This window comes from Primulina eburnea, chromosome 9 (assembly GCF_022965805.1).
Source record: "Primulina eburnea isolate SZY01 chromosome 9, ASM2296580v1, whole genome shotgun sequence".
Taxonomy (NCBI): domain Eukaryota; kingdom Viridiplantae; phylum Streptophyta; class Magnoliopsida; order Lamiales; family Gesneriaceae; genus Primulina; species Primulina eburnea.
Window position 1 is genome coordinate 17,762,984 of NC_133109.1, and position 72,089 is coordinate 17,835,072.

The 72,089-nt window shown below is 37.4% G+C and overlaps 2 protein-coding genes across 2 annotated transcripts; one reads left to right on the plus strand and one right to left on the minus strand.

The window, feature by feature from the left end:
• Nucleotides 1-10,577: 10,577 nt before the first annotated feature.
• Nucleotides 10,578-11,628, plus strand: LOC140840443 (uncharacterized). The gene is made up of 5 exons (XM_073207637.1): nucleotides 10,578-10,685; nucleotides 10,757-10,874; nucleotides 11,028-11,185; nucleotides 11,264-11,384; nucleotides 11,470-11,628. The coding sequence occupies exons 1-5, from the start codon at nucleotides 10,603-10,605 to the stop codon at nucleotides 11,521-11,523; spliced, it is 534 nt and encodes a 177-aa protein (XP_073063738.1). The 5' UTR covers nucleotides 10,578-10,602; the 3' UTR covers nucleotides 11,524-11,628.
• A 1,874-nt stretch (nucleotides 11,629-13,502) lies between these two features.
• Nucleotides 13,503-25,171, minus strand: LOC140840773 (uncharacterized). The gene is made up of 10 exons (XM_073207938.1): nucleotides 24,766-25,171; nucleotides 24,502-24,606; nucleotides 24,313-24,441; nucleotides 23,970-24,198; nucleotides 23,688-23,829; nucleotides 23,339-23,587; nucleotides 22,700-23,220; nucleotides 14,174-14,780; nucleotides 13,898-14,019; nucleotides 13,503-13,551 (listed from the first exon to the last, which is right to left on the minus strand). Exons 1-10 carry the CDS (start codon nucleotides 25,169-25,171, stop codon nucleotides 13,503-13,505), a joined length of 2,559 nt encoding a protein of 852 aa, XP_073064039.1.
• Nucleotides 25,172-72,089: the final 46,918 nt, after the last annotated feature.

Sequence of the window (72,089 nt, forward strand, 5' to 3'; positions counted from 1 at the left end):
TTATCTCAGCGCCAGTTTTGGCCATGCCATCAGAGCCCTGTGAGTTTGTTCTGTACACCGATGATTTGAAGCTCGGTTTAGGCGCAGTGTTGATGCAGCATGGGAAGGTGATAGCATATGCTTCTCGACAGCTGAAAACTCATGAGAAGAATTACCCTACCCATGATCTAGAGTTGGCCGCCGTAGTTTATGCCTTGAAGATTTTGAGGCATTATTTGTATGGAGAGAAGTGCCAGATCTTTACCGACCACAAGAGCCTCAAATATTTCTTTACGCAGAAGGAGCTGAACATGCGTCAGAGGCGTTGGTTAGAACTTGTGAAGGATTATGACTGTGACATTAGCTACCACCCGGGTAAAGCTAATGCAGTTGCGGATGCATTGAGCAGAAAAGTCGCAGTGATGGCTCATTTGACAGTTTCGAGACCTCTTCAGACTGAGATGTAGAGGTTTGGTCTAGAGACTTATCCTCGAGGTAGAGTTCCCCGTCTATCTACCTTGATTATTCAGTCCTCTCTTCTAGATCGTATTCGCAGTAGTCAGTCAGCAGATGAGAAGTTAGCAAAGTGGAAGCAGAGAGATGAGGCCAAGGGTAGTGTCTTGTATACAGTGAGCGACGGTATAGTGAGATATCGAGACAGGATGTGGGTTCCTAGCAGTGATTCTCTTCGAGCAGATATCTTATCAGAGGCCCATATGTCGTCTGTGGGGACCCGAACGCTAATCAAGTTCTTAATCATTATTGGGACTAATTAATCAATTATAAAACAGGGTCTAAAATTTTTTTAAAATACAAAGCGGAAACGTAATGTAATTTCCTAAAATTACATATTAAACATAAACATACAAATCTTGCGTTATCTACAAGAATTCAACTAGGTTCAACTACATTATCAGTGCTGAATCCTATGTTGTTTCGAAGCCCGGATCTCCACGCTATCTAATCTTCTCTCATCCTCTTCTTGACCCTGATCCAGCCCACCTGTTGTCATGCACACATACAAAACAAGACAATAGCCGGATAACTCCGGTGATATATAAATATCCCAGTATAAACAATGTAAACATGCAGTCATATAAAAGCATATAAGAAGTATTCATAACATGTCTCAAATCTGAAACATAAATTCATATCAAACATTCCATAATCATGAGTGGCATAGACAATGTAAATCAACATGTCATATCAGACTCAACTCAACCGACGCGTCGTCTCAGACTAGACTCCACTGACGCGTCGTCTCAGACTCGACTCAACTCTATCCTAGGGATCCCGATGTCTGGATATAGGTATTATATCGAATCTCAGTCGATAGGAATGAATCAATCCCTAAACGGCATCAATATAATTCATATATCAGTGTCTGGGCGAATCAGCTACAGAATTGACGACTCAGTCAATAACCCGACGAATCAGCCGGTAATGAGGTGAATCAGCCAATAATCAGACAACTCAGCCTGTAATTAAGCGAATCAGCTTAAGTTTAGACGAATCAGTCAATCACCAGACGAATCAGCCGGTGACTAGGCGAATCAGCCTATAATAAGACGAATCAGTCAATAACCCGACGAATCAGCCGGTGACTAGGCGAATCAGCCTATGACTCAACGACTCAGTAATCAATACATACAGTCAGTATCTAAGCAAATCAATCAATGACTAGCAAATCAGCAGTCATTACATGCAGTGTCTATAAATCAATAGACAACAAACATCAATCTCATCAATTACAAGAATCAATGTAATAAGCTAAGTATGTGATTTAGGGAAACTCGAGTCAAACCTTCCTTGAGTTGTGCAATCCCAACTCAACATTAATTTATACCTTCTTCTGATACTTTGGCTCTGTCGAAGTCTCGAACTCAAAGTCTGTCAATACTCAATCTGACATGACAATATCGAGGAGTATAATATCAATACATTACTCCAATTAAATTTGTTCTGCACAATACTCAATCTAATTCAATATGGACGGCATAACGGTATAATCTCAATATACCCAGCCATATCATATCAGTCAGATATTAATTCTAATATCTCATAATCAATAACAACTCAATTCTGATATCAAATCGGCTCCAAAACTACTCCGAAAATCATAACAATTTCATATTCAGTCCGTTTCTTAATCTGACTTCGATTCTATGATGTCTAATATGTCAAGAACAACATATATGAGTTCTATTCAATTCTGACAATATCATAATTTCAAAGCATGTCAAAACGTAGCAAAACTTACGTCCAGTTGTAGCCTGTGTTGTTAGGAACACGGTACTGAAGTCGGATTTCAAATCGAACGGACGGATTTCTCACAAAAGGCATAAGAATTTTTCAATTCTTTTCTTCGTACCTTTCTCGATTCTTTCTTCTGAAAACTGAAGAATTCGTTTGTATATATATATATATATATATATATATATATATATATATACACATCCACAAACACATGCAAGGAAAGTGGAATCGTGCATGTGCTGCACGTTTCGCGCATATGCGCGCCCAAAGTCGCGCATATGCGCCAGTTCTTAGAACCAGCATTTTTCCTTCTCGCGCATATGCGCCACTTTTCTCGCGCATATGCGCCAAGCCTACTGTCCTTCCCGCGCATATGCGCCATCTACATCGCGCATATGCGCCGAACCTTCTGGACATGTCGCGCATATGCGCGCATTGCTTCGCGCACGTGCGCCATGGCTTCGGCCCTTCTCATTATTTGATGTATTTTCTCGTCTTTTCCGGTCCGATATGTTTCGTCTATAATCATATCGATTATCACCAATAAATCATAATAATCCTCATCAAATCATTTCGGATTAACAGGATATATTTCTCGGGCCTTACATTTCTCCCCCTCTTAGATATGAGTTCGTCCTCGAACTCACAGGTAATCACTTCAGATATATCAGAAGAAAATGCATACAGAGTTTTAAATCAAAACTCTCATCCTACTGAATCCATTCTGAAATCTCTTTCTTGTATCAATCTCTGATTTCAAATCTGGAATAAGACTTCATGAAGTATATTATCATAATACTTCTCAATTTAATTCTGACAAAATCAATCTTGCCATGTTGGTTATACAACATCCGTATAAACCACTCCATAGTCTATAATGATTCAATACAGCCAACCATCATCAAATCTGCTGCTCTCGATCTAGGACATATTCAATCCTAGACCTCAAATACCAATCATCATCATCCGATGTTGGTTTATGACATCTGTTCTTTCTGAACTATCTTCATCTTCCGTCGAATTTTCTTCAAAAGAAATCTGCAGTATTCACTGTATACCGTCTCATCTATAACTATCTCATTACCCATCTGATAAGCTGATAGCTATTGTCACGTCATGATAATAAGTCATATCAATTAGTGCTAACATCCAGCACTAAAGCTGTACAAAAATGTTCCAATATCTGGCTAATACATTCTGACAGTCTGCCAATCTGTAAAACAATCTAAGAGAGAGTTCATGATATATTCTATCACGAATACAAACTCAAGCAACATTACAATCTGACATAATCTACTATGGCATTCTGATCTTTCTGACCACTTTTCTGACATCGATCTGTGTCATTTGGTCATGTTTGTACGTTATCTGGTACAAACTGATAGATATAGATTGAACAATCTGTCAATCACAATCATATCATATCTCAATCTGAAAAAAATGGCGGTAATTTCATTACGAAAGCCATAGAAATGTACTCCCATTTCTATTTAGAACTATACAATTCTATAATAAATCTTCTGAGTTCTATCTTTCTATCTTTTCTGTTAGCGATTTAGACATATCAGTACAATTTCTGTCAACATTTCAATACATTTCTGTTATAACTGATCTCATCTGTCTATATCACAACTATCTGTTCGAATACAATACAGTATTAATCATCAGACTGAACACTGAATCCATGACTGTAAGCTTCTGACAATATCTGTCCTTTCTGATTCGAACTATTTGATATACACAAATCAGTTAATAACATAAATTAAAGAGGAAATACCTATCTGGTACTCGGCTCTAACTATCACTATCAAGCTTTGCTGTACAATTCTGACACATCTGATATCACAGAATAATCAGTCTCATACAACATACACAATCACATATCTGTTACTCTGATCGACACTCTGTTCTGACTATCGATATTGAGTTCTAAATATTCTAATCAGCTTTTTTTTTTTTTAAAGTACTATCGATTCGAAATCAGCTCTGGTTCGGACTGTACAATATAATCTTTATTGTCTACTATCTGTCTCAATCAGGATTCAAAATTTCAACAATTTCTAAGATCAGTTCAAGACTAAAATCAATCTCTCTGATTGGAATCAGATCTGAAGTCTTATCAGAGAAAACATCGAGAACTTTCTTATCATTGGTAAATCAGGCAATGATAGACTCAACTTCAGTAAATCAACTGAATACATAAGGAGTCATTCTGCTCCTTTCTGTAATAGTCGAGTCATAGCTAGTACGAATATCAAAGGAATTCTCAGTCTAGAATTCTTATCGTACAATATCCATCTCTTGATCATCTCAGGTCTGATTCTTACCATCTTTTGGAATTAATCTATGGTAGCTTCGTACTTGATCAGCATATCAATATTAGTAATGCAGTTCCAAAATCATAGAACACCAGTACAACACAAGCTACTACACTATCTAACTCGATCTCATTCTCATCCTACTGTAGTATACAAGATCTAACAGAAATCACTGATACCAGATCTTTTCCCAAAGGAAAGGAAACAAATACTACAGTAAATATGGACTCAACAGATAATGCATACATCAATGCAAATCCTTCAGAACTAAAAGTATGTGAAGTACCAATATCCCTCAATACATATGCAAGAAAATCAAACAAATCAGTTACCTGCAACATCATCATCTGGTGCTTCCTTAGCCTGTTCCTCGGTCAAAGCAAATACTCTGGCCTGCTGTCTAGGAGACTGACCAACTGTCTGGCTTCCTCCTGGCCTCTGCTGTGACTGAGATGGTGCTGGCTGAAATGAAGGAACGGCAGCTGATCGTCTACTCCACTGTGCCGCTGATCCCGCGGATTCAGCTCCCTGGAATCTTTGGGAATCCCTCTGTGGACATACTCTGGCAAAATGTCCCTGTTTTTTGCAGAAGTGACAACAACCAAGTACTACTTGGCATTGCTCAGTGGAATGTCTCCCTCCACAATTTCCGCAGTAAACGCCAGTATAACTCTGCTGAGAACCACTAGAGCTAGAAGAACTACCGCCAGACTTCTTAAACTGCTTTCCTCTAGCCTTCAGAAAATCTTTCGTTCCACCACTGCTACTGCCACTCTCGAATCGGGGAGGTGGTTGCGGTGGTCTCGACACTGGAGGAACAAATTCAGCTCCTCTCTGCCTTATCAGGCCTGCTTCAGCGCCCTTTGCTCTATTCATGGCATCAGCAAAGTTATTCGGTCGTCCTGTGTTCACCAATGTAAAAATATCGGGATTCAAGCCATTGATGAACTGATCAGCAACGGCTTCGTCATTTCCAGCAACATGTGGAGCAAACTTCAACAAGGTAGAGAACTTGGTCACATATTCTTCAATGTTCAGCTGACCTTGTCTCAAATTGGCAAACTCCACCCCCTTGTCTTTTCTGTACGATATTGGGAAGAATCTCTGATAAAACTCTGTTTTAAACACATCCCAAGTAATAATCGTACCTCGTTGCTCCAAGGCCCTCTTCATTGTAATCCACCAGCTTTGTGCAACATCCAGCAATTGGTGTCCAATCAATTTAATCCGGCGCTCATCGCTGTACTCCAGTGAATCAAACAGCAACTCAATGCTACCTAACCAACTCTCACACTCGACTGATGTCTCAGTACCCGTCAGAGTGGGTGGTTTGAATGACTGAAACCTCTTCAGCAAGGTTTCCATTGGAGTCGGTGTTACATCCATTGGAGGATTCGATGTACTACCCTGTTCTGGAATTCGTCTAGGAGGCATATCTGAAACTCAAAAGGATTAGTAATCCAATCCAGCACATCTGTTTCAATTCAGTCTCTCCTCTGATCATCTTACTGCTGATCGAGAATCAGTTCAGATTCGTTCCCAATAATACATATTACAAATCAAATTAGATAAGTCAAGTAACATGTATTATATAAAGCAGTACGCATGCTAGCATTCACGAGCAAGGAAAGAAAATTCAATCTACCCCGCTCACTAGCCTCTTCTATCTCAATCTCAAGAATCTACAGTTCTAGTACCTACGGCTCTGATACCACCTGTTGTGGGGACCCGGACGCTAATCAAGTTCTTAATCATTATTGGGACTAATTAATCAATTATAAAATAGGGTCTAAAATTTTTTTAAAATACAAAGCGGAAACGTAATGTAATTTCCTAAAATTACATATTAAACTTAAACATACAAATCTTGCGTTATCTACAAGAATTCAACTAGGTTCAACTACATATCAGTGCTGAATCCTATGTTGCTTCGAAGCCCGGATCTCCACGCTATCTAATCTTCTCTCATCCTCTTCTTGACCCTGATCCAGCCCCACCTTCTGGACATGTCGCGCATATGCGCCGAACCTTCTGGACATGTCGCGCATATGCGCGCATTGCTTCGCGCACGTGCGCCATGGCTTCGGCCCTTCTCATTATTTGATGTATTTTCTCGTCTTTTCCGGTCCGATCTGTTTCGTCTATAATCATATCGATTATCACCAATAAATCATAATAATCCTCATCAAATCATTTCGGATTAACAGGATATATTTCTCGGGCCTTACATCGTCGTACTCTATCCATCCAGGGAGTTCGAAGATGTACAAAGATCTGCAGTTATTGTATTGGTGGCCGGGAATGAAGAGGAATATCAGACGTTTTGTATCCGAGTGTCTGACTTGTCAGTTAGTGAAGGCGGAGCATCAGAGGCCAGCAGGTTTGCTCAAGCCTCTTCCCATTCCCGAGTGGAAGTGGGAGAATGTTACCATGGACTTCGTGACCGGTTTGTCGAAGTCAGTCAGAGGATCAAATCCTATCTGGGTGATTGTAGATCGTCTTATCAAATCAGCGCACTTCTTGCCCATTAAAATGACTTTCACCATGATTCAGTATGCAGAGTTGTATATCAAGGAGATAGTCCGACTTCATGGTATCCCAGTTTCTAGCGTATCTGACAGAGAACCTAGATTCATTTCCGCATTCTGGAAGAGTTTGCATTCGGCAGTGGGTACAAAGTTGCTGTTTAGCACAGCTTTCCACCCTCAGATAGATGGGCAGTCAGAGCGAGTTATTCAAATTTTGGAGGATCTTCTCCGTGCTTGTGTGATTGATTTATCTGGGATTAGAATGTAAGGGGTGAGTATTTTGGAGAAATACTCAGTAAATGGGGGCCGATCGTGCATGACAATTATCGATGATATACATACGAATAACTTATCATAATTTCAATATTAAGCATGTTGAATCAAATCTATCTTCTAATTAAAAGTGTGAATACTTGTTTGCAACAACCATTGTGATTTTACCCTTTTACCCATAATTCTTCCTTAAGTGTTCCCCTTAAATTGTGATTTTACACTTTCACCCTTATTATGTAAATTCAACACACCATTTCCCAATCGCTTCTTCCCTCACACTAGACATGTCAAAACGGGCTGGCGGGGCGGGCCGACCCGCCACCCGCCGCAACCCGCCATTAGGCGGGGCGGGGCGGGCCGGCCCGCATTTTGGCGGGCCTCTAAATGGCCAACCCAACCCAACCCACCTTGGGCCGCGGGTTAGGCGGGCCGACCCGCTTTTTTTTTTAAAATAAAAAAATGATAAACATTAATCTAGTAAACATAGAAGAAAAATATATTTCAATCAAATAGTTTCATAAAATACTTAAAAACATTGAAATAAGAAATTAAGAAAGCATACAACATAATCCATAAAAAGCAAAGTGATTAAACCAAACATGAAGATTGAGACGTGGAAGAGAACATAAAGTCAAGAAAAGAGACAATTGTAAATTTTATAAAATATTATCTGTTCAACAATACACATAATTAGCAAACCTCCATCGGGTTCAAAAAATTTCACTCCAACTCGTCGGATTTCAAACGAAACCGCTCTTGGGTTCACAAACACCTGCTATGGTTAAAAATTATTTTTAGCTTCATGAATAAAATTTACAGAGATTCAGATTTTACCAGAGTGAGTGATGGAGGCGAGGCCCATGAGAAAAATAAAAAATAAATAAGATAAGAGAGTGATGTAGGCGCATGAGACTTATTACAATTTTTATATAAAACTTAAAAATGTATAATTCTACATTAATTTGGCGGGCTTTGGCGGGCCAGCCCGCCCCGTTTGGGCCCGACCCGTCTTGACCCGCAACCCAAACGGGCTCAACCCATTTGGCCCGCCTCCAGACGGGCTGCTATTTTATCAACCCAACCCACTCAATTTTTATAGCGGGGCGGGCCGGCCCGACGGGCCTAACCCAATTTGACAAGTATACCTCACACCCCCACTTTCCCTTTCCGTCTCTTCTTCCCTTACACCAAACTCCTACGCTATTTCATTTTGCTTTGCACAATCTGATTCCAAACAAATACAGTTATTTAATTTCGATTATCTACACCGGCTATTTTCCGTCCGTGGTGGAATCTTTCTGATCATCGGTTGTTTTATATTTCAAGAGACCTATTTTTGCGTTGTTCGCCGTGAATTCTTGCATTCCATTGACGATTCCCCGTAAGGAGTTTTCCAATTCCAATGATGCTATTTTCCCCGTAAGGATTTTTTTCATGCTTTTTATGCTATTTTTTTGATTAGTTTATCAATTTTGTACTACATTTCATTCCTTCATTTCAGTTGTTGTTTTGTGTATTTACTTCAGTGTCTTGTGGGTTCAATTGAAACTATTAGCATATCGATTGGATTAGAGGCACATGACAAGTACAGCGCTGCTAAATCAGTTGCTACGTCGAATTCATCATCTCATCCACACAGATTTGCTTATTCAATGTCAAATTTCCCTTAATATTTTTAAGCCCATGTTGCTTTATTTTATATTTGTTTTTATATATTTTGGTAGTTTCTTCTCTGAGGGTGCTGAGCAATTGCCGCACAAGATACCTTTGTATGCAACATTGGTACGCAAGCCTTTTCTGCTCAAGTTTTATTCTGCTTAACTTAGATGCTACTTACTTATATTTATTCTCTTGGAATGTGCTTATATGTGTTGAGACATTCTACGTTCTTATGGCCACTATGGTGTTTGTATATTCTGTTTGCTGGTATATTACTCATCGTCTAAACAATGAAGTTTTGTTTGAAAACCATAGCAATAAATTGAGACCAAAAATGCATATAAGCTGGCCAATATGTAGTCTCACTTAGATTTTTGGGGATTTTGTTAAGATATGTAGTTTCAGAACACCTATTAGGTTATTACCATTCAAGTTGCGGAAATTGAATAAACTTACACTATCAAATTTTCATGGAGCATATATCTGGGATTAGAATATCTGAGAATATTAAATCAATCACTTGTAACTTCGATTTGGCATGATTTAATTATTGCTCATTAATTATCTTATGGGTTTGGTGCCACTGGGAGGACACTTTTTAAAGGTATAACATCAATCAATGAATGTGGATGAAATTAGGCCACAATTACCATTTATATTGTAAAGCTAAGTTGTGTCAGGGACATGACTTCCTGTGGGTGGTGCACATATTACCTTAAATGTTCTAGGGATGGAACTGATTCACGCAATATTGTTTTCTTGTGTGAGTGCATTACTATTAATTTAGCAGTGGGGTGACCATTAGGGTTGATGAAATACGGATTGGTAGTTTTTTTTTTATTAAAACATGAAATGAACCATTTTTTTAGATTTTGATTGGCTCAATAACGTGACTGCATCAATTTCGTGATTTTAAACAACTGTGTTGTTATCAATGTTTTTCTATTTCAATGTTCCAGTTTATATATGTAGAGTGACTTGAATCTTGATAAGTAGTACTTTATTTCCTCCTGCATATAATTGATTTATTTGAATTGATTTGGCAATTCCAATTTCCTCATCAATTAATTCCAATTTGCTCATCCACATAAAAGTTCACCATGGGCTAAACACCTTCACTTAACTCATCCAAAAAGTTTGCATTTAACATTTTTCTCAATGCGCATTTAGTTTTTTTTTTTTTGTAAAATATTTCATTTTCGTATGATCATTTTAATATTGTAACATTTTGCATTTCTCCCTCAATAATATAACGAAGTAGCTAATAGGTTCACACAAATCAATCTCCTCTTACTCCATGATTGTCACTATTGTGATACGATATAATATCTCGAAATTATTTTTATCAACATGTTGTTATTCGAAGGAAATAGCTCTAAGGCTACCGCTAATATGCCGTCAGAATCAAACTACCAAGGTATAATTTTTTCTTTATAGGCTACTATGAGCCTCACCGATCGTATTCAAAACTCAATCGTGTCTTTCTGCAATCTTAAAATGAATATATATAATGGTATTGTCATAAAATATTTATAATTTACTTATGTTATATTCATGAATAATTTGGGCCATCCTCTTCTTAATAAACCATGATTTCTTCAGTTGCAGTCAACATTTATAACGGGAATGCTGCACAACCAAAATGTAACGAAGCAGAAAGAATAAACTTATGGTACGTACAAGATCCTCATTCTTTTTGCATTATGAGTTATTTTCTGTTGTTAAACAAATTTCTTTGGCTAGGTTGGAACATATTATGGGAAAACAAAGTTTGAATAGACTATGGGCGGCAAAATCAATCAAACAATGTGAGGAAATCGAACTAGAGCAATTGATGGATAAGAAAATTTCTTTGAAGCATGTACAAGCAATATTATATCTCGGTATATGGTTTCCAAAATAAATTACATAAGATGATGCTACTAAATATAATATAAATATATAATTGAATATGTACATGTAAATGATATTATGTAATACACATAAAAATTAAAGTTTTATTCTTTTCTCACAGAACATGCATTACTGGTTTAAGACAACTATATGTGAGATTGAGAATAAATCAAAACCATGGTATGAAGCTTGTGCCAGTTGTCTCAAAGCAATCATCAAAACAGCGAAACGAATAAGTAGTGCAAATTGCACAAAACAACCTGTTCAAATTATGCAAAGGTATGAATCATATTCTCATATGTTGTAGTGATGTTAAAAAATTATACTTACATTTTTATGCCATGTGAATTTCATTAGGTATCGTTTAACGATGACAGTGCAAGATAATGACACATCAACAAGACTTACGTTATTTGAAGATGTTGCCTCAAATTTTATTGGTTGCTCAGTGAATGAATATATTGAATTACTCAATAAGGTATACATAATTGTAATTGTAAATCCTATTGTCAAGTTCCCAAATGTTTATTATTTAACTTCCAATGGAAACTATATAATAACAGGAACTGGATGAGAAAAAATTTCTCAATGCTCTAGACAACTCAATCAAGGAATAGTATATGTTTCTTTTCAAGATGGATCAAGAAATTGTTAAACAGAAAAAAGAACTGTCTATAGTAGTGGAAGGCTTCCAAAGGCCGTTCCTAGATATCTACGACACCAAACAGGGCAGCCGGTTTCCAAGGAACACAAAAGGGGAAAAAAAATCACCAAATCCTATGACTATGTTAGATGACATACAAGTATCAAAGCATGCATAAGATGAAAATTTTGAAATCGATATTGACAAGAAAATATCTGCATTTACTCAAAGAAGAAGACGTGTTTTGAAGCAGAAGTTAAAGTGATCAGCTTGAAAAATTATCTATATCAATAGTGATTAGCATTTAAGAGGAAAAATATGGAATAGTTCTTAATTATTTGGCATCAGGAGTATTATATGAATGATTCCTTTTAAACATATTTGGTGTATTTTCACATTTGTAGTATTACATCAATTAATTTTTACAAGAATATTGGTTTTTTTTTTCATTTGTATTTCTTCGTACATTACTCACGTGCGTTGCACGTGCTTTTTCCTAGTACTAACAAAAATACGAATATAGCACTGAAAATCATCTCATTTTCTATGGTTTTACTGATCAGTCCCCTATATGTTACTCCTCTAAGCGGCGAGGCCAAAGGAATGGTTATTATAACCCACCACATCAGGGTCTAAACAAAGCATATCAAAGTCCGGAATTTCCTTTACCGTTTCTAAATCAAATCATTACAGTGCATTTCAAATACTCAACATGCTTTCAAATAATATAACTGATATAGAACAACGAATAGTTCAGGGGATTTCATACTAAATGGAGAAATGAATATATCATGCCGATCGAATTTTCACAGCCATATTATTTTCGAAATAGATCATGCTCACTTAAAAAGAAAATAAGTGTGCCATTTTATATAATAATATCCAAAAACCCTTACGAAGAAATACATATATCAAAAGCCCACTTACAGTTTGGATTAGAATGCTAGGAGGACGTTCCCAAAAGAACTTCGTTCGAACAAGGTTGAGGTAGAGCTTCGACTAGGCTGTTGAAAATGCTAAAGTTCAAATTCTTGAAGTTGTGGGGAGGGAGTCTGCTTCTTATATAGGCTTGAATAATCAACTATAAAAGTAAGCCCTGTATCACTTCAAGAATGTCGCTGATTGCTTAATCAAAGTGATGATTGCACTTTTCTCTCCCGAATGAATGTGGCCTCTTCTTGATTCAAGATACACACCCGAGATTCATGCTGAATGGAGAGTGATTTCGGTTTCCTTAAGTTGTAAATGGAGAGTCCAAGATTTGTGCACTTTAATTCCTCCTCTCATAATGCATGGTCTTCACATTCTCCCCTCCTTAATGTATGTTTCGTCCTCGAAACTTGGATTAACTTGTCCTCCGAAAAGGTAGGGATATTGGTTTCTTATTTTCTCTTCGAGTTCCAACTGGCTTCTCTTTCGGTATGATTAGACCATTGTACTTTGACGTATGGAATCGTTCGTTGTCTTAGTACTTGGTCCTTGGTATCCACGATTCGGATCGGGACTTCCTTATACGTAAGTCTTTCATTCAAGTCTCCATCGATTAAGAGTGGTTCAGCTTCAAGGATGTGGCTTGGATCCGAAACATATCTTCTTAGTTGAGAAATATGGAAGACATTATGAATTATAGACATATTCGGTGGGAGTGCCAATCTGTATGCAAGTGTTCCCACTTTCTCCAGAATTTCAAAAGGTCCAACATATCTGGGGTTCAGTTTCCGGGTCTGTTGAATCGAACCACACCTTTCATTGGTGAAACTTTCACGTATGCTTTATCTCCTGTTATGAATTCTACTGGTCTTCTTTTCAGATCAGCCCAACTTTTCTGTCGGTCTTGTGCAACTTTAAGTCTCTCCTTGATTATAGCGATTTTATCCACTATTTCCTGTATCAACTGGGGTCCAGTGATAGATTTTCTCCTACTTCATCCCAATAAAGTGGCGACCGGCATTTTCACCCATACAGAGCTTCATACGGCGCCATTCCAATGCTGCTGTGATAACTGTTATTGTAAATGAACTCAATTAAAGGCAGATGTTCATTCCAATTACCACTGAAGTCTAGAGCACATGCTCTCAGCATATCTTCTAGAGTTTGAATTGTCCTCTCTGTTTGGCCATCGGTCTGAGGATGATAGGCCGTACTGAGAGTGACCTTAGTTCTCATGGCTTGCTGGAAGCTCTTCCAAAAACGAGATACAAACCTAGGATCTCTATCGGATATTATGCTAGCTGAGACTCCATGAATTGTACGATATTATCCATGTACAATGTAGCTAGCGTCTCCAAATTATAGTTCATGCGGACATGTAAGAAATGCGCAGATTTTGTGAGTCTATCTACGATTACCTAGATGCCATCATGACTTTGTCTAGACCTTGGTAATCTGACAACAAAGTCCATGGAAATATGTTCCCATTTCCATTGTGGAATTTCGAGAGGTTGAAGAAGTCCTCCAGGTCTTTGGTGCTCTGCTTTGACTTGTTGGTAAACAAGACACTTGGAAACAAATGTCGCAACATCCTTTTTCATTCCACTCCACCATAAATTCTTCTTCAGGTCTCTGTACATCTTGGTACTGCTAGGATGGACTGAAAATTTTGATTTATGTGCTTCAGACATTACTTCTTGTCGAAGGTTGTCGATGTCTGATACGCACAATCGTCCTTTCATCCACAAGATTCCCTTGTTATCCATCTTGAAATTCGGTGCTTTACCTTCTTTACATTGCTCTTTCAGTTTCACCAAAGCGGAATCTCTATCTTGATTTATCTTGATTGTATCTCGAAGGCATGGTTGTGCTGAAAGTGATGCAAGGATCACCTTACTCGTATTCTTTTGACTTAAAGCATCTGCTATCTTGTTTGTTTTGCCTGGATGGTAGCTGATCGTCAGTCTTTGCCTCATATTTAATTCCTTTTGGGTGAACAAGTATTTGAGGCTCTGGTGGTCCGTGAAGATTTCGCACTTGGATACATAGAGATAATGTCTCCATATCTTCAAAGCAAAGACGACTGCTGCTAGTTCGAGGTCGTGAGTGGGGTAATTTCGTTCATGTAGTTTCAACTGCCTAGATGCATAGGCAATCACTCTTCCTTCTTGCATGAGTACACATCCCAACCCTTCCTTCGATGCATCACTATAGACGATGAAGTCCTTGTCTTCAGTGGGCAAGACTAACACTGGTGTAGTTGCGAGCTTTTCTTTCAGTGTCTGAAAACTTTTCTCGCAACTGTCATCCCAAATGAATTTAGAATTCTTTTGAGTAAGTTTTGTCAGTGGTACGTGTGACACCTCTGACCCGTTTCAAATAAAATAACAGCGGAAATTAAAATTTTCTTGAAGAAGGAAGGGTAAAAGTTCTTGACATAAAAATCTTTACAAACAAAGTAAATACATGATCAATGAAATGATAAAACTAAAATACAAAATATCATTTTTATGATCATGTCCAACATGCCATCAAAATATCTTCTTCCTTCCATCTTTGGTATGCATATGACTCCGGCCCACAATCAACGTCCCGGCCCGTCGCTCTTATCTGCATCACATGAAATAACTGAAATGAGTATAAAACTCAGCAAGTGGAATTCTTACATAGCAATTGATACATAGTATACTCTGAAAATCATGACTTTGATAACATTAAATACCATCAACTCTAAAATATGAATAACATAGCAATATAACAAAAAGATGGTATTTCTCTTTTATCTGTTGGATTGATATCTATATAGTATCTCTGTCTCTTACCTATATCCCATCGATATAAATCGATAACTCTGAGGGATATAAGCCTATGGTCGTTGATCAACTAATTGCATGCAATCTCTAACTATGTATCTATCAATCCATAAATCATTTGAATTCTCTCTTTGGCATTTTATCATACACTTTGAATACACTATTCTCTTGTAATTCCCTTTTTAAACAATTGAGGCATATACAAGCCTCTACTATACAACACAATGAGTCAATACATACTATGAATCAAATGGAAGGGAATAGCATAATAAAACTCTTGAAATACAATACATATACTTTCATGTGAGCACAAGGAATGAAATTCCACTTACAACCAATAGAACACTTGAATCTAAACTCTTGGTACACCACCTACAACAATAAGCCATAAATTACACCATCAACATCTCAATAATCATAAACCCATATCAATTAATCCATAAACCAACACCATCAACAAACTCATAACATCTCTCACACCAAAACCAAAGAATAACTGTACCAAAATGCTTACCTTAACTCCTAGAATCCAAGAGAACGTTGCTCTCACAACAATAATCCAACTAGGAGCTTAAAGGCACAAAATGAAGGAAATGTAAGAACCCTAGCTCCAAGGAGAGAAAAATCGAGAATGAGGGGAAAAGAATGAGGAAAAGTAACCCAACTCATCCAATTATATCACTTAAAACTCGAAACACGCTTCTATTATTCATGCACCGCGGGTGCGCTCCAACATACACCGCAAGTGCGCTATGCCTTCGGCATTCCAACCAAAAATCAGAAAAAGTCGACCGCGGGTGCAATGCAAAATGGACCGTGGGTGCGCTCTTGCTTCAGCCCAATACACCGATGGTGCGCTACACACAGCACCGCGGGTGCGCTGAGGCTACGGGAAAACAAACAAAATTCTAGAGCATGAGACCGCGGGTGCGGTGCTATCCTTGACTGCGGGTGCGGTCCCCTCTGCATCCAGCAACCAACTCTACGCAAAAAAGATCGAATCGAAACTCTGATACAATACAACTACACATCAACTAATATCAACAACACCACAAAACAATAATAACCAACTATACTATAACCCATAAACACAACTCTTAACATCTAAACCAATAATCCATAAACATACGAAAACTTAAACCGTACCGTTCACCAGGCTTGGCTATTACAATCTCCTCTCCTTAAGGGAATTTCATCCTCGAAATTGACGTCACTGCGCAAACAACTCAGGATATTTCTCTTTCATCTCGTCCTCTGGTTCTGACGTGGCTTCTTCGATCAAATGATTCCTCCAAAGGACTTTAACGATGCCGATCTCCTTGTTTCGCAACACTTTAACTTTGCGATCCAGAATCTGAACCGGAATCTCTTGATAAGTCAAATTCGGCGTCAAATCCAATGGCTCAGTGGTGAAGGAACATGGGAAGGATTCGCAATATACTTCCTGAGCATTGATACATGAAAAACATTGTGAACTCGATCAAGATCTGACGGTAGGGCTAACCTCTAAGCTCGATCACCAACTCTGTCCAAGATCTCAAATGGCCCATTAAAGCTCGGACTCAACTTTCCCTTCTTGCCAAACGGCATCACACCCTTGAGAGGTGCTATCTTCAAGAACACATGGTTGCCCACCTCAAACTGCAACGGCCTACGACGCACATCAGCATAACTCTTCTGTCTCGACTGTGCTGTCTTCATCCTCTCTCGAATAACCGCAACAACATCAGCTGTCTGTTGGACCAACTCTGGACCCAACATCTTCCTCTCACCAATCTCGTCCCAATACAAGGGCGATCTATACTTTCTGCCATAAAGTGCTTCATACCACGGTTCCATGCCAATCGTCGCTTGGTAACTGTTATTGTACGTGAACTCAACAAGAGGCAATTTGGAATCCCAGCTACCATGATAATCGATAGTACAAGCTCTGAGCATATCCTCTAGAGTCTGAATAACTCTCTCTGATTGTCAGTCACTCTGGGGTGATATGCTGTACTGAATGCTAACCGTGAACACATAGCCCTGTGCAAACTCTTCCAAAACTCTGAAGTAAATCTAGGGTCACGATCAGACACGATCGACACATGAACACCATGAAGTCTAACAATCTCTGCTATGTACTCTTCGGCATACTGGTTCATGGAATACGTCGTCTTGACTGGGAGAAAATGCGCTGACTTGGTCAACCGATCAATAATAACCCAAATAGAGTTAAAACCTTTCTGCGTCCTGGGAAGACCAGTCACGAAATCCATCGTAATGTGCTCCCATTTCCATTGAGTAATTGGCAATGACAACAATGTCCCAGCAGGTCTCTGGTGCTCAATTTTCAGCTGCTGACAAGTTAGGCACTGAGAAATAAACATGGCAATATCTTTCTTCATACCTGGCCACCAATAGAGTCTACGAAGATCCTAATACATCTTGGTGCTGCCTGGATGTATCGAATATGGCGCGGTATGTGCCTCTGTCAAGACGTCTCGCCGAATATCATCACCAGCAGGAATACATATACGGCCTCTGAAAGTCACCAAACCATCTCCATTCAACCGAAACTCTGAATTATCTCTCTCCTCTGCTCTAGCTCTCAACTCTATCAACTATGAATCGATGCTTGCTCTCTACGGATAATGTCCGTCAATGTAGCCCGAATGACCAACGCTGAAAAGCGAGCAATGGTTCCTAGGAACCACCAAAGCTATCTCCTCTCTCTGCAAGTCTAACAACAACGGCTGCTGAATCATCGAACTCAAAGAAAAACTCAACTTACGGCTCAAAGCATCCGCTACAACATTTGCTTTACCTGGGTGGTAATTGATCGTAACATCATAGTCTTTGACAAGCTCTAACCACCGTCTCTGTCGCATATTGAGTTCCTTCTGAGAAAACAAATACTTCAAACTCTTGTGGTCCGTGAAGATTTCACACTTTTCGCCATACAAATAATGTCTCCAAATTTTCAGGGCGAAAACCACAGCTGTCAGCTCCAAGTCGTGCGTAGGATAAATTTTTCTCGTAGTCTTTCAACTGGCAAGAAGCATAGGCTATGACTTTCCCACGTTGCATCAGCAGTGCACCAAGACCCTTCTTCGACGCATCGGTATAAACAACAAAGTCATCTGAACCACTGGGCAATGCAAGTACCGGAGCTGTCGTCAACTTATCTTTCAACTCTTGAAATCCACTTTGGCAATCTTTGGACCACTCGAACTTCACAGTATTCCTCGTCAGATTGGTTAGCGGTAGGGCAATCTTGGAAAAATCTGAAATGAAACGACGATAATAACCCGCCAAACCAAGAAAACTGCGTACCTCTGATACAGTGGTAGGGATAGGCCATTTCTGAATCGCCTTAATTTTCGTTGGATCAACAGCTATACCATCCTTCGAGACAACATGTCCTAAGAAAGAAATCTGCTCCAACCAGAACTCACACTTCTTCAACTTAGCATACAACCTATTCTCTCTCAACAACTGAAAAACAACTTTGAGATGCTCTGCATGAAGCTCTCTGGTCTTGGAATAGATCAAAATGTCGCCGATAAAAACAATGAAAAAGCTATCCAAATACGGCTTGAACATTGGGTTCATCAGATCCATGAAGACTGAAGGAGCATTAGTCAGACCAAAAGACATCACAAGAAATTCATAATGACCGTACCTGGTCCGAAACGCCGTCTTAGGGATATCAGACTCCCTAACTTTCAACTGATAATAGCCAGATCGCAGATCAATCTTCGAAAACACTGTAGCCCCATGCAGCTGAACAAACAAATCATCTATCCGTGCCAACGAATACTTATTCTTGATCGTCACTTTGTTGATCTCTCTATAATCAATGCAAAGACGCAATGATCCAGTCTTTCTTCTTGACGAAAAGAACCGGAGCTCCCCAAGGCAAAGAACTCGGCCGAATGAAACCTTTATCCAAAAGATCTTGCAACTGCGTCTTCAAATCTTTCATCTCTGTAGGGGCCATTCTGTACGGAGCCTTGGAAATAGGAACCGTACCTGGAACTAGATCAATCACAAACTCCACATCTCTGTCCGGCGGTAAACCCGGCACATCATCCTCAAAAACATCAGGAAAATCTCTCACCAAATCAATATCATCAATATTCAACTTAACCATTCTATCCACATCAACAATCGAAGCCAAAAACCCATCACAACCTCTAAACAACAACCTCTTAGCCTCAAGACACGAAATAAAAGGAAGGACCAGCGAAGTACCTGCACCGGCGAGCATACCTTCCTTATTGCCATCATCTGCAAATTTAACCGTCTTAGCAACGCAATCAATCACTGCACGATAGGTTGAAAGCCAATCCATGCCAAGAATAATATCAAACGCAACCATCGGGATAACAATCAAATCAGCATAAACCACCCGCTCATCAATTTGAACAGAGCACGCATACAAAATAGATGTCGGGCACAACACATTCCCCGAAGGCAAAACAACATTGAACTGGAGGGGAAGAACATAAGGAACTATACCCAAAGATCTCAAAAATAGTTCAGACATAAAAGAATGAGTAGCACCTGTATCAATCAATGTCGTAGCTACTCTGCCTGAAATTAAAATAGTGCTAGAGATCACAGAAGAATCATGGTTTATACCTTCCTTCGTCATGGTAAATATGCGACCCTGCACCTTCTCTTTACTCGCTCCTCTTGGACAGTCTTTAGCAATATGGCCTGCAGTGCCACATCGATAGCAAGTATGAGTACTGAATCTGCACTCTCCCCAATGATGTCTACTGCACTTGGGACACAAAGGCTTCTCTGGATCAAATGGAACTGCCGGTGGTTTAGGACTCGGCTTTATCTTTCCTTTCCCCTTGAAACGATCCTTTCCTCTTTGACTTGAACCCTGGCCTCTCTGAGCAATGGCCTGCTGTCTCGCTTGTCTTTCTCTAGCAATATCTTTCTCATCTTGCTCGGCCAACAAAGCCTTAGCCACAATCTCTTTGAATGTCACAGCCTTCGACATGTTGTTATCCCTCCGGATCTCTTCTCTAAGGCCTCTAATGAAATGAGCACCTTTATCTTTGTCGTTGGAAGAAATATACGGGGCAAACAGACAGCCCTCCTCGAACTTCAGAATATACTCATCGAAATTCATACCTCCTTGACGAAGATCCAAGAACTCAGTCACCTTCCTAGCTCGAAGTGCGTCTGGGAAGTACTTGTCATAAAACAGATCAGTGAACTCTTGCCACTTCAATGCTGGAACATCAACACCAACCTTAGTAGCATTCCACCAAATGCGTGCAGCCTTGACTAACATGAACACTGCACAACTGATTATGTCCTTGTCTTCATAGTTGAGATGATAGAAAATCGCCTCAAGAGCTTTGATCCACTCTACGGCCACCAACGGATCAATGCTTCCTGCAAATTCAGGCGGATCCATCCTCTTGAAAGTAGTAAAGATCCCATCTGTTCCCACTGCCTGAGCCACTTGGCCTCTACCCTCTCCTCTACCTTGGCATGTGTACCTTGCATACGGAGCAACTGTTGGATCTGCTCACTATGGACCTTGGCTTGCTCTTTCAACAACTTGCCAAACTCATCGACAACTCTAGAGGAAGAACTATCCTCACCCTCTACGGCTTTCCTCTTAGGAGGCATAACTCCTACAATGTGTTCACACAAAACAAATCAATAGATAACAATGAATAGATGTAGAAGAAGACATACCCGGACAGTTGAAAGTAGACAAAGTCATATGCATTGGTCCGAAGAACGGAGCTCTAATACCACTAAATGTGACACCTCTGACCCGTTTAAAATAAAATAACAGCGGAAATTAAAATTTTCTTGAAGAAGGAAGGGTAAAAGTTCTTGACATAAAAATCTTTACAAACAAAGTAAATACATGATAAATGAAATGATAAAACCAAAATACAAAATATCATTTTTATGATCATGTCCAAAATGCTATCAAAATATCTTCTTCCTTCCATCTTTGGTATGCATATGACTCCGGCCCACAATCAACGTCCCGGCCCATCGCTCTTATCTACATCACATGAAATAACTGAAATGAGTATAAAACTCAGCAAGTGGAACTCTTACATAGCAATGGATACATAGTATACTCTGAAAATCATGACTTTGAAAACATTAAATACCATCAACTCTAAAACATGAATAACATAGCAATATAACAATAAGATGGTATTTCTCTTTTCTCTGTTGGATTGATATCTATATAGTATCTCTGTCTCTTACCTATATCTCATCGATATAAATCGATAACTCTGAGGGATATAAGCCTATGGTCGTTGATCAACTAATTGCATGCAATCTATAACTATGTATCTATCAATCCATAAATCATTTGAATTCTCTCTTTGGTATTTTATCAAACACTTTGAATACACTATTCTCTTGTATTCTCTTTTTAAACAATTGAGTCATATACAAGCCTCTACTATACAACACAATGAGTCAATACATACTATGAATCAAATGGAAGGGAATAGCATAATAAAACTCTTGAAATACAATACATATACTTTCATGTGAGCACAAGGAATGAAATTCCACTTACAACCAATAAACACTTGAATCTAACTCTTGGTACACCACCTACAACAATAAGCCATAAATTACACCATCAACATCTCAATAATCATAAACCAATATCAATTAATCCATAAAACCAACACCATCAACAAACCCATAAAATCTCTAACACCAAAACCAAAGAATAACTATACCAAAATGCTTACCTTAACTCCTAGAATCCAAGAGAACCTTGCTCTCACAACAATAATCCAACTAGGAGCTTGAATCAAAGGCACAAAATGAAGGAAATGTAAGAACCCTATCTCCAAGGAGAGAAAAATCGAGAATGAGGGGAAAGGAATGAGGAAAAGTAACCCAACTCATCCAATTATATCACTTAAAACTCGAAACACGCTTCTAATATTCATGCACCGCGGGTGCGCTCCAACATACACCGCAGGTGCGCTATGCCTTCGGCATTCCAACCAAAAATAAAAAACGTCGACCGCGGGTGCGCTGCAAAATGGACCGCGGGTGCGCTCTTGCTTCGGCCAATACACCGCTGGTGCGCTACACACAGCACCGTGGGTGCGCTGAGGCTACGGGAAAACAACCAAAATTCTGGAGCATGAGACCACAGGTGCGGTGCTATCCTTGTCCGCGGGTGCGGTGGTCCCCTCTGCATCCAACAACCAACTCTACGCAACAAAGATCGAATCGAAACTCTGATACAATACAACTATACATCAACTAATATCAACAACACCACAAAACAACAATAACCAACTATACTATAACCCATAAACACAACTCTTAACATCGAAACCAATAATCCATAAACATACGAAAACTTAAACCGTACCGTTCACCAGGCTTGGCTATTACAGTACGGATAAGGAAGAGAAGCCTTCGACGAATTTCCTATAATAGCCTGCCAGTCCAAGATAGCTTCTAATGTTGGTGACATTCTTCGGTGTCGGCCAATCTAGAATTGCCTCCACCTTCTCCGGATCCACTGATACTCCTGCTTTAGATCTCACATGACCTAAAAATGACACACTGCTTAGCCAGAATTCACATTTCTTGAACTTGGCGTAGAGTTCCTTCTCCCTTAAAGTTTGTAGAGTGAGGCGGAGATGCTCTTCGTGATCTTCTTTTCTGGGAGAATAGACAAGGATGTCATCAATGAACACTACTATGAACCGATCCAGGAACGGCTTGAATACTCTGTTCATTAGGTCCATAAAGGCCGCTGGCGCGTTCGTCAGACCAAAGAGCATCACTGTGAACTCGTAGTGCCCATATCTTGTCCGAAAGGCCGTCTTTGGGATGTCTTCCGCCCTGACTTTCAATTGATGGTAGCCTGTTCTCAAATCCAATTTGGAAAATACTGCGGCTCCCTTAAGCTGATCAAACAGGTCATCTATTCTCGGAAGAGGTACTTGTTCTTGATAGTAATCTTATTCAATACCCTATAGTTGATGCACAACCTCATGCTCCCATTCTTTTTTTGACAAAAAGTACTGGAGCTCTCCATATAGACGCACTTGGTCGAATTTGCTTTTTGTCTAGCAATTCTTGAAGTTGCTTCTTTAGCTCCTTAAGTTCAGCTGGTGCCATTCTGTAAGGTGCCTTGGAGATGGGTGCCGCTCCGGGCATTAGATCGATTTCGAACACAATTTCGCGATCCGGGATTGTCCCTGGTAGTTCCTCTGGAAAGACGTCCGGGAATTCCCGCAGTATGGGGATATCCTTTGGTTTAAGTTCAATTTCCTACTTCATTTTGCTGATCATTGCTATGTAGATATCTTCTCCAGATTTCATGTCTTTCCATGCTTGGGTTGCAGAAAGAAGTTACTTCAGTTCCTTGTACTTGCCATGGTACACGACCTCTTTTTGGTCCGGGGTTCGGAGTTCGATATTCTTCATTCGGCAATCTACTAATGCATGATTCTTGGATAACCAATCCATTCTTAGGATGACGTCGAACTCCACCATGTTCAGTTGTATCAATTCTGCTGGGAATAGGTGTTCATTGATACAAATTTTGCACTTTCGGTGCACTCTATGTGTTTCGATTGTCTTACTAGTAGGAGTTGCTACCCTAAAGGGTTCGACTAGTATCTCAGGTGTAAGTCCTAGTTTCTTAGTGAACCTTTTAGATATAAATGAGTGAGTAGCACCACTGTCAAACAACACATAAGCTGGCATTTCATTGACAAAAATGGTACCTGACACGACATCATTTGCATCCTCTGCTTCTTCTTGGGTTATTGCAAACACATGAGCGTTGGGCTTATTCTCCTTTGTCTTGTTGGGGTTAGCATCAACACTTGGCTTGGTACCCCTCTTCAATTGCTCGGGACAATTAGCAATTTGATGCCCTAATTTCCCACAATTGAAACATGCCCCAGTCTGTCTGTGTCATTCTCCAGAATGACGACTATTACATTTGGAACACATCTTTAGTTCTTGGTAGGTTGGGTGGCATGAAGCACCTTTGAATGACCCATTGGACTGATTGGGTCTCTTGAATGGTTGTTTCCCTTGAGATGATTGTCCAGTAAGAGGCCGTTTATTCTTGTTGTCATCCTCACGACGCTTGATGTCTGTCTCAGCTCTTATTGCTGCTCCCATTAAATCAGCAAAGCTTGTAGGTTGGTAAACATCTAAGGATGACTAAATACGGCTACTCAATCCCTTCTTGTATCTGTGCATCTTCAGAACTTCATCTGCCATGATTGTCGGGGCATAGGTTACAAGTTCATTGAATCGGGAGGTGTAATCTACCACTGAAATGTTTGGAGTTTGGGAGAAGTTTTCAAACTCACTCAACTTCTGCAACCTGACCTCGGCGGGAAAGTACTGCTTGAGGAATGCGTCTCGAAAGCGCTACCATGTGACTGGTCCGGTAGCTGTCATTGCTGGAGAGACTGTTTCCCACCACTTACTTGCTTTGCCTTCAAGGAAAGGCACTATCACATCCACTCTGAGTGCATTGGGTATCTCAAGCAGTAGCATCTGTGTTTCCACGTTTTTTAGCCAGTTTTGGCCTAGCTCGGGATCTGCGTCCCCTTGAAATGTTGGGCACCTGTTTTTGTGGAGGGACTCGTAATGGAACTTGATCTCGCCCTGTGGTGGAGGTTGGGGTTGCTGATTAGCATTGAGGTTTCCCAAACCTTGGATAGTTGTTGCCACTATGGTGGCTATAGCCATCAAATCTGCTTGGCTCAGGCCCACTCTGGGAGGTAGTGGCAGTGGATTTCCGTCAGGATTCGTATTTCCATTATTATCGTTGCGGTTGTTAGTGTTTGCGTACCGCGGGTTGCGATTGTTTCGTGGTGGTCTTCCGGCCATTTCCTACAAGAGCACAAGTTTCTAAGATATTTGTTGGCTAACATATATATGAATTAATCATGAACTGAAATTGACCATTGATATAATCAAATAAACTTTTATTGATTCAAACGAAAGGGAAGCAATACAAATAAAAGTTTTTAGGAAACAAGAAAAGAAAGGACAGGAAATTCATGAGAAAGCAAATGGACTATAAACCCTAATTACAATTAGTCACGACACTAAATCCATAATCATCTAAAATCTAGCCATATCCTACTGCTTCGTCTTCAATCGGCTCTTCTATCGGTTCCATTTCAGGTGCTAAGTCGATAAGGACATCCAGAAGTTGTTGAACCTGATTTAGCAAGTGTTCGTTATACATAGTCAGATGTTGTACCGAACCTTGCAACTCTTAAATGATCAATGCATCTTGCTGATGCCGTTGGACTGCTATAAAAGACGTCTGCTCCTAAAGGGCATTGAGATGAGCTTTATGTTCCTCTAGCTCGTGCTTTTCTTCTTGCAGCTTATGTAATGTCGCAATCAATTTCCCGTTGTCTTTCTGCTCTAGTGAGAGGGATGCTCGAAGGTCATTAATAATGAGGTCCTTGTCGGGGACGGGTATAACACTCATGCGTGCCGTGGTCCGACTGCGAGGCATAGAAGAATTTGAAGCCATTTCCTGAAATCAAAAGAAAGAAAATTGAAAGGCTCAGAATAAGTTCAATTGTATAGAGCAGAAGGCAATAAAATGCATGCATAGAATTTATCAAGAATTTTCCAAAAATAGAAATTTTCTAGATATGCACATGGACGGAAAGCACATGTCGGGAGTATTCTAGAACAATCGATGGAATCGAATTTGGAGTTTCGTACGAAAAGTTATAGGCTCTACGAAACTTTCATAAACCAGCAAAAACGCGGTTTCGGAGGTCTAAACGATGGAATTTTGCGATTTGGACCACTACCTCACGACATAGTCGTGAAAATCGCTCGTTGAGCCATTTCGGAGGGGTTTGCTATGTATTTCTTTGTAACTTAAACTTTGTATAAGTATTTCATTACATGCGTCTATGTGTGTCAAATCATTTTCGGAAAATGCTATTATATATTTTATAAAATCTCGATCGATGTACGATATGTTCTTCTATTTTCGATGTTCTTTGATTCTGCTGAGTTCATTCAAAAATTCCGATAAGTGTTGTTTGATACATTTGATTCTGTGGTGCACTGTTATGACTCGAGTGGGATATGGAACGACGATTGTAAATTATATATGGCCCCCATCAGTGGGTATAAAACTGAGTTTCGGCCCCCATCAGTGGGTATAAAACTGAGTTTCGGCCCCCATCAGTGGGTATAAACTGTGTTTCGGCCCTCATCAGTAGGTATAAACTGTGTTCCGGTCCCTATCAGTGGGTATAAAACTATGTTTTGATCTCACCCCTTAGAGGACTAACATATTGGGGACAATTTGACCATGGAATACGAGATGACTAACAGTATTTCGTTTGTTCTGATTCGTTCTGTTCTGAATTGTCTGATAATCTCTATTTCGCATTCGATTCCGATTTTGATCTGATATAAGATACTATGTTTTTAAAATCAGTTTGCAATACGGGTTTTAAATTATATTTATATGTATTTGTGGTAATCGATCGGCCCCCACTTGCTGATTGTTTTCCAAACACTCACCCCTTGCATTTCTCCCCAGATAAGATGTGTGGGCATTAAGTTTGGGTTATTAAAATGTTAAGCGCTAACTTTAAATATCTAGGACCTTGAAATATCTCGTGAAACAATATCATGAGGTTAAGGAATTTATAGTATTTTGGGATAACAAGTAGGCTACGACATTACGTAAATAAAATAAGTTATGAGATATTGATGGGTATTAAGGAAATCATAATACAATAAGTTTTGACTTTTATGGTACTAAGAATGATTCAAAGAAAATGACATTCAATGAACTCCTTCGTGTTAGAGTGTGACAGGCTCATTATCTTGATGAAAGTAAGATTTAGTAAAAAAATAATTATTTGAGATAACGACTAGGTTATAATTTTCGGGATATAAGTCAATAAGCTATAGATCAATACTGAGTTAAGTTTCAATATTCTATATGGGTTTTAAGTTTTGAGATAGTAATCGGAATAATTTCAAGATAATATAAAATTAGTATCAATTCGCATATATTCAGTGCCGACTTGATACAACTCACTTCGGTAGATTTCGACGCCATCCTAAGGATGAATTGATTAGCTAAGAGTCGTGCGATAGTAGATGGCCAGAGTAAGAATGTCAAACTCTGAACCCCAAACCAAGAAGAAATCAGGTATCATGGCGATGCCAAGGAACAAAAATACATTTTTTTCTGTTACCCAGACTTGGAAAGACATAATATTGGGAGAAGAAGTTTACCTAGCAGTGATGAACAAAGTGCAAGAAGGACATGAGATGAAGTTGTAAGATATTCCAATAATATGATTTTTTCGGACGTTTTTCCAGAAAGGCTTCTTGGAATGTTCTCGGACTAAGAAGTAGAGTTCGAGATAAATTTGTTATCAGTGATGCATTAATCTCTGATACACTGTACTAAATGGCTCCAGATGAACTTAAGGAGCTAATAGAACAAATTCAAGAGTTGTTAGACAAGAAGCAGATTAGGCCAAATGCATTCCCCTGGGGAGCTAAAGTCCTATTTGTAAGGAAGAAAGATGGAAGTATGAGGTTGTGTATAGATTATAGAGAACTCAATAAGATCACAATCAAGAATAAATATATTTTTCCAATAATAGACGGTCTTTTCGATCAAGCTAAAGGAGCTACAATCTTCTCCAAGCTTGACCTGAGGACATGCTATCATTAGCTAAAGGTCAGAGCAGAAGACACCCCAATGCCAACATTCAGAATTAGGTCATGTAAGATCGAAATCAGGAGTACCAATGGACCAAAAGAAAGTAGAGGCAAATCTAGATTAGCCGAGACAAAAGATCGCAACCGAAATTAGAAGCTTCTTTGGATTAGCTGAAATTCGTCGAGTGCTTCTCTTCAGTAGTCGTATCACTTACGAGACTCGTACAAAAGAACTATTAATTCAACTGAAGAGAAAGATGTGAAAATCGTTTTCAAACATTAAAAGAGAATATAGCATCTACACCAATGTTGGTATTATCTACTGTGGACAAGGATTTTACCATCTGCAGTGAATCATCAAAGAAAGGTCTAAGATGTGTACTCATGCAAGACAGGCAAGTCAACTGTAGCTGCATGAGAAAAAAAACTGTCCTACTCACGATCTTGAGTTGGCAGCAGTGATATTTTCTTTGAAAATTTGGAGACGATATCTCTACGATGCCAAGTGTGAAATATTCACAGACCACCAAAGCCTCAAGTATTTGTTTATTTAAAAAGAATTAAAATGAGGTAAAGAAGGTGGATAGAGTTACTCGAGGACTACCCAAGGACTGTGACTTGAAAATAAGCTACCACGCTAGCAAGGCAAATAAGGTAGGCGATGCTTTGAATCAAACATGGGTAAGATAATATAGCATCAGTCTCCATGCAACCATGCCTTCAGAAAGCAGTCAAGTTTAATTAGAATAGAGACACAACACTAGAGAATTTCAAAGAACAAGCCAAGGAAATAAAGTCGTCAGATTTTCAAGTGGACCCGGACGAATCCTTGGGATGAGAGGACGATTGAGTGTGCCAGACATTGAAAATATTCGATAAGAAGTGACGTAAGAGGTGCATAAGTCAACATCCCAAATCTATACCGTCAGTACAAAGATGTATAGGGATTTTAAAGAAAATTTCAGGCGAAGAAGGATGAAAATAGACGTCGCCGAGTTTATATTTAAGTGACAAGTATGCCAACAAGTGAAAGTCGAGCATCAACGACTGTAAGGACTACTGTGACCGTTAGAATCCTATAATTGAAATGAGAACATATTTCCATGGATTTCGTTGTAGAATTGTCAAATTCAATATAGAGTCACGGCGGGATACGTATAATCGTAGATAGACTCATAAAATCTACGTACTTTCTACTCGTTCGAAGAAATTATAATATCGACAAGTTGGCTACTCTATACATGGATAACATTATGCATCTACATGAAGTGCCATCAATCATAATGTCGGATAGATATCCAATATTTGTGTCACGCTTGTGGTAGATCTTTCAAGAAGCCATGAGAGCAAAAGCTACTCTTAGTACGGGTTATCACCTTTAAATTGAGGGCCAAACAGAGAAAATGATTCAAACTCTAGAGAATTTGATAATGGCACGTGCCATAGACTTCAGTAGTAATTGAAGTGAACATCTACCCCTGATAGATTCACCTACAATAACAGTTATCATGGCAATATTGGAATGACTCCATTTGAAGCCTTTAAGGACGAAAGTGTCGATCACCACTGTACTGGGATGAAATAGTGGAGACAACCATAACAGGACCAGAACTATTCCAAGAGACAATGGAAAAATGGTTATCATCAAGACAGACTCAAGGCTACATAAGACCAGCAAAAGAGTTAGTCTGATCTTAAAAATATAGCAATGGAATTCACATTGGGTAAAAAAAAAAGCTTATATAAGGGTCTCACTAATGAAAGAATCATTAGATTCAGTAAAACTGAAAAAGTGAAACCTCGATACGTAGGATTATTTGAAAGTCTGGAGAGATTTGACACATTGGCTTACAGAATAGCATTGCCACCAGATATGTCTAGAATCCATAATGTATTTCACAAGTCCAAACAAAGAGGAATACATATCGACCCAGGCAATGTTATGGAAATTGTACCGCTCATGATCAAAGGGAACATGGGGGGAAGAGCTGAAATAAAAAGATGTCTCTACTCATATTGTGGACACCAAAGACCAAGTACTGAGACGACGTATCATTGCCTACGTCAAGGTGCAATGGTCAAACCACACATAATAAGAAAACTACTTGGGAGTTTGAAGAGAAAATGCACAAGCAATATCCCTACCTTTTCGAAGGTCGAGTCAACTCAAGTTTCGAGGACGAAACTTTCAATAAGGAGGGAGGGATGTGAGAACCCAAAATTTTGAGAGTGCAATTTTGAAATATAGACATGTATAAGAATATATTTTCGAGTTATTATAAATTCAAAAATATTAAATAATACATGGTAATGAAAATTACAAGTCAATAAATACATGAAATTCAATATTCAGTACAAATCGTGTATTAATTTCGAAATAAGGCTAGATATCAATCAATTTGGAAGGAAATATTACATACAAGGCAGCTTTCTCAACAAGGAAGCATATCAATAATTATAGAAGTAGTATCTCGATATTTATGGAATGAGCATCTCCCAAATTTGGAAAGAATATCAATCGAATTATGGTAAGATTTTTACCACCCCTCTATAAATAGGAGGACATCCCATTCAAATTTCACACTATTTGTACAGAATTTTCGAAAATCCTCTCTAATCTCTCCCAAGAATTTTCGAAATTTTCTCTCAAAAATTCTGCACGAGTCATCAAAATTTTGTATTATTCATAAATTTGTTTCTCTCGCTCGAGTGTTCATAATCCGATCTTCACCGTTCAAAATATGCTTCGATATTTTTCAAATAACATATCCAAATTGCAGCAAAATCCAACGGTTAACTTTTTGTTTATAGCCTTCGCAAGAAACCTGCTCAGATTATAGGCGAGAATAGCATATCTACGATTTTTCATGTATAAACAGGTTAAAACCTTTCAAACCCTATCTCCACTGTTCATAATTTTTTTGAAGTACTTATGAACATATTTTCCAAGTTTGAGCCCGATCCAACGGTGAAATAAGACGCAAAGAATTTTTCAAGACGGCTGATTTTCCGGTATATGTGTTGCTGCGTTTTCAAAGTGTCGGTTGAGTGATTCTTCTGTGGTTTCCGAGTTCTTCACGTTCTATTCCAGTATAAGATAAGTGGCTGTTTTAAATCTTAAAGTTTCGTTTTTATGCACATGAAAGTTCTGTTTTCGGTTTTAATATTCGGTTGAGCTCCGTCTCCCGTCTATACGTTTTTACGAAATTTTGGTACGTTTATGTTTGACACTGTTAGGATTCCCTGAAAATGGGTGGAATTCCAACATATGGCCCTTAACGGTGGGATAGAACCGTTTTATGGCCTCTCCCCCTTAGAGGATCAAAACTTTGGCACTGACGTCAATAAACCGTTAAAGGTGAAAAATCGCAGTGTTGTTATGTTACGGATACGATGTTACGTTTATGAAAAGCATGTTGTATGTATATGTATGTTTCGAAAATGTTATAAAATTGTTATGTTGTGTTCAATATCCCCCAATTACTGAGTATTCTCAAATACTCACCCCTTACTCTACCATTTCCAAATAAATCAGAAAAGAAAATCGAGGAAGATGAACAAAACCAGTTTTGGGGCTGATAATAAGATAATTCAAGAAGATTATTTTAGTTTTGACTTAGTAAGTTGTAAATGGTTCCGCATATTTTTTTTTATCATTTTAAGAATCTACGTTGTAAAGACTATCTTTTGATTGATTATGAGTAATAAACTAGTTTTTTGTTTATACTGTACTACGAGGCTTGTTGTTTTCAATTGTGTGGTTGTAAAACACCGTCGGTGTCAACTAACCCCGGTCTCGGGGCGTGACATTTGGGAGTCGAACTTGCCATTGGTAGAGTTCACCTAGAACAGCTTCCAGTCGTCTATTGGTATGGCTCCGTATGAAGCACTGTATGGTCGTAAGTGTAGATCTCATGTTCATTGGGATGAAGTAGGGGAGAGATCAGAGTTGGGTCCGGAGATTATTCAGCAGGCTGCCGATGTAGTAGTCAAGATCTGTGATAGGATGAGGACTGCTCAGAGTCAACAGAAAAGCTATGCAAATCGGAGAAGGAGAGATCTAGAGTTTGCCGTTGGCGACCATGTCTTTTTGAAGATAGCACCTATGAAGGGTGCCATGCGATTTGGGAAGAAAGGGAAGTTCAGTCCGAGATTCATTGGACCATTTGAGATCCTCGACAGAGTTGGGACGTTAGCTTATCGTGTGGCTCTTCCGTCGAATCTGGCCGGAGTACACAATGTGTTCCACGTCTTTATTCTGAGAAAGTATATGGCGAATCTTTCGCATGTCTTGAACTTTGAGCCGTTGCAGCTTACTCAGAACATGTCTTATGAGAAGAGACCAGTGCAGATCTTATACAGGCAGGAGAACAATCTTCGGAACAAGCTGGTTAAGCGAGTCAAAGTCAAATGGCTCAACCATTCAGAGGAGGAAGCTACGTGGGAGTCTGAGCCAGAGATGAGGAGTCGGTACCCCGAGTTATTCGGTGAATTTTAATTTCGAGGACGAAATTTCTTTTAAGGGGGGAGAGTTGTAGAACCCGTAAACAAGACTACGTATAAGTAATGTATAATTTCTAGCATTAAAGTAAAATGATTTTTTTTATTATTATTATTGCTTGAGTATTTAAATTCTTTCCTTTAAACTTAATTATTTTACGCAGTAGTTTAATTTTTATCTTTTCAGTTAATTAAGTGAGGCCGGACTGGGTTTGAGTTTTGAGATAAAATTTAATATTAAGAAAATATTCCCAGAATTATTTTAGCTAACTAATAAGTTAATTTAAGTTAAAAGGAGGTTTAAGGAATTATTTAAGTAACTTGAGGTAAGTAGGGAATAAGTTCATTTAGGTTCCATAATTAATATTTAATTCACTACATTATTTAAAGATAGATGAGATTCTAAAGATTTAAAATACACTAACTAAGCAATATTTCTCCTCCATTTATTAGCCTAATTTCGGCCACCCCCTAGGTGTCATAACATTTCTTTGACAACTCCACCACCTTTGACCCATTCCTTGTCATTTCTTAGTATGATAACCCTTCATTTTTAATCACCAATTAATTAATAATCAATCTATATCTAGCCTTGAAGAATCGGTCATACTCCATTATCCCTCCAACAATATTTTGATATCAAACCATTTGAAATTCAAAGAGAGCAAGACTTGGTCTTGCCATCCCTTTTATATTGCAACTCCCTTCATTCTCCTAACCATCTCCCCCTCTCCCTTGCACCAAAAATCTGAGAGCAATTCAGAGTAAAATCATGAGGCACTAGGGGGAAAACAAGAGAGAATTGAGTTTAAGCAAGAAAAAGGAAATCACTCCGTCTCCTCCGCCCCGCGTCGCCATATTCGTTCGTTTTCTATTCAAAACAAACCAAGGCATGTATATATTTTTATTTACTCTTCAATCAAGCCATATAGATATTTTTAAACATCACTTGTACATGATTTTAATACAAGAAAACCGAAATACATCAACATATTTTAAGAAAATGCACATGCATAATTTTTCGGATTTCCTTTGCTACCTCACGGGTTGGCTTGTTTTCATTTTTTCAGGTATTGGTTCGACCCTAGGCTCCCAAGGCTGCATCTAAACATGTACTAGGACATGTTAGGATCATATTGGTCCATCCGTTAAAGCCCCATACCCGCTGGAAACCAGAAATGACAGCAACTCCCTAAGCATGTCCCCATACCTCATGCCATGGTCAACCAAATGGCCACTGGAATGGTCCATGACAACAAGAACCGCTGCAACATCCCACGTGCAAAATTAGTGCTCGGTTGGGACGTATGGTTTGTTTCGCGTGTGATTCGAATTGTGGCTCGCCTAGTGATAAACATAAAAATTGTACATTAATTAAATGTTTTATAATATAAATATATAGTTTTTGTTTTATTAAATTTTTAAATATTATATGTTTTATAATAAATTGTATAAAATATAAGTTGTTGTGTAATTATAAGTTTTTACTATTTTTACAGGTTCGATAAAACAAGAATAACCTTGGCGTTGCAAATGGGATTAAGATGATTCTTGGACCTGTAGAAAGTTGATGTTAATATCTACAATATTGGTGGCAAGCATGAGATAAAAATCCTCTCACAATTGGGATCAAATTAAGCAACAATTAAAGTTACCGAAGGAGTGGCAGTTTTACCATGCTCTAGTATTTTGACCATATCTCTCAAACTACTTGGTCAAATATTCTGAAAAAAATACCACAACTAGACAACTCAATTATCCACATGTTTCATTTTATGTGAAGAAGAAAATTCGGAGAAGATGCTTGTCAAAAGTGATGTGCAATATAATATTAATTTCTTGGAACACCAATGAAGACTTATGTGTAAAAAATAATATTTTATTTGTGGTTGTCTCCCCAAATTTGGCTATAAATAGGGGTGCATTGTAATGTATTGAGATATCCCTCATTCTATGAACAAATCTTTGAGTTCATAATATTTCTCTCTATATTTTTCTTTTATTTCTTCATTTAAATATAATTAGCATGTTAATTTCATATTCAAAGTTTTACACTTTGAATAATGAATAGCTAACTTCCTAAAGTTGAGATGATAAGGTGAAGCTCTTGGCATGATAATAAGGTTATTATAAGGTAAGAATCTATGTTTTATATTATTTAATCATTATTTATTGTTTATGTTATATTTATTTCTTTAAGCATTTTTATACCCTACTTATAAGTGGGAGTTTTGATTTATTGTTGCTATATGTTACACTAAATTCTTGGAACCATTTAAATGTTAGTTTGGTATTACCAACCATTTAAAATGGATGCCTTGAGTTATTATATATAAATATATTATAATATTAAATTCTTGGAACCATTTAAATGTTAGTTTGGTTTTACCAACCATTTAACTTGGATTCCTTGATTTATTATATATGAATATATTATAGTATTAATTTATTGGTACCATTTAAATGTTTGTTTGGTTTTACCAACCATTTAAAGTGGGAACCTTGATTTAGTGTTTACAAATATATATAGCACAATAAATACTTGACCACATTTATAAGTTTTGGTATATATTATGTACTTATAAGATTATAATTTATAACATAATATAAATATGATTATTTAATATATTGGAACCATTTTATTAAGTGGATTTCAATATTGTTCGTTAATGTTAACTTTATTAAAATACCAAGAGTGGATCCTTTAATCTCAACTACTTAAATTTAAATTTGAACAATTAAAATTTACCCATTAAAGATTCAATTAAAATTAAAAAGAAACAAAAACAAAAACAAAAAGACATTGTAGTGGACTTGTAATTACCTTAGCTTCCCTGTGGATACGATATTCGGACTCACCGAATTATACTACTTGTGGACAACCTGCTCTTGGGAGTGCAACAATCAAAGTCGCAACAAGTTTTTGGCGCCGTTGCCGGGGAAGTATAATTTAATTTCAAGTCTATTTAATATTGTTTAAAGTTTATTTTTCTTTTTATTGCTTTTGTGTGTTTTTTTTTTTTTCTTTTTGTTTTGCATTTGCATGAGCATTTGGTCACGTACACTTAGTGGTCGACTCATTCGAAATAACCCTTTATTTTTACAAAACATGGCGGAAGAACCCATCCAAGAAAATGAAGATGAAATTCAATCTCAACATGATCATGATAGACGAAGAACACTTAGAGATCACATGAATCCTACACGTACTAGTGCACCTTCATGTCTAGTTTTTCCCCCTGATGCATCTCATTTCAATTTTAAGCCTGGTATTATCCAACTTTTACCCAACTTTCATGGCTTAGATTCTGAAAATCCATACATGCATTTACGAGAGTTTGAAGAAGTGTGCAACACATATAATGATCTAAATTGTAGCATGAACACCATTCGCCTTAAGCTTTTTCCTTTTTCTTTAAAAGATAAAGCTAAAACTTGGCTACAAAATCTTAGATCGGGATCCATTCGAACTTGGGATGAATTGCAACAACAATTTTTGAAAAAGTTTTTTCCATCTCATAGAACAAATTCTTTCAAAAGGCAAATCATCACTTTCACTCAAAAACAAGGAGAAACTTTTTATCAGTGTTGGGATAGATACAAAGAATTGCTTAATCTTTGTCCACATCATGGTTTTGAAATTTGGAGAGTTGTTTCTCAATTTTATGAAGGCTTAACACCTAAAGATAGGCAAATGGTTGAATTTATGTGTAATGGAACATTTGAAGATAAAGATCCGAACGAGGCAATTGAGTATCTCGATTCATTAGCTGAAAATGCTCAAAATTGGGACACTATAGGTACAATCGAACCATCAAACAAGATTCAATCTCCTACATCTGGTGGAGGTATGTACACTCTCAAAGATGAACATGATCTTCAAGCTAGATTTACCTCTTTGGCAAGAAAAGTTGAGGCACTTGAATTGAAAAAGAATGGTCAATTAAAATCTGTTCAAGAAATTGTGTGTCACATCTGTGATACAAGTGATCATTTTACAAAAGATTGTCCCACTTTGCCCTCTTTTAAAGAATGTCTCCATGAGCAAGCCAATGTTTTGAACAATTTCAAAAGGCCAAATTTTGAACCATTTTCTCAAAATTACAATCCAGGTTGGCGAAATCATCCAAATTTTAGTTGGAGGAATGATAATGCTGCACAATTTCCGCAACCACATTTTCAAAATCAACAAAATTTTCAAAATTATGCACCTTATGTTCCTCCGCCGAAAAGAAATTTGGAAGATACATTGAATTCTTTCATTGCAAAGCAAGAGTCTATCAATACTCAAACTGCTCAAACCATGACAGACTTGAAAGATACTCTTGCTAAATTTGCATCTGCACTTAATGTTCATGAAAAAGGTAAATTTCCTTCACAACCTCTGCCTAATCCCAAGGATCATCATACACAAATTGGAACTTCTGGAACTCAACCGATGGATCAGGTAAAATCTGTTATTACCCTTCGAAGTGGTAAGGTTGTGGAAAAATCCATTCTTGAACCTTGTGAAGATGATGATAAATCAACTCCAAAGGGTAAGGAAGTGGAACCCATAACTTGCGAAGAGGAGGTTCAACAGACAGTGTCACCACCATTCCCTCATGCATTGAAAAATACAAAAAAATCAAATTTGAATTCTGATATATATGATATTTTTAAACAAGTAAAAGTTAATATTCCTTTATTAGATGCAATAAAACAGGTACCATCATATGCCAAATTTTTGAAAGACTTGTGCACTGTGAAAAGAAAATTGAATGTGAAAAAGAAAGCATTTTTAGCCGAACAAGTAAGTGCAATCATTCAAAATAATAATGCTTTGAAATACAAAGACCCTGGTTGTCCTACTATTTCGTGTATTATTGGAGAACGAAAGATTAAAAAAGCCTTGCTTGACCTTGGAGCTAGTGTGAATTTACTTCCATATTCAGTTTATCAAGAACTCAATCTAGGCGAGTTAAAACCTACTTCGGTAACACTTTTACTTGCTGATAGATCTGTTAAAGTGCCAAGAGGTATGGTAGAAGACGTGTTGGTCCAAGTTGATAACTTTGTATATCCTGTCGATTTCATAGTTTTAGATACACAACCTATTGAAGCTTGTAATGCAATTCCTGTAATTTTAGGTCGTCCATTTTTAGCAACTTCTAATGCTCTTATAAATTGCAGGAATGGAATAATGAAGTTGTCATTTGGTAACATGACCTTGGAGCTCAATGTTTTTAATCTTTGTAAGCAACCACATGACAAAGGAGATGAAAGTGAAGATGAAAATCTTATTGAAACTCTTGTGGAAGAAAACATTCAAGAAGGGAGTACTCGTGATCAATTAGATATTTGTTCAATTGAAACTGTTAAAGAAAATATTGAAATTGATCTTGACGATTTTTTCAGGTATCACTCGTTACCAGGATCAGAGAAAGAATTTGATGAAAAATATGAGAACAAAGACGAACCACCAGTATTGGAGTTAAAACCCTTGCCAGAAGAATTGAAGTATGCATTTCTTGGAGAAGATGAAACATATCCGGTGGTAATTTCTTCCAAACTCTCAAGTAATCAAGAAGGTAAATTAGTTGATATGCTTAAAAGACATAAAAATGCAATTGGTTGGACACTAAAAGATCTTAAGGGCATTAATCCACTAATTTGCACACACAAAATTCACTTAGAAGAAAATGCAAAAACATCTCAACAACCACAAAGGAGATTAAATCCACACATGAAAGATGTTGTGAAAACTGAAGTTCTCAAACTACTTGATGTTGGAATTATCTACCCTATTTCTGATAGTAAGTGGGTAAGCCCAACACAAGTAGTTCCAAAAAAATCTGGCATCACAGTGATAAAAAATGAAAAAGGTGAATTGTTAACAAGTCGAGTCCCATCTAGTTGGCGGATGTGTATTGATTATAGAAAATTAAATGACGCCACTAGAAAAGATCATTTTCCATTACCATTTTTGGATCAAATTTTAGAAAGAGTAGCAGGTCATCCCTACTACTGTTTTCTTGACGGATATTCAGGCTATTATCAAATTCCCATTGCACTCGAAGATCAAGAAAAAACTACATTCACATGTCCTTTTGGAACATTTGCATTCAGAAGGATGCCATTTGGTTTATGCAATGCCCCAGCAACATTTCAAAGATGTATGCTAAGCATTTTCTGCGACATGGTTGAAAATTGTTTGGAAATTTTTATGGATGATTTAACTGTTTTTGGGAATACATTTGATAATTGTCTTGAAAATTTGGAAAAAGTTTTAAAAAGATGCGAGGAAAAAGGTCTTATTTTAAATTGGGAAAAATGTCATTACATGATTACTTCTGGAATTGTTTTGGGACATGTCGTGTCATCTCATGGAATTGAAGTCGATAAAGCAAAAGTTGATGTCATTGCCAATTTACCCCCTCCAAAAACCATTAAAGAAATTCGCTCATTTTTGGGACATGCTGGATTTTATAGGAGGTTTATAAAGGACTTTAGTTTAATCTCTAAACCCATTTGTAACCTCTTAACAAAAGACAGTGCATTTGAGTGGACTCAAGAATGTCAAAATGCTTTTGATAAAATCATTCGACATTTAACATCAGCTCCTATCATGCAACCTCCTGATTGGTCTTTACCATTTGAAATCATGTGCGATGCGAGTGATTATGCAGTCGGTGCAGTATTGGGTCAAAGAAGAAACGGTAAGCCTTATGTGATATATTATGCAAGTAGAACTTTAAACAATGCTCAAATGAATTACTCCACAACTGAAAAAGAGCTACTTGCTGTAATATTTGCATTAGATAAATTTCGTTCTTATTTGATTGGATCAACAACTATCGTGTTTACTGATCATTCTGCTATTAGATATTTGTTGACCAAACAGGATGCAAAGCCACGACTGATACGATGGATTTTGTTGCTCCAAGAATTTGACATTGTAATCAAAGATAAAAAAGGAACCGAGAATGTCGTAGCCGATCATTTATCGAGACTAGTAACAGGATCATCTTTTGAAATGACACCAATTAACGATAATTTTCCTGATGAACATCTATTTTCAGTTACTACTACACCTTGGTTTGCTAACATAGTAAATTTTCTTGTGACAGGAAAAATGCCACCGCAATGGAGTTCCCAAGATAAAAGAAAATTTTTGAATGAGGTAAAAAACTTTTATTGGGATGATCCGTATCTGTTCAAGTATTGTCCGGATCAAATTTTTCGACGTTGCATACCCGACAATGAGGTAAGTAGTGTCATTAAATTTTGTCATTCAGAAGCATGCGGGGGACATTTTTCTTCAAAGAAAACAGCTGCAAAAATCTTGCAGTGTGGATTTTATTGGCCCACTTTGTTTAAAGACACCCACGAAATCTGCAAGATCTGTGAAAATTGTCAAAAATTGGGTGCGATTTCAAAAAGAAACATGATGCCTTTGAATCCTATCATTGAAATTGAAATATTTGATTGTTGGGGAATAGATTTTATGGGACCTTTTCCACCGTCGTTTGGATACTTGTATATTTTAGTTGCAGTTGATTATGTTTCCAAATGGATAGAGGCAATTCCATGTCGAACAAATGATCATAAAATCGTCATCAAATTTTTGAAAGAAAATATTTTTAGTAGATTCGGAATTCCTCGAGCTATGATAAGTGATGGGGGAACTCACTTTGTTAATAAACCATTTGCTTCATTAATGAAAAAATATGGTATTACTCACAAAGTAACAACTCCTTATCATCCTCAAACAAATGGACAAGTTGAATTAGCTAATAGGGAGATAAAGCAAATTTTGGAAAAAACTGTTAACTCAAATAGAAAAGACTGGTCTCTGCGACTTAATGATGCACTGTGGGCATATCGAACAGCTTTTAAAACATCATTGAATATGTCTCCCTATAGGTTGGTTTATGGAAAACATTGTCATTTGCCTGTGGAATTGGAACATAAAGCTTATTGGGCGATAAAAACTTTAAATTCAAGCATGGATGATGCCAACAAATTGCGTAAATTGCAACTTAATGAACTTGATGAACTCAGAAATGATGCGTATGAGAATTCAAGGATTTATAAAGCAAAAATCAAATCATTTCATGATAAAACAATTCTTAGAAAATCTTTTGAGATTGGTAAAAAAGTTTTGCTTTATAATTCTCGACTTCACATATTCCCAGGAAAATTACGATCAAGATGGACAGGCCCATATGTTATAAAGCATGTGTATCCTTATGGAGCTGTGGATATTGAAAATCCTAAAAATGGTGATGTTTTTAAAGTGAATGGACAAAGGCTTAAACCATTTTTGGAAAATGAAATCTTTCAAGAAGAGTTTATTTCCCTTTCTGATCCTTGATTTTTTTTTTTGTGTTGCATTTGATTATTGTTTGTTTTTATTTCAGGTTTTCTTAATCTTTTTATTTTCCCGGTTAAATGGCGGATAACGGTACTCCGTGACTCTCATAGTCGGTTAAATCAGTTTCCCACAATTGCTGATACAAAAATTTAAAAAAAAAAAAATCATTTCTTTTCTTTTCAAAATGGATGAAATTCTCTCAAAAATTTGTAAATATTTTCCCTCTGTTTCTGAAAATGTTCTAAGAAAAATTTATGCAGGAAGGTGTGAAAGATTGAGATTACTAATGCAAAAAGGAATTCCAGAAGATATTCGTCTTGTAATAGAAGCTAAGGTCCGATTAGGAGGAGAAGTTCCACAATCATTGCTTATTCGGTATTTGCCTGGATTAGGAAAAAGCACTTATGCGAAAAAACGAAGGGCCAAAAGTTTAGGGGTTTGTCATAAGTGTGCAAGATGGACTTGTGACAAACGATGCAGATCTTTGGGATGTGTTTCCAATAACAGAGAAGATAAAATTGATTTCATTAAGAATGGGCTGAGTAAGGAGTCTTTAGATAACATCTTATTGACTCTTGAGACGCATTCTAGTGGACATGTGCATATTGAACTTCTCCGTTTATGGAAACAATTTCAAGATGAGCGTCATAGTCTTGGGAATCTGACTAAAAAAGACCCTGTTTGCCAATTTATAAGAAAATTGGATGGGAAGCATATCCTCGACTCATAGAAGGCGTTGAAGCCGTTTCTGGACGTAAAACCAGAGGAAAATTGTGAGCCACAATCACACTACTGTTTATAAGCATGTGTGTCATTATTTTTTTACTATTTATTCTGTTTACAGCTGTGACCCATAGTTTTGTCATGATAACATATTACCCCTATAAAATCTCTCATCTTTCTTTCTACTTTCGCAGAAAAAAAAAAAGGAAAGTAAAAACATGACTGGATCCTCTGCACAAACATTGAAAAATATTTGTGTATTTTGTGGGTCGAGTCCTGGAAAAAATGAAGTGTTTGTAGAAGCAGCGAATAATCTTGGAAAGATATTGGCTGAGAGAAAAATTCACTTGGTATATGGGGGAGGTAATATTGGGTTAATGGGATCTGTTTCAACATCTGCTCATCTTGGAGGTAGTCAGGTATTGGGTATTATTCCTATAGCTTTAGCTGAAGGAAATATTACAGGTGTTACGATTGGGGAGGAATTAAAAGTTTCTTCTATGTATGAAAGAATCACTCAAATGATTGAAAATTCTGATGCTTTTATCGCACTACCAGGTGGTTTTGGTACATTAGAAGAAATTTTTCACACTGTTTCTTGGGCACAACTTAATATCCATAATAAACCCGTGGGCTTGTTGAATATCAATAATTATTATGACAGTTTGTTGACATTTCTTGATAAAGCTGTGGAACAGAATTTCATTTCAGAAAATTCACGACGGATGCTCATCTGTGCTTCGACTGCCGATCAATTAATTGATGATTTGGAAGCTTTTGTTCATAAGCCTGATCCGATGATAACAAAGATCAATTGGTCGCAATCAAGCAGTAAGAAAAGGAAGTTGGATCATTGATTCAAAAGTCGTGGATTGGTTTGCGTTTGTTTCAGTTTGTTATCTTCAATAAAGTTCCAGGTGATATCTCTTTCATTATGTACTCTTTATTAATAGCTATTTTGACATTAGGGACAATGTCATATTCTGATTGGGGGGAGAACACATATAAAAAAAAAAAAAAACAAATTTAAAAAAAAATTAAATATTATTTTAAAATAAAACCATGTTTATTGTTTGTACCTTAGTAATTTTTTGCAAAAATGTCATACATTACATATTTGAAAGATTTAAATTAGAACATGCATTAATCTATTTAAGAATGTTTAAATTTTATTTGAAAAAAGGTCATTTTTAATATTCTGATCAATATAAAAATATGATTTATGAAATCTTTTTGAGTGATTAACCATTGTGATAAAATTAGGTAGTAAAGTATATGGCCCAAGATATACCTTATAAGAGTGCCTAAAATTTTTGAACTCACACATATTTTGTGAGTGAGTGGAGAGGACTGAGAAAACAGCTTTCGAGCCTTTATTGATCATGAGAGAGACTATCTATTGTTTAGATCTTGAGTTCTTATTTTGAAAAAAAAATATATATTTCCTGAAAAAAAAAAGAAAAAAAAAAGAAAAATACAAAAAGAAAGATGTTGAAGATCTATGTAATTTTTAAGTTATATGCTGCGACCCATTTTTCTCTCATAAGAATAAAAAAATAAAAAAAAAATAAAAAAAGAAAGAGAGAAATACATTGTACAAATTAAATAAATATGTGGTCAAAAAGCATAAACTTAGTCTGATTCCATGATGTAAAAAAAAAAAAAAAAATCAGGAAAAAAAAAATATAATAAGAACAACTGGATTTTAAATCAATTGATTTTCTATCTTTTGATTAGTTTGGCTCGTTTGTCTGTCTGCATTCTGTAAACCATTTTTCTGAGCATTTATCTGTATTCCAACTCCATGAGAGAAATCGTTGCCATAAATTGAAACATTTATTAACCTGTGAGGATATGGAGTTGAGACTCTTACTAGGAATTTCTGAAGGCCGTGTACATTTAACTACCTAAAATAAGCTTTGAATTAATCATCTCAAATTATTTCATAAATTATAATTATGATGATCTTGATATAACTTTGACAGTTTTCAAATTTTATTTAAACACTTAGATAGTTCTGATTACATTTCTATTTAAATTAATCAATATGTTTTGTATTGCTATTAACGCTTAAATTGCTAGGGACTAGCAATAAGCTGGTTGGGAGGTGTGATAAACATAAAAATTGTACATTAATTAAATGTTTTATAATATAAATATATAGTTTTTGTTTTATTAAATTTTTAAATATTATATGTTTTATAATAAATTGTATAAAATATAAGTTGTTGTGTAATTATAAGTTTTTACTATTTTTACAGGTTCGATAAAACAAGAATAACCTTGGCGTTGCAAATGGGATTAAGATGATTCTTGGACCTGTAGAAAGTTGATGTTAATATCTACAATATTGGTGGCAAGCATGAGATAAAAATCCTCTCACAATTGGGATCAAATTAAGCAACAATTAAAGTTACCGAAGGAGTGGCAGTTTTACCATGCTCTAGTATTTTGACCATATCTCTCAAACTACTTGGTCAAATATTCTGAAAAAAATACCACAACTAGACAACTCAATTATCCACATGTTTCATTTTATGTGAAGAAGAAAATTCGGAGAAGATGCTTGTCAAAAGTGATGTGCAATATAATATTAATTTCTTGGAACACCAATGAAGACTTATGTGTAAAAAATAATATTTTATTTGTGGTTGTCTCCCCAAATTTGGCTATAAATAGGGGTGCATTGTAATGTATTGAGATATCCCTCATTCTATGAACAAATCTTTGAGTTCATAATATTTCTCTCTATATTTTTCTTTTATTTCTTCATTTAAATATAATTAGCATGTTAATTTCATATTCAAAGTTTTACACTTTGAATAATGAATAGCTAACTTCCTAAAGTTGAGATGATAAGGTGAAGCTCTTGGCATGATAATAAGGTTATTATAAGGTAAGAATCTATGTTTTATATTATTTAATCATTATTTATTGTTTATGTTATATTTATTTCTTTAAGCATTTTTATACCCTACTTATAAGTGGGAGTTTTGATTTATTGTTGCTATATGTTACACTAAATTCTTGGAACCATTTAAATGTTAGTTTGGTATTACCAACCATTTAAAATGGATGCCTTGAGTTATTATATATAAATATATTATAATATTAAATTCTTGGAACCATTTAAATGTTAGTTTGGTTTTACCAACCATTTAACTTGGATTCCTTGATTTATTATATATGAATATATTATAGTATTAATTTATTGGTACCATTTAAATGTTTGTTTGGTTTTACCAACCATTTAAAGTGGGAACCTTGATTTAGTGTTTACAAATATATATAGCACAATAAATACTTGACCACATTTATAAGTTTTGGTATATATTATGTACTTATAAGATTATAATTTATAACATAATATAAATATGATTATTTAATATATTGGAACCATTTTATTAAGTGGATTTCAATATTGTTCGTTAATGTTAACTTTATTAAAATACCAAGAGTGGATCCTTTAATCTCAACTACTTAAATTTAAATTTGAACAATTAAAATTTACCCATTAAAGATTCAATTAAAATTAAAAAGAAACAAAAACAAAAACAAAAAGACATTGTAGTGGACTTGTAATTACCTTAGCTTCCCTGTGGATACGATATTCGGACTCACCGAATTATACTACTTGTGGACAACCTGCTCTTGGGAGTGCAACAATCAAAGTCGCAACACCTAGGGCCCTTAGCCATGGTTCCAACCATTCCTTAGGATGTTGGTAAGAGGTTCTGGTCGGTGGTTCAAGCTCCAATGGCCATTAGCCACGCAAACAACGCAAAGAAATCGCTCACGCACGCTCCTGTATTTTGACAGCAAGTGTGCTGCTTTTCAGAGGTGTATTTCGAGTCCTCAGTTGGCTTTTAGTCTATGGCCTTGGACTGGACAGTGCCTCATCGAGTTAAGAAGGTCATGTTTTTTACCGTTCGTGATTCGGATCATTTTAGAGGTCGTACAAGAAATTTCGGTGCAATGTGCCAAATTGACTCTCGAAAGAGCGTTTCATATTTTGGCCTCCATTAACTAAAATTTCGGCTCTTACCATTTTAGGAGCATTTTTTCATCTTTTTAAGTGTATTTTAATCATGACTAAATGCTGGTTCGGTGTTGGTTCGGGTTGGCACGGATTCATGATTAAATACGAAGTCGTTGGGCGTAATTGTCTCGTTTTTGGATTCAATTACAAAGTTTGGTTAAGAAAATCATTTGCATATTTTTCATGTTAAATTTAGGCCACAGCGAGCCTGGGAACGATCTAACCTATGTGGTAAAATAATACAAGATATTTAATTATGCAATTTAATTATATGACGTGCATAAAAATATAAAATATTCATTTTTGAGATTATGCGATATTGCTTGTGGCCATTTCAATATCACGGGATTATTGTATCACCCCCGGTGGTCACTTACCGGATCAGTTCAGTTCTACCCAGTATACTCTGGCATTAGTCTGATCAGACAAACATTACTCCATCCGATGGTCACTTACCGGTCAGTTCAGTTCAGTTCGGTGAAGGGGCCACTTGCGTAGACCATAATCTCACCAGAAAATTATTACATGCTATTTCATTACAGGGCTCCAATGAGCAAACATTTTCACTATAATTCTTAGTTCAGTTATGCACGTATTATAATTGCTCATGATAAGTTATTTTCACGTTATGCCTCATGACACGATATTTTTACTCTCATGCAATTTTATTATTTATTTACTCGTTATTTACGATATATGCATGCTGAGTCTTTAGACTTACTAGACTTGATTGTTGTAGGTACTGATGAGGTCGGGACCGAGGGCGGGGACCAGTGAGCTAGCTTGGGTCGGCAGTAGTGCAACCCGAGAACCTCATTTACAGCATTTACAATTTTTAGGCTCAAACATTTTTATCAGTTGTTGGATTACTTTAACTTGTTATTTTGCGAACTATAATTTCTTCCGCTGCTATTTTGAACATTAAACTCGATTTATCAGTTTATTTTATGAATGAGGCATTTTAATTACTTTAAAAAGAAAATTTTAATTTTTTCCGCAAATTTTCAAACACGAATTTTCGGGCCATTATATACCATATCAGCAACCTTAGCTACTTCTAGTGCAGTAGAGGCAGCCATAACAATAGATTTAATTACTTCATCAACTGAAGCCAATTCACGAAGAGAAATAAGAGATGATGACTGAGTAGTCAAAGTCGGGGATGTAGGAGTACTGGAGACCTTAGCATCTGAAGGAGCTGTGGTCCTTTCCTCAACTGGCATAATATGAAGAACATCTGGACAAAACCTACATGGTACTGCAAAGGCTCCGTAAAAGCCTATTCTTGAGTAAGAAGTTGCTCATTCATCACTCTCAATCGGTCAGTCAGAATTTGAATCACATTCTGGTCTTGAATAGCAGTAGGATTCATAGAATCAAAGTTAGACTTTAAGTTCTTCAAGACAGAATCCCGCTTTTGACATTTTATCTTATCAAGAATGTACTTCTTCTATTGATAGCCGCAATCACAGTTTTGGTCCTAGCAGAAGCAAAGACCTGCTTTTCATTCTTCACCATTTTTGCGTAGGCACCTGGTGTTCTTAGATATGTGATTGGGTGGAAAACTCTGACCATTAGCTAATCATCAAAGAAAATCATGTCTTCACTGACAGATTTATCAATTTCGTCCATGTGAAGATCAATAGCTGTTTGGACAGATGACTTGGTGCCATGAGTTTGTGGTTCTTCGAGAAGTTTTCCTTTTCCTTTGTCTGTAGACGATGCAGGCAGCACATGTCTAAAAGCAGAAGATCATGTTAAAGGTTCTCTAATAACAAATCCAGACGTGGGTCTGAAAGTTGGAAAAAAAGTTGAAGTTGTTGCAGTATAGGTGGCTAGTGGGATTGAGGAGGGGAAAGATCTAGTTCTGAAGACGTGACTTCTGGAAAAACTTGTCTCAGAGGGACAGTGTCAAAATCAGCAAGGGCTGCTGTTTTCTTGAGACAGATGGTGGTTTTGGGTTTTTTTTGCTTGTGGTGGTTGGGAGTGAGGCTTTGGTCGAAGCAGCAGACTCTTCAGATACGACCTTATCTGAATCAGTCACGATCGTAACTCTCTTACTTTTAACCTTCTTATGAGGAGCTTGAGCCTCAGAACATCACCAATCTGCTTCTTAAGAGCAACAAAATCAGCCACAGTTGTCTTTGGCCTTAAAGCAAGTATATTATCAGCATCGGACATTGTGACAGATGAACCATCATGTTCAGAAGTCAGTGGAAAACCAGCATCCTTCAACATTTTGCTGATCTGAATAGCAAAACCTGTACCTTTTCTCAAAATCATATCCTCATGATTTTGAAAAAAAAAAAAAGACTCCAATCCATTTTAGCTCAAGAAGTGATGGCTATCATCACTTGAACTTTTTTCTTGGTCAGCTTATCAAATGTACCAGCTTTGACCAGAAGTGCCTTAGCCACAATATCAGCAAGGACTTGGTACTCCATCTTCATAAGCTTCTCGAAGCAGGAGGGAGAGAATTCCTCTCTAGAAGCTGAGAAAGATGTGAGAGCAGAAGACATCTCCTCTTTAGAAACAAACGAACATTCAAAATTCCCCAAAATTGGAAGACAGAAAGTTGACCCCAGTAGAGCAGCATCAATGGAGATGGATGCATCTCCCTGTGAGTAAATGATCTTCACATCCTTAAAAGTCGCTTTAGCATAGAATTCCAAAAGGGTAGTCTTGTAGATGACAGCGGGTGCTTCCAAAAATCTTTTAAGACCAGATTTTTCAATACCTTGTACATATTTACAAGGTTCTCATCCTTGATGGTCAGAACTGATGTAAAGTTAACTTGTTAAGCGTTTAGAGTATAAGCTCCAGTCATTTTTACAAATTAAATGGATTCGAAGTAGATTCTATAGTAGAGAAATTCGAGAGAAAGCAGTAGCTAATATGCAATAGTCTGAAATAGTAAAAGTTGAAATGAAATAGAAGAGGCGGCTAATATACAAAATGTAAAGCCGTCGGTGTAAACATAGGGACACGTGATAATATGTTTACGGTTGAGATATTTTAAAAGTTAAACAGTGAGAGTTAGTTAAGCCAATGATTTTTCAAAAAAATTGAAAAGGCGGGTTGTCATCAACGGTTACTAAAAAAAACAGAAGAGGATTTGTCATTTTATGATAATATCTACTGGAAGTCATAAATTACTGAAATATATCCAGCATCTTGATAGAAAAAATCAGTAGACACATTGTTTTATCGAAAAGACACATCTCCTTCTGTTTTTGACAAGGCACGGAAATATCAGTCAATAAAAAGTATAATATTCCCCCTAAATTAATGTAAATAAACAAATATTAAAAGCGAAGATTCTAGATCAGAGAGAACGACATATGACTCTTGATATTCATGCAGGACGTGAACAGTCACTTGGCCTTTCGACTTCCCTGAGAATGAATATAAATACCTGCAAACACACAAATAAAATCAATTTAGTCACTTAACAAATGGATAGTGCAAGTAATTCATCTGAGCCTTCTCCTGAGTCGGATGTGAAGGATCGTTTGCTGAGCATCTTTCGGATGATTCAAAAAAAATATTCTCCAATGAGCTGCAATAGCTCGTGTTCTAAGAATATTAACACCGATGAATTAAATCGAGTTTGGTTTAAAATCAAGCAGAAGAAAATCAAAGTAATTCTTCGTGAAGAAGACTGTAATATTAGAAAAAAATTTATCTCATGTAAACTGAATAACCGAAAAAGGGTATATTAGTTTTTGCATTCATCAATTCAGTTATGGTGACAGCTGAGTTGACGAATACTCTAATTGATCCAAACAGTTTGAAAACAACAGTTAATTAGTTAAATACACAAGATATGTTTATGGATATTCGGCGAATTCAACTGCTCCTACGCCACCCCTTCTACCGTCTCGGGTAGGATCAACTAGAAGACTGTAATTTATAAAACACTTTGTACAAACCCACTCAGCTAGGACTTACACTACTGCGTAAAATAAAATCCTAGCTACGAATGAAGGCAACACCTTCCAGCCAACATTTCTTTAACGTCTGTGTGTCAAACACTACAAACACAAGTTTAACGTCTTTGTGCAAGAATGTATATGAGTGGTTGAGAGAATTTGTGTGTAAGAACTGAACAAGAATGTTCTCAGACACTAAGAGAAAATGGCTTCTAAACTAAGCAGATAACATGTTAAAATGTCCCTCTGGACTGAATGCTTCTGAAAGCATATGTGCAATGTGTGTGCCCTTTCTTTTCTCTCTTGAAGAAACTTTTTGTTTTTGAACTAATTCTTTTTTCTCCAGCTTCTTCTTGTTGTATATGTTGAGTCTTCATTGATCTTCTCTTTATATATGTGGGATAACTGAACGTACAGTGAGACTCATTTATTATATCTGTTGCATTTTGAGTTCGTTTCTTGGACTTTGTATCTCGACTTTTCGACTGTCCTTCTGAAACGTTTTGTCTTTAATGCTCTGACGCAACGTTCATTATTGTCCTTTGACTGGACACAGGTGCGCTGCCTGTGTGGGCAGCGCCCGCACCCGCGCTGCAAGGAGGCGCGCGGGTGCGGCGCTTCATATATTTGGCCGAAAAGTGTGGTTCCGAAATGCGATTTTAAGGTTATGAATTGATTTTTATATCAAGGTATTGAGAAATATCTTCATTCTTCATTTTTCCCATTTCTCTCATACGTAACTTCTCTTTTCTTCTACAAAATTCTTTCTTCTAAATCTTCTCCAAGTTCAAAGATTTTGAGGAAATCTTAGCATCTCCTAGTCTAGGTGCTAGCTGCAAGGTAAGATCTTAATTATTTATGGGTTTTGTGAAGAATTGTTGGGTTGGATGGATGCGTTGACTTCATGGATCTAAGTATATATGATGTTAATTCATAGTTTTTATGGTGTTTATTGTTGTAGGGATTCTATTGAGGTCATCTTTGCAATCAAGTGTTGATTGGGTTGTAAGTAGAAGCTATTTCTTGTGCTCACATGATATATATGTATCCAAGCCATGTTTATTGATGTCTAGCTTCTTTTATGGTTATATTATGCCATATTCATTGTTATATATTCAAAGATCCAAGAATTATATTGATTCCATTGTTAAAGAAGCTAGCTAACTATTGTTCCTATCAAGTGTTTGATGAATTGTCCCAATAAATTAATATGCTACAATCCTTTGTGCATATCAAGTGTTTGATGAATTGTCCCAATGAATTTCATATGCTACAATCCTTTGTGCATATCAAGTGTTTGATGAATTGTCCCATTGAATTCCATATGCTACAATCCTATGTGCATATCAAGTGTTTGATGAATTGTTTCAATGAATTTCATATGTTCCAATCCAAGGAAATGATAGTAATTCATGCATGTCATTGGCCAATCACATGAAGAGTGTCTCTCACAGCCTGGTATATATTTTCATATATCACAGAGATGCTATACATAGATTATCTCTCACAGTCCGATATATATTTATATATATCAACAGAGATAATATTCACAGGTCACAGATTACAAGTTACAGACTATCATTTCATTTCATGGTTATCTCTCACAGTCCGATATATATTTATATATATTAACAGAGATAACATTCACAGATTATAGATCATTGAGCTATTGTTTCATATTCATGCTATGGTATACCATCTATATTATTCTTTCATTATTGTTCATTGAAGATGGTATTGTTCACTTTCATTGCCATTGAGATATTTCAAGCCAAGCCATATAAATATGTATTTGTTATGTAAAGTTCTCTACTTACTGAGTTTTATCTCATTCCAGTTATTTCATGTGATGCAGGTAATAAAAAGATTTGAAGCAGATTGTCCAAGAATAAGAAGTCATATAGCTATTGAAAATGGAACAACTTTTATTTGGTTATGTTAATGATTTTATTGGTGTGAGTTGAACATTTAAAGTTTTAAAAATATCATGTATTTTATTATATGTATTGTGGGTATTTGATTTATGATGTATTGAATTTATGTATTGTTTGGTTTGTATTTTATGAAAATGGTTACAATGGATATAAAGTATATTTTCTTTACGATAAATGCTTCAGCTGATTTCAAGTTATATTTCATTTTAAAATAATTTTAAGTGGGGTGTTTCAATTGGTATCAGAGCAATGTTCTTTGGACCATATATGACTTCTTCTGCCTAGGACAATCTGGTATGTTTTCATTCCTGCATCTATTGATTTTAACATTGACATTTGATTCTATTCCATTGCCATTGATGTATTCTTTCATTCTATCCATGTTAACATGAGCACCTATATAGGAAATGCCTACCAAGCGTAAGAATGTTGAAGGGGATGATAGTACTACTTCCTCAGATAAGACTACTCGTGTAGTAGATGAATTTACTAAGTTATTGCAAGATCAAGCTAAAGTTCATGGTGATCAGATCCAACAGTTATTGACTATGCAAACTACGATTCAAGGTCAAGCACAAGAAAGAATTCAAGGCGCGACAAATAATTCTGAAAATGGTGCGTATGATCGTTTCAGGAGGATGAATCCTCCTGATTTTATTGGTGGTCCTGATCCATTATTAGCTCTTGAATGGGTCAAAGCTTTGGAAGCCATCTTTGACTAATTGAAATTTTCTGATCAAGATAAAGTTGGTTGTGCTGTGTTTATGTTGGTAAAGGCTGCTCGTATTTGGTGGGAAGCCACCAAAGTGACTGTTAATGTTAAAGAACTGGTGTGGAACGAGTTTAAGGAATTATTTCATGCCAAATATTTTTCAAAAAAATATAAGGCCAAGAAAGTGAAAGAGTTTCTGGAGTTGAGACAGGCTTCTTTGTCTGTTACTGAGTACATACTGAAATTTGAAGAAGGTTGTGTGTTTGTTCCTTTTATTGCTGAGAATGACAAGGATAAAGGTGAACACTTTATTCGTGGTTTGAAATCTGAAATTTGTAGGGATGTCCATATGTCCAAGGTAGTGAATTATCAAGAAATTGTGGAGAGAGCCTTACTTGCTGAACATGATGAGCACGAGATTGAGAAGGATAGACAGTTGAGGAGACAAGTTTTTCAAGCCAGAGGTCAGGGTCATGGTTCAAGTGTGAATGTTAGAGGAGGAGGTTATAAAGGCAAAGGCAAGATGGATCAGCGTAGTAGATTTCCTTTGCCTCCTGCAGATAATGATCGACTATTGTGTGCCAAGTGTGGATAGTCACACAAAGGAGAATGTTTAATTGGCAGCGGTCGTTGCTATAGATGTAAGGAAGTTGGACACACGGTTTATAACTGTCCTCTTTCTTTTGGAAAAGGTAAAGTGCAAGGTCGAATCTTTTCAATGACAAAGGAGGGCGCAAATCCTGATGCTTCAGTCATATCAGGTAATATTTTCATTTTGGGAAAAGAAGCACTTACCTTAATTGATACTGGTGCAACACATTCTTTTATATCTGAGGAGTTTATGCATACTATATCTGTTGAACCTACTGTGGTGTCTGTTCAATTTAATATTGTGTTGCCTTCTGGGGAAGAAATTTGGACAAATAGTATAATTAAGGCTTGTCCTGTGTTGATGGGATCAAGATTGTTGTATGCAGATTTAATTGTAATTTCAATGGTTGCATTTGATGTGATATTGGGTATGGATTGGTTGTCTGCTTATCGTGCTGTGATTGACTGTGTTAGCAAGACAGTAAAATTTTTATCAGATGATATTGAGAAGGATTTATTTGTGGGTGGTACCTCTTCATTAAGTATCCCTATTATTTCTTGCCTTCAAGCTACTAAATTGTTGCATAAGGGTTGTGTTGGTTATTTAGCTTCAGTTTTGGATACAAGAAAGGAAAGTAAAATACAGATACAGGATATTGATGTGGTTCAGGATTATCCTGATGTATTTGATGATGATGTACCTGGATTACCACCTGATCGAGAGGTAGTTCTTGATTTAATTCCAGGTACAGCTCCAATTTCTAAGGCTCCTTACAGATTAGCTCCAACTGAAATGAAAGAATTAAAGAATCAATTGCAGGAGCTATTAGATAAAGGTTTTATCCGTCCTAGTTTCTCACCTTGGGGAGCTCCAGTGTTATTCGTGAAAAAGAAGGATGGATCATTGCGATTATGTATTGACTATCGTGAACTGAATAAGGTAACTATTAAGAATAAATATCCTTTGCCAAGGATAGATGATCTTTTTGATCAATTGCAAGGAGCAATAGTATTCTCGAAGATTGATCTTCGGTCTGGTTATCATCAATTAAAGGTGAGAAATGAGGATATATCAAAGACTACTTTTAGAACGAGGTATGGACATTATGAATTTTTGGTGATGTCTTTTGGATTAACCAATGCTCCTTCAGTGTTTATGGATTTAATGAATCGTGTCTTTGCACCGTATTTGGATACCTTTGTCATTGTTTTTATTGATGACATTTTGATTTATTCTAAGACACGAGAACTTCATAGAGATCATTTGAGGATTGTGTTGAACTTGTTGAGGGAAAAACAATTATATGCAAAGTTCAAGAAATGTGAATTTTGGTTAGAACAAGTGGCATTTTTGGGCCATATTGTTTCTAAGGAAGGAATTTCTGTAGATCCTTCTAAGATTGAGTCTATTCAACAATGGTCCATTCCAAAGACAGTTTCAGATGTGAGAAGTTTTCTGGGTTTAGCAGGATATTATCGAAGGTTTATAGAGAACTTCTCAAAGATAGCATTGCCATTGACGAGTTTAACTCGTAAGTCAGTCAAGTTTGAGTGGACTATAGCATGTCAACAAGCATTTCAAGAGTTAAAAGATAAGTTGACTTCTGCCCCTGTGTTAGTACTTCCTTGTGGTACTGAAGATTTTGTGGTTTATTCAGATGCTTCAAAATTGGGGTTAGGTGCTGTACTGATGCAGCATGGGAAAGTGATAGCTTATGCTTCTCGTCAGTTAAAGGACTACGAGAAAAATTATCCTACTCATGATTTGGAGTTAGCAGCTGTGGTGTTTGCATTAAAGATTTGGCGACACTATCTTTATGGTGAGAAATGTGAAATTTTTACGGATCACAAAAGTTTGAGTTATTTGTTTTCACAGAAAGAATTGAATATGCGGCAGCGGAGATGGTTAGAACTTGTCAAGGATTATGATTGCACCATTAGCTATCATCCTGGTAAAGCTAATGTGGTTGCAGATGCTTTGAGTCGCAAGTCAAGTTCAGAATTAAATGCTATGATTTCTAAATTTTTGTTGCTTGATTTGCAAAGAAATGAGATAAATTTGGTATCTTCAGGGACAGTGGCTCGATTATCTACATTAGTTCTCCGCTCAACTTTGTTTGATCGAATTTTGAAGGAACAACAGTCTGATAGTTCAGTTATTGGAGTTAAAAAGGAATAAAGAATTATCAGGAGTTTCTGAATTTGGAGTGAATCGTGATGGTTTGATTACCTTTCGAGGTAAAATATGTGTTCCTATTGGTGATAACATACGAAGAGAGGTACTCATAGAAGCTCACACGGCGCCATACTCTGTACATCCTGGTGGTACTAAGATGTACCAAGATCTTCGACGTCTTTATTGGTGGCCAGGTATGAAGAAAGACATTACAGTATTTGTTTCTGAATGTCTAACCTGTCAGCAGGTTAAGAGTGAACACCAAAGACCGGCGGGATTATTGCAATCTTTGCCTATACCGCAATGGAAATGGGAACACATCACAATGGATTTTGTGGTTGGATTGCCAAGGACTCAGAAAGGTTTCAATTCTATTTGGGTGATTGTTGATCGATTGACTAAATCATCGCATTTTCTTCCTGTCAAGACAACATATTCTATGAATCAATATGCCGATGTATATATTCAAGAAATTGTGAGACTTCATGGTATACCGGTATCTATAGTGTCAGATCGTGATCCGAGGTTTACATCAGAGTTCTGGAAAAGTTTACATCGAGCTTTGGGCACGAAGTTAGCCTTTAGTACTGCCTACCATCCTCAAAGCGACGGGCAATCAGAAAGGGTTATTCAAATTCTTGAGGATATGTTAAGAGCTTGCACAATTGATTTCCCTGGGAGTTGGGATTTCAAGTTGCCATTAGTTGAATTCACATATAATAATAGTTACCAGTCTTCCATTGGCTTAGCACCTTATGAAGCATTATATGGAAGAAAGTGTAGATCTCCTTTGTATTGGGAAGAGGTAGGTGAAAGAAAGATGTTGGGCCCTGAGTTGGTTCAACAAACAGCAGATGTTGTGGCGTTAATTCAAGAAAGATTGAAGACAGCTCAATCTAGACAGAAAAGTTATGCCGATGTTAGAAGACGGCCTTTGGCATTCGAGGTTGGTGATCATGTTTTTATCAAGATAGCTCCTCTCAAAGGAGTTATGAGATTTAGCAAGAAAGGTAAGTTAAGTCCTCGATACATTGGACCATTTGAAATTCTAAATAAGATTGGAGAGCGAGCCTATCGTCTTGCTTTGCCACCGGACTTGGACCGAGTTCATAATGTATTTCATGTATCCATGCTTCGTAAGTATATTGCTAATCCATCTCATGTTCTTCGGTACGAGTCATTGGAACTTTTGCCTAACCTAAGCTATGATGAAAAGCCGGTTCAAATTCTTGATCGTAATGTTAAGGTGTTAAGGAACAAAGAAATTGGCATTGTCAAGGTTCTTTGGAGAAATCAAGTGATTGAAGAGGCCACGTGGGAACCTGAAGAGGAGATGAAGCAACGTTATCCTAATCTATTCGTTAATAGGTAATTTCGGGGACGAAATTTTTATAAGGAGGGGAGATTGTAATATCCCAAGTTTTTATTGTGCTATGATCAATGATTTCATGTTTTAGGGTTATGGGATATAGTTTTTATTGTGCTATGATCAGGGGCGGATCTAGGATGTGGAAACTGGGGGGGCCGCTTAGTTTATTTTGCGACGGTTTTACCGTCGCTATATAGCGACGGTTTTTGAAAATCCGTCGCAACATTTGCGACGGTTTTGGTCAAAACCGTCGCTAAGCCAAAAAAAGGAGCCATCAAGTTTCGAACTCGGGCGGATCAAACGTTTATAATTGGCTTTAGCCACTGAGATACATGGACGTATCATTCATTTTGGGGGGGCCATATGTATATATATCTGTTTATATATTTAGTTTAAAAAAATTAATATATACTAAAAACTTTTTTAAATTTTTTGGGGGGGCCGTGGCCCCCGTTCGCCCTACACTAAATCCGCCCCTGGCTATGATCAATGATTTCATGTTTTATGGTTATGGGATATTCGTATATTGATATGGTCAAGTTTTAGTGTTGTTTATAGTTCATGTTATTGTCAATGGGTTAGAGAAATTATAGGGGCCTAGTTGTTGATGAATATGGGAATGGTCAAGTTTTGGTGATAGTTTTATGCTTGATTTTTAGAAGGAGTTTGGTTGTTAAAATTCATAATAATTGAGTGGAATAAGAAAAGGTTGGATATTAATTCAAATAAAGTCATTTTTTTAGGAGTTCGGGTCGGGCGTCGCTGTGCTGTGCAGCGCAGCAGCGCACCCGCGCTGCCCTGCGCTGCCTCTGCCGAGACAGCAGCGCACCCGCGCTGCCTTAGGCAGCGCCGGTGCGCTGCCTGTGCGGGCAGCGCCCGCACCCGCGCTGCAAGGAGGCGCGCGGGTGCGGCGCTTCATATATTTGGCCGAAAAGTGTGGTTCCGAAATGCGATTTTAAGGTTATGAATTGATTTTTATATCAAGGTATTGAGAAATATCTTCATTCTTCATTTTTCCCATTTCTCTCATACGTAACTTCTTTTTTCTTCTCCAAAATTCTTTCTTCTAAATCTTCTCCAAGTTCAAAGATTTTGAGGAAATCTTAGCATCTCCTGGTCTAGGTGCTAGCTGCCAGGTAAGATCTTAATTATTTATGGGTTTTGTGAAGAATTGTTGGGTTGGATGGATGCGTTGACTTCATGGATCTAAGTATATATGATGTTAATTCATAGTTTTTATGGTGTTTATTGTTGTAGGGATTCTATTGAGGTCATCTTTGCAATCAAGTGTTGATTGGGTTGTAAGTAGAAGCTATTTCTTGTGCTCACATGATATATATGTATCCAAGCCATGTTTATTGATGTCTAGCTTCTTTTATGGTTATATTATGCCATATTCATTGTTATATATTCAAAGATCCAAGAATTCTATTGATTCCATTGTTAAAGAAGCTAGCAAACTATTGTGCCTATCAAGTGTTTGATGAATTGTCCCAATAAATTCATATGCTACAATCCTTTGTGCATATCAAGTGTTTGATGAATTGTCCCAATGAATTTCATATGCTACAATCCTTTGTGCATATCAAGTGTTTGATGAATTGTCCCAATGAATTTCATATGCTACAATCCTTTGTGCATATCAAGTGTTTGATGAATTGTCCCATTGAATTCCATATGCTACAATCCTATGTGCATATCAAGTGTTTGATGAATTGTTTCAATGAATTTCATATGTTCCAATCCAAGGAAATGATAGTAATTCATGCATGTCATTGGCCAATCACATGAAGAGTGTCTCTCACAGCCTGGTATATATTTTCATATATCACAGAGATGCTATACATAGATTATCTCTCACAGTCCGATATATATTTATATATATCAACAGAGATAATATTCACAGGTCACAGATTACAAGTTACAGACTATCATTTCATTTCATGGTTATCTCTCACAGTCCGATATATATTTATATATATTAACAGAGATAACATTCACAGATTATAGATCATTGAGCTATTGTTTCATATTCATGCTATGGTATACCATCTATATTATTCTTTCATTATTGTTCATTGAAGATGGTATTGTTCACTTTCATTGCCATTGAGATATTTCAAGCCAAGCCATATAAATATGTATTTGTTATGTAAAGTTCTCTACTTACTGAGTTTTATCTCATTCCAGTTATTTCATGTGATGCAGGTAATAAAAAGATTTGAAGCAGATTGTCCAAGGATAAGAAGTCATATAGCTATTGAAAATGGAACAACTTTTATTTGGTTATGTTAATGATTTTATTGGTGTGAGTTGAACATTTAAAGTTTTAAAAATATCATGTATTTTATTATATGTATTGTGGGTATTTGATTTATGATGTATTGAATTTATGTATTGTTTGGTTTGTATTTTATGAAAATGGTTACAATGGATATAAAGTATATTTTCTTTACGATAAATGCTTCCGCTGATGTCAAGTTATATTTCATTTTAAAATAATTTTAAGTGGGGTGTTTCAGAACTGATTTCACTCTCGTTCAGTTGAGCTGATCAGCTGAGTTTCTTCATCAGTTGAACACTCCTTCGGCTGGCCAGGCTTCTGAGGTTCTCCTACTGAACCACCTATCAACTGGACAATCAGCTGGACTACTCAATTTACGTAACAGTTAGGCTGATTCAGTTTGTGCGATCAGTTAGGTCTTCAACTTGCAATGCAAACAGCTCGTGATTGATCCTAGCTTCTGCACACTAAGTTAGATTATTAGTAACACAAATTAACAAGTTTTGTTATCATCAAAATCAATATTGCAAACTTGAAAAGCTCCAACAGGATGCAACAGAGGAGTTCCAGAGGCAACTTCCGGCATCTCGTAAGAAGATGTTTGAAGACATTATTCTCCAAGAGATGAAGACTTGGAAGAAATTCATTGACCTGTAATCTGAATAATCAGTTAGATTATTCTATAATATTAGGCTAAGTTGCGGAATCATCCCATTCACAAATCACAATAATGCAAATAGAGTGTGGTGATTCCAGCAGGTCATAGTTAGGGTTTCTGCTGTAAATCTCAGTACTGTTGATATCAACAATTGTAACTGCTTATCTATTGTAATCCATCTGATTTTATGAATGAAATGTTTCATTTTGTCATATTTTTTGTTATCTACTGCTTTTACCAAATGCAAAATAAATAGTAGATAGTAATCAGCAGTTACGATAAATCAATTATACCGAGAACATTACGAAAATAAGAAAACTTATTCTCAGGCAGAGGCTTTGTAAAGATATCTGCTGCTTGTTGATCAGTAGGGATATATTACAGACGAATGTCCTTCTTCTACACATGATCTCTAACAAAATGATGTCAATGTGCTTCGTTCTGGAATGAAGTACTGGATTGTGTGTAATTGCTATAACATTGGTATTGTCACAGAATATAGGTGATTCAGAGGCTTGAACTCCATAATCCTTAAGTTGTTGTTGCATCCAAAGTAATTGAGAGCAGCAACTTCCAGCAGCAGGGTATTCTGCTTCAGCAGTAGACGTGGCTATGAAAGTCTACTTTTTACTAAACCAGGAGATCAACCTATCACCAAGAAATTGACAAAAATCACTGGTGCTTTTTCTATGCATTTTGCAACCTGCATAGTCAGCCTCTGAATATCCAGTAAGATTGAAAGATGAATCATTGGGATACCATAAGCCAACATTTTGAGTACCCTTCAAATATTTCAGAATTCGTTTAGCAGCAAAATAATGTGATTGCTTAGGGTTAGACTGAAATATTGCACAAATACTAACAACAAACATAATATCAGGTCTACTGGTAGTAAGATATAACAATGAACCAATTAGACCACGATACTGAGTTACCTCTACTGAAATTCCATTTTCATCTTTATCAAGCTTAGTAGATGAACTCATTGGAGTGGAAGCAGCAGAGCATGTTTCCATGCCAAAATTTTTGAGTAGTTCCTTTGTGTACTTAGCCTGGTTTATGAAGATTCCTATTGAGTTGCTTGATCTGCAGTCTTAGGAAGAATGTCAATTCTCTCATCATGCTCATTTCGAATTGTTCCTGCATTATCTTAGCAAACTTTTCACACAATTTGACGTTATTTGACCGAAAGATAATGTCATCAACATAAATCTGTACTAACATAATGCGCTTATTCTTAACTAATGTGAATAAAGTCTTGTCTACTGTGCCGATGGTAAAATCATGATTTATAAGAAATTGTGAGAGAGTGTCATACCAAGCCCTAGGTGCCTGTTTCAGAACATACAAGGCTTTGTGTAATTTAAGAACATGATGCGGCAAGAAATGATCAATAAAACATTGGAGTAGTTCAACATATACGTCTTCTTGCAGTAAACCATTTAGGAATGCACTTTTCAAATCCATATGATAAACTTTGAATTTCTTGAAAGCATCAAAGGCTAAGAATATTCTGATTGCTTCAAGCCTTGCTACTGGTGCATAGGTTTCATCATAGTTTATTCATTCTTCTTGTCTGAAACCTTGATCAACCAGTCTTGCTTTATTTCTAACCACAATACCTTCTTCATTTACCTTGTTTCTAAATACCCACCGTATTCCTATAACAGCTTGATGAGATGGTCTAGGTATAAGAAACCACACTTCATTTCTTTTAAATTGATCCAGCTCTTCTTGCATAGCTTCAATCCAATTGGGATCCAGAAGAGCTTCTTCAATCTTCTTCGATTCATCCTGAGAAATAAAAGCATCATGCATACATTCATTTATCATTTGCCTTCTGGTTCTTAATGGAGCTGCTGGATTTCCAATAACCAAATATGGAGGGTGAGATTTTCTCCAAACAAAAGGGTTGAGAGGGATTTCTTCCTGATTTAATCGATTCGGATAATGCTCAGCTAAAGCAGTAGCAGGTTCTAGAATGTTAGCTACTGTTCTGGTACATCCTGTGTCTGAACAACTGGTTCCACCAGAGGAATGTCTGGTTATGGATTTTGAGCATCTTTGACACTTGATTATGCATCATCTTCACTATCCAATTCCAGATGAATTCTATATAATCAGTTACTTATATTTGACATGTTAGAAATTCCAGGAGCACTGCTATCTTCATAAAAAAAACAACATGAATAGATTCTTCAATGTTAAGAGTTCTATTATTAAAAAATATATATGCTTTGCTTACTGCTGAATATCCAAGAAATATTCTAGCATCTGATTTTGAATCAAATGCATACAAATAATTTTTACCATTATTATGCACAAAACATCTGTAACCAAATGCATGAAAATAAGATATGTTAGGCTTAATCCCTTTCCATATCTCATATATAGTCTGATTATGCCTTTTTTTTATCATGATTATGTTTTGTGTATGACACGCTGTGTTGATTGCTTCTGCCCAGAAGCGCTGAGAGATGTCAGCATCTGCTAGCATTGTTCTAGCAGCTTCTTTAAGAGTTCTGTTTCTCCTCTCAGCTACTCCATTTTGTTGAGGCATTCAGGCAGCTGGATATTCATGATGAATACCATGTTCATCCAAATATGACTCAAGAATTTTGTTAGTAAATTCAGTGCCCCGATCACTTCTGATTTTAATGACAGAAACTGATTTTTCATTTTGAATTTTTTTCAGAAGCTTGATCAGGAGGCAATTGATTTGATCTTTTCCAGCAAGAAATATTACCAAAATAAATCTAGAAAAGTCATCAACAACCAAAAGAGTATATTTCATTCCCCCTAAGCTCATGATAGGGATTGGACCAGACAAATCCATATGCAATAATTTCAAACATCTTGATGTTGATTTACTACCTTTATTCTTGAAGCTAGATCTCACTTGTTTGCCAAGATGACATTCAGAACATATATGATTCGTAACAAAATTAATATCAGGTAAATCATCAACTATGTTTTGCTTCTTGAGATTATTGATAGACTTGAAGTTAAGGTGATTCAATCTCTTGTGTCATAGTGTAATGCCCGGGATTTTATTTATTGTAATCTGAGATTAATCTGAAATGATTTATGGATTAATTGATGTGATTATAGACGGAAAGTATTAGACCGGGAAAGACGAGAAAAGACGCAAAAGATGTGCGAGGGCAATGCATTCGCGCACATGCGCGACTTGATGCACGAGCATGCGCGGAACGGGCAGAAGACCCCGCGCATATGCGTGGAGTGAGGGCGCGCATATGCACGAGGTGTCCAATAGCATTTCCAGAGAAAACGCGCATATGCGCGAGAAGCCAAGCAACATGTCCAGAGAACCTCATGCATATACGCCGAGGGAAGGCGCGCATAAGCGCGAGAGCTGCTGAGATGCACGCGCCGAGACTTTGTGTCTCGTGCATATACGCCGATGGTGGTCGAGCATATGCGATAGACGTGTATTGCAAAGGAGTGAGCCACGTTTTTATACATGCACGGGATATATATATATATATATATATATATATATATATATATATATATATATATATATATATATATATATATATACATTGTCTTCTTCATTCAGAAGTAAGGAAGAGGAAGGAAACGATGGGAAGAAGCTCGAAGTCCTTATGTATGAGAATTTGAGCGTCACGCAAAATCCGTCCATCTGATTTGTAATCTGAGCACAGCACCGTGTTCCTAGCAACGACAGCTACAACGGGACATAAGTTTTATTGAATTCTGATATCGTTTGAAATTATGATATTGTCAGAATTTAATATGAATCATATATGGTGTTTCTGATATAGTAGACATCGTATATTTGAAGTCAGATTGAAGAACAGACTGTGTATGTAATTTTTATGATTTTCAGAACCGATATAATCGAGATTATACAAATTTGAGATTACTATATGTTATTGTTGAGATTATGACTTGTACCGATATTGATTATGAGTTCGGTTATTATATCTGTGATGTTGCGACTGATGGGGTTATCGAGACTGTGTTGTTATGCTGTCGAAACATCAGTACCTTGATATTGATCAGATTCAGTGTTGATTGAGATTGTATTGTTGTATCATTGACATTGATAAGATTATGTCTTGATTTGAGTATTGATTAGAACAGGTTCTGAATTGAATTGTATATTGATATTGTGCCTGTTCGATATTGTCATTGCCAGATTTGGGTATGGACAGATTGGAAATAGAGACTTCGACTTCGTCAAACGGAAAAGATAAAGGTATAAATTGATGTTGATGTGGGATTGCACAACTCGAGTTTGATTTAACTTGAGTCTCCCAAAATTACATACTTTATTTTATTGCATTGTTATCTGCAATTGAATGAGATTGATATCTTTGATCTATTGATTTATGTATTGAGTTATAAGCGGATACGCCTAGTCGTAAATGAGTAATCTTGTGATAGTAGTGTCGGATAGTGATGGAATCGTCACTGGCACATTGCACATTGTCACAGGATAGGATATTGGTGAAAATGTCAAAGTGTGTGACGGATAGGTCAAGACACCGGATGTTTGGTCATATCGAAGTGGATAGAATTGGAGTTTATTCTATTACTGATATTCGATATGGAAAGGGCCAAAGTCGGTGAATAAGAACATACCACCACCCCGATCGGGAGTTTAGGTGGGTGTATGTTCTTATTTCGATCGGGATCCCTAGATTAGGACGAGTCGAGTCGGAGTCCATGAGTCACTGAGTGTGATTCAGATTTTGTGTTGATTCATGTGTCGGATTTGAAACATGTTATATTCAGAGTTTATATTGATTCATGTTTCTGATTTTGATACATGTTATGAATGTTTATTTCATGCTTTTATAACTGTTTATATGAAATGCATGTATACATGATTTATACTGGGAATGTAATTCTCACCGTTGTCATGTTTGTATGTGTGCTTGAAAACATGTGGGACAGGATCAGGATCAGGAAGAGGATGAGAGATTATAGTTAGCGTGGAGAACCGGGCCCAGAAGCAGAGTAGGATTCAGCACTTGATGTGTAGATGTTGAACCTAGTTGAGTTAGATACCTGTAGTACATGTGTTGTATTTTATACTGACATGTATATTAGATAGATTACATTACGTTTCTGCCTTTATAATTTAAAAAGAAAATTTTTAGTCCCACTTTTCTTAATTTTTATTTGACGTTAATAATGAATAAAACATGCATTAGCGTCCGGGTCCCCACACATAGCCAATGTTTATCACTAAGGCATGCAACTAAACATGTAGGAACATTAACATGATCTTTGTTCCAAGATACTTTGTAGGTGTTTCCTTCTCCTATTCCGGTTAAGACTATAAACTCATTTGCATCTTTAACTGTGCATGTGTGCTTCTGAAAAGTTACTGAGTATCCATTATCACACAGTTCACTAATACTGATTATATTGTAACAAAGATTTTCAACCAAGAGCACATCATTTATAGTAATATTACCATGGATAATCTTATCCTTACCCATGGTTTTACTTTTTTAATAATCCCCAAAAGTTATCTTTGGTCCAGTACAACTCATTATTTTTGTCTAGTCATATGTCTGGAACATCCACTGTCTAGATACCATGTAGAGCTGCTTATCTTGGCTTTCTTCTCCTGTTCCTGCAAGCACAAGTTTTAGTAACTGGTACCTAATATATTTGGGTCCAAGCCTTATCAGTCCTTTAGGAACCCACATTTGTACAATTCTAGGTGACCTTGTACTTCGGGTATCCCCAGAGGTGTGTGCAACAGATGGTCTGTTATTTCTAACAGAATGCATTACAAGATTTTGTTCTTCCCTTCTATTCTTATCGTCTGGTCTGTATCTCTTCTGAACTGGTCTGCAATTATGGTACTGGTAGTTTCTAACCTTCATAGAGAGTTTTTCTTCTAAGTTGAATCCTCTACTGGATCCAGCAGTCTGGTGGACTTTTCTCTTAGGTTCAACATAACCCAAACCATAATGTTTTCTTTTGTTCGTCTGATTTACAAATATTTTAAATTGAACAGTTGGTAAGTTTGGTTTATGTACCACACTGAATTTAACAAAATGAATTTATTTCCCTTTGCTCATATCAAGTCTTGGCTTAGTACTTGTTTCAGAAGTGCTTTCATTATTACTGAATTCGAGACCACTCCTGTCTCCGGATTGCTTCTGTAATTCTTGCATCTTCTCTAAAGAAACAGAAAACATATTCCATGCATTTACCAGAACCGATAGCTTCTGATTTTCAGACCTCATTGTCTGGTAATCTGCATTTACTCTATCATTCTTAGTTTTCAACTTACTTATCTCAACCTTTAGATCACTACAGCTGCTTTCTTGCAAACAAGTAAACTTACTGATTTGATCTTTCAAGTTTCGATGTTCAATTTTGACTTCCTTAAATGATTGAGAAAGTCATGAGTACTCTTCCATCACGGCATACAGTGCTTTAACCAAATCAGTTCGTGTAAATTCATCAGAATCGAAATCAAATACCTCTCCAGATGTTGAGGTTGTTTCAGTGTTTTTCATGAGACATTTGACTTCTTCTTCATCACTATCACTGGAGTGGCTATCTGAGTCAGAAGACTTAGAGCTAGAATCCGCCCACTTTGATTTGCTTTTCTTAGCAATCAATGCTTTGCGGTCTCTTCTGGAATTATTATCATTTCGCTTGTACTCCTTCTTCTTCTTGCTATCCTTCTTAGGTTTCGGGCAATCAGCAATAAAATGCTCGATTTTTTCAAAGTTGAAGCAATCCATATCACCAGGTGGTGATTCTTTCTTGAAGTTCTGGTTTGGGCTTTGGTATGCTCGGTGATTCTTCTTCATGAGTCTGGAAAATTTCTTCACAAAAAGGGAAATTGCAATATTGCTGATTTGTTCAGCAGTCTTGTCAGATGTGCTTTCAGTAGCAGGTGAAACATTTGAAACAACTGCATTAGTAGCAGTAACACGTAGCTGCAAGAGCCTTGGTAGGTGGATTCGACAAGGGCTCTTCTCCGCTTCTCACTTCCAACTCAAAACTCACAAGCTTTCAAGTTTGCAAACAAGTCATGTAGTTGTAACGCCCCTAAAACTTGAGGGTCCACGCATATGCGTGCAATTATTAAATTCCTTTGTATTTTAGTTAAATATTTTAATTTTATTAATTAATTATGTTGTGCATAATTGCATGTTTAAAATATATTTTTTCTACATGATTGCATTAAAATGTATTTTGAAAGGTTATTCGAGTTGCGATCGAGGAACGGAGACCAGGGGCTGAAAAACGTAAAATGTTTTTATTAAATAATTATTTTTAATTATTTAAAATATGGTTGATGGTTTTTCATATTTTTTAAAATAAGGGGGTTTTGAGGTGATTTTATACGCCGGGACGTAAATTTTATCGGTGTTGGTTTTTCAACTAAAATACGAGCTTCTTGGCAACCCGGCTATTAAATTCACAAATTTATTTAAACAAAAACCTTGTTGATATTTTATTAAATATTAATTAAAACTAATGGGCTTAATAGGCTTAAAAGCCTTGTTGGTATTTAATTGGTATTTAAAGTGTTAAACCACCAAAACCCTTCACGCTTGCATCAAGATCTCTCGGCCACACACCCCCAAAATTCTGAAATTCTCTCCTCACAATAACACAACACACACGACACAACATATCGAAGAAATTCGAAGAGGTTCAAGGCGAAGATAGCCTAGGTTTTGTCGCGTTCTTCGTCGTCAACGTTATTTCATGCATATAAAACGCTAAGGCACGCCATATTCTTTCTTTCAAACATCTATCACATCATAGTATTTTATTTAATTGAATTTGCATGAAAAACAAATGCATCATGAAACAATTTTCGTTTTTATGGAAATGGTCAATATTTTGGCTTGTATTTTCCTCCAAAAATCATGTTTTGTATGTGTTATAGGGCTACTATGATTTAGGTTATGAACACACGTTGTTTTACATGGGTTTGAAGGCCTAGAACACACCACACACGCTGGTAGAACAAAAGAAAACAAGTTGGTAGCAAGTTGATGTCATGGTGGGAGGAGGGTTCAGTTTAAAGGAATTAAAGGCTGGGGCTTGGTAAGGGGCCAGTCTAGGGTCTGGTATATTGAAAAGGGAAGGTTTACACAGGTTATGAAATCCTAGAAAATGCACGCACAGACTGCACATAAGAATAGAACAAGCTGGTGCCTAATTTCTGTCAAGTGATCAAAGGGGGCTCGGCTCAAGGGATTTGCTACTGGGCTGGGATTGGCTGGGACCAAGGCTTGGCTAGTGTCGGTGACGAGTCAAGGGAAGAGTCCTAGCCATGCTAGGGCTCGAGTCAAGGGGCTGGGGACCCGCACACAGCAGCACATGCTGCACTCTTGGGTGCAGCAGCACGCAGATGGTTAAGGAGCTCGGACAGAGGGCTTGGGTTGGGCTAGGTCAGGTCCTTAGGGTCCTATAAGGGTGCTAGAGGGGTTGGTTCGGGCTTGGTTGGGTTGGCTAGGTCCTAGCAATAGAAACGTGGAGTCCTATCCAAGTAGGAGTCTCGGCCATGGCTTGCATCTGCTGGTGTGGCTTTGGTCCGAGCTTGTGGTCGGTTCCTAGGGGTGGTAAGGGTCAAGTAAGGTCTATAGGGGGTCTGGGTCTAGGTTGGCTCATGGTGGTTCTAGCATGGCTCGATGAAAATTCAAGTTGGCTCAAGGGTAGTCTAGGAGGGTTTCTTAGCTGTTTTACAGCTTCTGTAAGGCTTCGGTTTTAGGAGTTAAGGTCAGGTCCAATGGGTTTTAATTCTCCAGGAGTGTGCCTACTTGGGTTGGCTAGGTTTTGGCTAAATGTGTGTAAGGCTCGAGAATTATCCGTGCCATCGATGTGAGAGTTGAAGAGGATTATGCATGACATGAAAAATGTGAATTTGAGCAAGCATGGCCGAGACAAGACCGCACCTGCGGTACTAACATCACCGCACCCGCGGTGTAAAGATAGAAAAATGAGTTTTGCGCGAACAGACACCGCACCCGCGGTCCTGTAATGACCGCACCCGCGGTCATAGAATTTCAGGAAATAAAATGTTGCCGAAAGCACAGCGCACCCGCGCTCCTAAGTCACCGCACCCGCGGTGCTGCATGCAGAAATGCCACCCATTCTTCTTGAGCTGACACATGGCATATATATATATATAAATCGAGCTGAGTCTTCATTTCTTCAGTTCTGGCAGCAAGAATCGAGAATAAGCTCATACCTCAAGCTTCTTCATAGCTTAGAAATCACCTAATGCAAGAATTATCAATCCAAATTGTGATTCAAGCATAGATTTGAGTTTCTCTTCTCAAGGGCTATCAAAAGATATTGTATTGGCTATTGTGAACTCAAGCCTTCGACTACGACACAGACAGTGCGACAAGAAAGGTATAATTCATGTGGTCACGGAATTGCACAACTCGATTCAGAGTTGATACGAGTTTCCCTAAATCATATACTAGATTGTTATTACATTTGATTATGTAATGCCTTGTTTATTGATTTATATTCGAGTCCTGAGATAGGAGATATTGGCAGACTTGCCAAAACTAGACGTTTCGGTGTATCGACGCATAGGAGCAGATTTGCTATATGTGTAGACCCTCGATACAGAGTTGACCGAAGTCTAGGAATAATACGTACCGTTGCCCCGAGTGGTTGGGTAGGTAACAGACCGTCTTATTCATACCGGGATCCCTAGATTAGAAATGAGTCGAGTCAAGATTTAAATGTTGAATACAGATTTGTATTCTTCTACATGTTTAGATTTTATTCATGTTACTTGATATATTCTATGCTTTTGTACATGATTATGACATTGCATGCATCCATGTTTTATACTGGGATATGTTCTCACCGGAGTTATCCGGCTGTTGTCGTGTCTGTATGTGTGCATGGCAACAGGTGGGGCAGGATCTGGGTCTCGAGCTAGATGAGAGATTGACGATAGCGTGGAGATCACGGGCGTTGCAGATTTCTAGTGTTTTCCTTTTGACTTGTACTACTTATGTTGTAGTTGGGATTTGAGCACTAGCGTATGATTTTACCAAACAGACATGTAAGTATATTATGTTGTTTATTTAATATCAAGACATGATATGCTTTAGTTATACATTTAAATTAATGTTAAAAGCAAAATTTTGACCCACATTTTCGAACAAAGATCCAATTAAATCCCAAAAGAATAGAGTTAGAGCCCGGGTCCCCACAACAGGTGGTATCAGAGCAGTAGGTTCTGCAGACTGAGATAGAATAGAATGAGCGGGGTAGATCGATTCATCTTTCTTGCTTTTGAGATGCTAGCATGATTTATTGCTTTCTCTATTATATGTTGTATTGTTATCTGAATTGATTTACAGCATTTCAAGCATGAATTAGAACCGATTCTCGATCAGAGTCTATGATCAGAGGAGGGCTGAGACAGATGATATTAATTGTGTACTAATCAGTGTGATAATCAGATTTATGCCGCCTAGACGTATACCACAGCCAGAGCAGGGTAGCACATCAGGTGCACAGATGGATGTCACCGCTACGCCGATGGAGACCTTATTGAAGAGATTTCAGTCCTTCCATCCGCCTACCCTGAAGGGCACAGAGAGTGCAGTAGAGTGCGAGAGCTGGCTTGATGATATCGAGATGTTGTTTGAGTCTTTGGCATATACTGATGAGCGACGTGTGAAACTAATAGGGCATCAGATGCAGGAGGTTGCCAAGAGCTGGTGGTTGACTACGAAGAGAGCCTTGGAGCACCGAGGCATTGACATTACGTGGAAAGTCTTTAAGGATGAGTTCTATCAGCGCTTCTTCCCCGTTTCCTACCGAAAAGATAAAGGAGCTGAATTTGCGAATCTGAAGCAGGGACAGTGGAATATCGAGGAGTATGTTGCTAAATTTTCTGCATTGCTACGATTTGCACCGCATGTGGCCGGGAACGACGAGGCAGTGGCCGATCAGTTCATCAACGGGCTGAACCCCGATGTCTTTACCTTGGTGAACACGGGCCGGCCTAGTACTTTTTCAGAAGCACTGAACCGAGCGAAGGGAGCAGAGGCTGGCTTGATCAGGCAGCGAGGGGCTTCCTACGGTGTTCAGGGGCAGAGACCGCCACAGCCTACTACCGTACAGTTTCCACCACTTCCTCCACATTTTGACAGTGGATCTAGTGGTAGTGGTAAGAAGGAATTTCTGAAGGCTAAAGGCAAACAGTTTAAGAAATCTGGGAGTAGTTCATCGAGTTCGAGTGGATCTCGACAGAGAGGTCAGGGGTCAGATTATAGTGGCGCATACTGTGGTTCGTGCGGAGGGCGACATGCGACGGAGCAGTGTCCAGGAGTTCTGGGACGCTGCAACATCTGTAAGCAACAGGGACATTTCGCCAGAGTTTGTCCCCAGAGAGGTGCACAACGATTCCAGAGCACCGGATCATCAGCACCAGCGCCACAGATGGAGAGACAGGCATCTTCTGTACAATCCTTCCAGCCACCCTCCACACAGACTCAGCAGAGACCAGGAGGTAGTCAGACGGTGAGTCAGCCTCCCCGACAGCAGGCACGTGTTTTTGCCCTGACAGAGGAGCAGGCGCAGGAGGCGCCAGATGACGTCATTGCAGGTAACTGTTTTCTTTGCGGTTATCCTGCATATGTGTTGATTGACACAGGGGCATCTCATACATTTATATCTGAACATTTTGCATTGAGACATTCATTGCCTGTTGAGTCGATGTCTACGGTAGTGTCTATAGCTTCTCCGTTGGGAAGTGGTTTAATATCTGTGACTACTGTTAGACACTGTATGCTTCAGTTTGAGGGGCATGAGATTGATCTTGATTGTGTAGTACTTGGTTTAGCTGATTTTGACTGTATAGTTGGTATAGACATGTTAACCAAGTACAGGGCCACTGTAGATTGTTTCCACAAGATTGTCAGATTCAGACCCGAGATGACAGATGAGTGGAAATTCTACGGCAAGGGTTCCAGATCTCGGATTCTCTTAGTATCTGCTCTGACTATGAGTAGATTGCTTCGGAGAGGAGCAGAGGGCTTTCTCGTATATTCAGTAGATCTACTGAAGTCAAGCCCAGCATTGGCAGATTTGCCAGTGGTTTGCGAGTTTGCAGATGTTTTTCCTGATGAGATTCCAGGGTTGCCTCCGGTTCGAGAGGTTGATTTCAGCATAGATCTTATGCCCGGTTCTGTTCCTATTTCGAGAGCTCCGTATAGGATGGCACCGATAGAGCTGAAAGAGTTGAAAGCACAGTTGGAGGATCTTCTGTCCAAGGGATATATCAGACCTAGTGTATCTCCTTGGGGTGCTCCGGTGCTTTTTGTCAGAAAGAAAGATGGTTCGATGCGACTGTGCATTGATTATAGGCAGTTGAATAAGGCGACCGTGAAGAACAAGTATCCTTTGCCTCGCATCGACGATCTGTTTGATCAGCTACAGGGATCTTCGGTATATTCGAAGATTGATTTGAGATCAGGGTATCATCAGCTCCGAGTTAGAGATATTGATACACCGAAGACTGCATTCCGAACCAGGTATGGACATTACGAGTTTGTTGTTATGCCTTTCGGTTTGACGAATGCACCAGCGGTTTTTATGAGTTTGATGAACCGCATTTTTCAGAGATATTTAGATGATTTTGTTATTGTGTTCATTGATGATATTTTGGTGTATTCGAAGAGTTTGACTGAGCATGCAGATCACCTGAGGATGGTACTGAAGACTTTGAGAAAAGAGCAGTTGTATGCCAAACTGTCCAAGTGTGAATTCTGGCTGAGACAGGTTGTCTT

Coding starts and splice junctions, on each gene's coding strand:
- LOC140840443 (XM_073207637.1), top strand. CDS start 10,603: ATGATTTCTTCAGTTGCAGTCAACATTTATAACGGGAATGCTGCACAA. Junction 11,186..11,263: donor CCTGTTCAAATTATGCAAAG/GTATGAATCATA, acceptor GAATTTCATTAG/GTATCGTTTAACGATGACAG. Junction 11,385..11,469: donor ATATTGAATTACTCAATAAG/GTATACATAATT, acceptor ATATAATAACAG/GAACTGGATGAGAAAAAATT.
- LOC140840773 (XM_073207938.1), bottom strand. CDS start 25,171: ATGGCCGGAAGACCACCACGAAACAATCGCAACCCGCGGTACGCAAAC. Junction 24,199..24,312: donor GTCCAATGGGTCATTCAAAG/GTGCTTCATGCC, acceptor GTGGGAAATTAG/GGCATCAAATTGCTAATTGT. Junction 23,830..23,969: donor CACTCATTTATATCTAAAAG/GTTCACTAAGAA, acceptor TATTCCCAGCAG/AATTGATACAACTGAACATG.